The sequence below is a fragment of the Tachypleus tridentatus genome, chromosome 8 (genome assembly GCF_004210375.1).
Source record: "Tachypleus tridentatus isolate NWPU-2018 chromosome 8, ASM421037v1, whole genome shotgun sequence".
Classification (NCBI taxonomy): domain Eukaryota; kingdom Metazoa; phylum Arthropoda; class Merostomata; order Xiphosura; family Limulidae; genus Tachypleus; species Tachypleus tridentatus.
In genome coordinates, this window is record NC_134832.1 from 89,411,154 (window position 1) to 89,483,242 (window position 72,089).

At 36.1% G+C, this 72,089-nt stretch overlaps 1 protein-coding gene across 2 annotated transcripts; it reads right to left on the bottom strand.

Annotated features, from left to right (window-relative positions):
* Positions 1 to 22,464: 22,464 nt before the first annotated feature.
* Positions 22,465 to 49,463, bottom strand: LOC143222896 (uncharacterized). Of its 2 annotated transcripts, none has more exons than XM_076450045.1 (4): positions 49,296 to 49,463; positions 28,823 to 28,895; positions 26,369 to 26,985; positions 22,465 to 22,825 (listed from the first exon to the last, which is right to left on the bottom strand). In XM_076450045.1, exons 1-4 carry the CDS (start codon positions 49,338 to 49,340, stop codon positions 22,805 to 22,807), a joined length of 756 nt encoding a protein of 251 aa, XP_076306160.1. In that variant the 5' UTR covers positions 49,341 to 49,463; the 3' UTR covers positions 22,465 to 22,804. The 2 variants fall into 2 exon arrangements, with proteins under 2 accessions (XP_076306160.1, XP_076306159.1); XM_076450044.1 differs by having other exon boundaries at positions 48,968 to 49,331.
* Positions 49,464 to 72,089: the final 22,626 nt, after the last annotated feature.

Below are 72,089 nucleotides of genomic sequence, written 5' to 3' on the forward strand. Positions count from 1 at the left end.
GAAAGATGAAAATAAGAAAAGGGAAAATAAAAACTTTTTTAGCATTTAATTAGGGAAAATGTGAACACTATGAAATCAGCCTAAATACAAGCTGGTCAAAAGTTTAAGACCATACTGAAACGAAGCGTTAATCGGTAAACACGTAACGAAATTTAGTCATTTGTGTTCAAGCATTAACGTTATCAACATCTCCCACTGACATCTCCTGTGTTACATTGGGTAAAAACATGGCAAAGGCTATAAAGTTGGTAGAGTTTCAACGTGGCAGAATTGTCGAGCTGCAAAAGCAAGGTCTCTTTCAAAGTGCCATCGCTGGCGAGATTGGGCGTATTAAAACTGCTGTTGAAAATTTCTTTAAAAACCCTGAGGGATACGGAACAAGAATTTCAAGTGGTTGGTCCAAGAAAAGTTCGCCAGCGTTCAGCAAGATCCGACGGGTTGTTCGGCAAGACACCAGACGATCGTCGAGCCCTTACGGACGCGGAATGCAGCTCAAGAACAATGGGACGGCATCTACGAGAGAAAGGCTTTTAAAACCGTAAACATTTTCAAAGGCAACCCCTCCTTCCACACCACGAAACAGCACGGTTAAACTTTGCTGAGAAGCCCGAGGGACGTAGAAAAGTGGACGAAGTTTTTGTTATCTAATGAGAAAAAATCTAACATGGATGGTCCAGATGGCTTTCAGCGTTACTGATACGAGAAGGATATCCCACCGAAGACATTTTCTACACGACACAGTGGAGGAGGTTCCATCATGATCTGGGGTGCTTTCTCCTTCCATGGAACAATGGAGCTTTAGGTTATTTAGGGGCGTCAAACAGCAGCAACGTGTACTTGTTACTGTGGCAAGAATCACGAGGCCTTAGAGTGTCAAACAACCTTCATTTTGATAGTTTTAGTAGCTTTCACACATACTCTCATGCCTTAAGTTGGAAAAAAGAGGTACAGTCTGAAAATAGTTCAAAACATTTACCTTGAGACTCGAAAGTTACTGTCCACCAATTCATCTCGAATGTATGCTGTTATACGTGAGTCACGTCTCCAGTAGAAGTGCAGACAGATCTCTCCATGCCTCCAAACGAATTGTTTTCAAACCCTGTGAAAAAGTCTAAATCCATGGTTAAAAAAGTTGATGAATCAACGTCAACACCCATCTCCCTCCCTCCCAATCATTCCAGTAGACCCCCAGATCCAGTTCCTTTGTTTCCAGGTACGGGCATTTCCTTAGGTCCATCTTCTTCTCTGGGCCCAAGATGCAAAAAGATCATTCGTTCATGCTCCCAGTTGCTAGAATATTCTTTCAACAACAGAGACCTACCCAATCGCCACAGAGCATGATCCATGGACGTCAATAGACTTCCCTCGAATAAAAAAAGTCAAGAATTAAAAAACGTGGTCTAAAACACAAGGGCTCTCTACCCAATTCGCCTACACAAGTAAAAATCACCACTTTGATACAGTCGAACTGTCGAGGTTTATTTTCTAATGTAGATGACAAAGCTCTGATTTATTCTCACAATGCTGCATGTTTTTCCTTACAGGAAGAACATCTGAAACCTATCGATACAATCACCTTTTGGAAGTTTTTATACAAAAATGACAGGTTGTGTGATGGACCATGGAAAGTGGCACTACTGGTCGATCATCATATGTTCAGCCAGTCTTTGCCATTCGACACACCCTAGCCATCTGCATATTCTTTGGTCGGACCCCCATTGATTGTTCTCTCTATACCAGTCTCCTAGAAAGACCCACGATCAATCAGACATTTGATGCTCTCATTGAATAGGTGTAACCTCCCTTTTAAATCCTGGTGGATTTTAATTGAAAATCCCCTCTGTCGTGGTGGAATTCTGCTTGCCACATAGGAATGGAAGGTTCAAAACGGGCCCAAGGTACCTTCACCATCCACATTCTTAGCCATCAAGACTCCAACAGAATGATCACCCCTCTTGGGTTGATCATCTCTAAGGCTATAATCGCTCCTTTACTCTGCTGGAACTCAAACTGTCCCTTCCTCGGTCAAACCTCAAGATATTCATTACAAAATGCTGTACCATCTCACTTCTGCTCTTCTTGCTATCCTTCTGGTTGTTTTATGACTGGATCTGACAGAATGTTTTTCCTGATGCCTAAAACCAGGCTGTTGTCCTACCTTTCTTTAAGCCTGTGAAATATTCCAAGATTCTTTCAAACTACCATCCAATTGCTTTGACGAGCTGTCTCTAAGATCTCAGAGAGAATGGTTGATGCTCGTCTTGTTTGGTTCCTCAAATCAAAAGAGTCTTCTTGCCCACCCAGTGTGGCTTCCGACGACAGCACTCTATCATGGACCAGCCATCAGATGACAACATCTTGTGTCAATATTCTTTGAACTTAAGAAGGATTACGATACCAAGCGGAGGTATGGCATTGTGCCTATTTTTATTTTTAAAAGATTGTAATGGGCAGGCAATTCCAAAGTTGTGTGGGTTGGACACTTTCCCGTTTTTTCCTACAAGAACTTTGAGTACCTTGGAGGTGTCTTGCATATCACACTTTACAGCATAAAGGATTAATGCCATCATTAGACAATTCCCTATTACTGTTGCAAACAGGCTCTATATTGATGACTTCATCTTATACCAGTCGTCGAACACGAGATTTTTGAGCGGCAACTATAGAGTGCCCTCAATCGTTTATTGAAGTAAACCACAGCAAATGGCTTTAACTCTCTCTCTCTCTCTAAAACTGTTTGCATGCACTTATGCCACCAATGGGGGGTTCACCCTGATCCTGAACTCCGTATCGGTAAAGTTTTGCTGCCTATGGTCGCTGAGACAAAGTTCTTAGGGCTTGTCTTTGACCGTAAGCTGATCTTTATATCACACATCAAGCAGCTACGAGTCACATGTACAAAAACACTGAACGTCTCCCATGTGATTTCTTCCATTACTTAAGGAGCAGATCGATATTCTATGCAAGATATATTGTGCTCTTACTCGATCAAAACTGGACTATGGGTCTGATCTATAGCTCTAACAGAACCTCGGCCTTGAAGATGCTGGACCCCGTTCATCATCAGGGTCTTCGGCTCTGCACCAAGGCTTTCTGCACTTTCCCAGCCCAGAGTTTGCAGTCTTATAAACCTCCTTTACTGTATTCTTCAAAACTTCAATCCTTACCACAGCATCCCTCCTGGGGTAGCATTTTTCTTCTTTAGTGAGCGATGCTTTTTCAGAGCAAATGATATGCCACTGTTCCTTTCACCCTTTGTATCCAGGTACAGTTGGATGAATTAGGTCTGTCATTAAATGACATTGCTGTATACACAGGACGGCCCATCCCACCATGGCTTATTACCTTCCCTAAATGTGACATTTAAGTCATCTAATATACTCACAATTGGAAGTACCATCTTTTATTTGCTGAACACCTTTCCAACCATCCTTCCTTCCCCATTGATGCAAATGTTTCGAAATCAGGTAACTATGGGCTATGTCATGATTGGTATGGTTTGGGGTTGCACACAATTCTGCTCTACAGTTTGGGTTCACTGCCGAACTCTATGCCATTTATCTTACCCTGGATGACATAGAAGTTAAACAGTACTCGAATTATACCATTTATACCGACTTACTTAGCTCCCTACTGGTCATGGAATCGCTTCACTTTGGTTCTCACGCCGTTCTCGCCGATATTTAAAACCGACTGGCCCATTTATCTTTAACACCTACTTCTATCCAGTTCTTCTGGATACCAGGCCACGTTGGTATTTGCGAGAATCAGCTCGCCAACAACTCAGCTTAGTTTGTTTGCTGTGGTGACATAACTGCTGTGCCTGTGGCTATAGCCCTGTATCAAAGCTCAGATAAAACCCTCTACTGAACTTTGGTCATCTTGTTTCCATAAAGATCGAAAAGAAGTCGTTTTAAGAGCACTAAGCATTGGTCGCAGTAACTCACTTTTCTTTCATCTGGGATGATGCACCAACGTGGTCTGTGTGAAATTTAGGTCACAATAGTCCACATTTTACTGTCATGTTATGTCGTTGTTACGACTCCAAATGGCGGCATCATTTTAGACACGTTTTGTTCCAAGGTTTACCCCTGATGCTGGGCAGGATCATTTGCGATTGTGACACTATCCCTCTTACAAACGTTTTTAGTTTAAGGGTTATTGGCCTTTAACACTATTCAAGTTTTAAATTAAAAAATTACTGTTTTAACATGATTCCTTAAGAATTTTAACGATTAATTTTAATTTTCTTACTGCTTGTTTGGCGCAGATAGCCTAGTTGCTTTTCGCCATAAAACGGCAAACAACCAGCCAATCCATTACATTCTCAGTTTAGAAACCGAAATAATCATCACTAGGCTTATACACTATTTTATGCTACTCTGAATGACAAGCAGTTGATCCTACATAGAATTATCCACATCAGATCTCTGAACAATCATTCCTGTTAGATACCTACTCCTGGTAAGATAAGCTTGAGATGGTTTCATCATTTTTAAATGTTTACATATTCTATAATAATGGATACGCTGAATCCCAAAACATCAATTTTCCTACATTACTTATATATTTTCTCATAAAACGTCATATGTACTTTTACACAATTGAATAATTTTCATTGAAATCGTATCACCTTTTCTCTTACTTAAAATGCTGACAACCCCTGGCTATAGTTTTCTCTAGACCAATCGCGACCCGAGAGTATTATCGATTACTCTAGAACCCATGAGGAATACACCACTGGTATATAAATAGCTAACAGGCCACATAACGCGTCGGGGTCGTTAGTCCAGAGCTAGTCACTGAGCAAGTCAGACGTGCTGATATCTTTGCCAACATGCTTTTTAAGACGAAACGTTCATCCACGCCAGTCAGGCCGTTAGTACCGCCGGTAATCGTCGACGGTCTACCGTCGAACCTCACGCCGCTTCAAGTCGTCATGTTGATCGCCCAAGCCAAGCCAGGACCCGAATCTTACGCCGGGGCGGAATTCTCATCCAACCCGTCACTACCGCAGACCAAATTTATCTGTGCCAGCCATGGAACACCGAATTTAATGTAAGTTGTTCCCCTACTAAAAGTCCAGTTAGTCTTTATTCAATATTCCTCAGGGCGTCGACCCATGAATACAACCAGAATAAATCAAACAAGCCATAGAACCTCAAATCCAAGCCAATGTATATGCTGTTCATCGAATTTTTTCTAAGAACACTAACCTTCCTACGTACTTCATGAAGATAGTGACACCGTCGAAGTACAGTTCTGACTGTATTTTACGTGATGTCTGTCATTATCACATTTCACTTTAGAGCCGAACGCCCACATCGACGACCTTTCAACACTTGGTCAAACAAAGCACCCAGACATCACAAACAACCAACGGTCAACTTCCAACAAGAAACAACAAAAATACCGCCGAGTCCAGATCTAACCAGAAGCAACGCGAAGACAGATACAGATAACTCGACCCAGAAGACGCCACCTCCCTCTATTAGCAAGACGCCAAGTTTCAACAGTCCAAGAAAGAAAAAGGACAGATCATGCCAGACTTCAATCCCAGTTCCACAAAATTCAACTTGCCAGACTCAAACCATTACCAAGATAACCATCAACGCGACAGTTCAAACTGAAAAACAAACTACCTCCACACAGAAAACTCAAACCACAATCACAAGAAGAAACAAAGCATCACAGACCAGCGAAGAACAACTCAACGAAGAACAGCCAGTTGTTCCACCACCTAGACCACGTTTTTCACTTGCACCAATGGGCTTCAAGTGTAAAATCAAGTTCATAACGAAGTTACTACCTGATCTGCAAGACCGCAGCTAACAGTTTCCATGTATACCAGCGTCACAGTTCATCAGTTTGTTGTTTTTTTTCCAATATTTCTTCCCAGCTACTTCCGGGAACGGTCTGGGTAGTAAATTTTAAATCAATTTGCCAGCCGCCAGTGTACTCCGTCCTCGGGCCAAGATCTGGCTCACTTCACTTATGCTGGTCTCGTCCAGTTCTCCCGTCTTTCCTCTCACTCACAAATACCCCACTCCACCTTAAAAATATCAAAATAAAAGTAAAGGAAAAAAACCCATGGAAATTTTAACAATTTCTCACGTGAGGGGACGAAGAGGAACTACAACGTTCCTGAACACCCCAGTTAGAGAGAGAATTCTTCTGATTACTCTCTCTAAACTAAAAACCCCTGCCACGTTAATTTGAGTTTGCATAACGCGTCATTTATAGATAGTATTTGTTTTTGTGTGCACTTTGACATTTTTTCTTTTTTAATACTATTTATTCATTGCTGTAGCAATAAATGTTTGTGAATAACTCAAACACCTTGTTATATTGGTGGTAAGTTTCTTATACATGCGATCCGAGTAAAAAGTATTTCTCTCTCCGATTTGTAACAAGTCTTTACATAATAGAAAAAAAAATCGAAACCCGCGTAGCTGATTTGTGGAAAATCCGTTCTTAAAACCAGAATAACTTATGAAATTAAATTCGCAGACCTATGTAATTCAACACCTAAACCAAGAATGTGACGGGTGATGAAACGAGCTTTGATACATGTAGTTCCAACAACAAACAAGATGCAAAGAATCAAAGATTAGCTATCAATAAACTAAAATCAAAGCTGAATCCCAATTATTTAACGATGTAAGTCCTTTTAAAGTAATAAAGTAAACGAAAGCAGATGAAATGTAACTAGACCACAATCCTGCTATAACAAGACAATGTTCAATAATACATTATCAGAGGGAGATAGAAATGGGACGAGCCATGGTACATTAAGTAGGGATTGTAATAAAAATACAGTAACAGTGAACAGGTGAAATGAAACGAAACACCCTTCTGATACACTTAATTAATTGATAACAGAAAATTAAACAGAACAATAAACTTGTCATATTAGTTAGAAAATAAGATGACGGAGAATGGAAGAGAGTAGACCACGAGATCAAATGTTAAGGTTCTACGTTTCATTTCTTTCTGAACATTGTAATAACCAAAGTATTTAGATAAGTTAGCTCTTTACTCGAAAGAAATTAGCCAGGCAAAAGGTAGAACTCGTTTATCATTTATATTCAAACAGCTGTTTTAAGACAAAGATACACAGTGAATTATCAGATAATTCTGCTCTCCGATAACCCAGTAAAAAGATTGTAAAAAATACGATATTTTAATTTGTAAGAGAACAAGGGGTATTAATAAAGAATATTTTAAATTTGTACATAATTGTTATCATTAAAATAGTTGAGCGAGCGCGCGTGCGTGTGTAAAAAGATAGCAAAAGATTATGCAAAATATAATCCCTGAAAGAAATTCCACAAGAGAAACAATACAGCCATCACTTTTCCTGTTAAACTCGTAAGATGCAATTTGTAAGCTTAGCTATAGCAGCTTAGTTTAACTCTTTCTACTTCACTCCTTCGGTTTTTGTGTCCTAACTTTATATTATAGCCATAGGCACTAGAATGCGACTGTTAACATTTTCCAGGACATTTATGGGGCAAACCATTAACTGAATGTAGTTTCGTTACACCGTAGCAGCTCAAATCTTAACATGCAGAAGAGCAATTATGTGACAAAATATATAACGCTATTTATCATAGCTTCTCTCACACCATCTGAAATCATGCTTGTGAAGGAAGAGGAGGGAGAGCATCTGGAAAGGTGTATTTAATGTCCTGTTGGGTAGGCCCTACTAAAGGTTGTTAACCATACCCAAAACGTTTGGAAGTGATCAGATCCAACTGGTATATGATAGTTGAAGAGCCGTTCTTAGTGTATTACCACACGTCATTAGACACTTCTTGGAAAATGTATTTACTAATGTACATAAAATTGATTCAAGACTTTTCTTTGTCATATTCCACGACATCAACTATTTAGTTATTACTTCGACAAACAGTACACTAAAATCATGCAATATCAAATCGATTTTAAATGGTCTCTTAATTTTACAGGTATTACCTTCACATGATAGTAAATGTAGTTATTCTAGTAACGATTATAGAGTCTCGTCAAAACTTGAGCACCACCTATGTACCTTAATATGTAAATACAGAGATAATACTGAAACTAAGAATATTATATACTTTAAAAGATGTGACCACAACATTTTGGGTTTATCATAACTTGGTAGTTATTGCATTTGACTCGCAGTCGTGGGATCGAAACCCAACGCTGAACATGCTGGACTTTACCTTTGGTATGTTATAATTTAACGATTAATCCCAATATTCTTCAGTAAATAGTAGCTAAAACTGAATTAATGGCGAGTAGTAACGACTAGCTTCAACTAATCTATCACTTCAAGGACAGACGGTTAACACAGGTAGACCTCGTGTAGTTGGTAAGCAAAGTATAACCAAACAAGCAAATATAAATTTCAATTTTTCTTTCAATGGTTGTTTTGTTTTTTTTTTCGTAATTTGTTTTAAAGAAGTTTTCTTCGTTGTATCATTACTGTAAAGTTCGCTTCCAGATCTATGGTCCATCTTGTTATGGAGTCCCTCTTTCACTTCGTTTTTTTAGGAACACACTGACGGGTAAACGAAAGAAATAAAACAAGACTGGAATCAAAGTTCGTGAAAATCAAAACGTTGCACCAATTGAAAGGATCTCGTGTATATAATATAATGTACGATAAAATAGGAAACCCTAGGTTTTAGAGGTAACTACGGAAGTAGAACTCTCACACGGTGTAGACATACAATCTATCAGTGTTAATTTCCGTTTGTCACTCTCATGAAGAATAAAATAATCAAAATAAGAGAAAGTATGAAAGCGAGATGTGGATGCTCAAGCCCACAACGTCCCACGTCTGTATCACCCTTCATTCTCTGCATACAGTTGTGGGAAAGCGACTGCTGTTCAAAATAAAGAAAATATAAAGTACCATCACTTAGGGGTAAGGAAGATAGAAAAAAAAAAACTTACCTCCTGAAGTTGGCATTCCAGCCCCCATTATGATGGTAGGGCACTAATTAGTAGCCCAGTAAACAAATTATAATAGTATACATGTAAAGGGTCACAACCAATTAACCATCACCCGTTAAGTCTACTGTAACTACCATTTTCAGACTAAACAAGCCTCAATAAGCAATAAGGTGTTCATTCGCATACAGTAATGGCTAGTTTAAAATGGTCTTATTAGAAGATTTGTTTTGTTATAACTTCACTAATAGAGCAGTTGTTATACTTTCGTAGTACTGGAATAAAGAAAGAAAAATTAGCTCCAAAAATCAAAAGTTCCTGCATTTATAATAATTTTCAATAATCAGCTTTTTTAAAACAAGTAATAAAAGTAGCAATGGGAACTAACTATTCTACTTGTATCGCAAGTTTACCTTTATGAGAATAGGTTTATTGAAAACCACATAAACCTAGATATTTTCGCTATAACTTACAGATGTGCACATGAATTAATTAGTATAAATAACCCTAAAATAAAGTTATTAACACTAGGTATCCCGTAGAATTCGAAATACTTCAATATCTAATATAGACACATTATGTAGATATAGAAATTAAAATTGATAAATAATATTTTAAATATTCTTGATAAAATATTTTCTTTTAAAATACATAGTTTAGCCTCTTAGTAGTAATGTACTCAACTCTGTAACAAGAGTTAACTTCAATTATTCAATATTGAAAGATTTGTAAAGTTACAATATTTCATTATTGATATTGAAATATTAATATAAAATCTATATTTCATGAATTTAATAACGAAAATAAAATTAAAAATATTCTGTGATAAATAAGAATGCATTAGATATAAAGTAAACCTGACCAAAAATTCGCCAATCTTTAGAATACCAGACTTCAACAAACCTCACACTATACAGGCTGATGCATCAGGTGTTTAATTTGGAGCAATATTTCTACAATAACATGTAGATAAACTGTTTTCCGTAATGTACGACATTAAAAAAATGTTGAAGTTATTCTGTGATCGAACGAGAGTGTCTGCAACATATTTATCACCCGTAGGTTAGACATGCAGACCAATCACTTTCATACGTCCACAGCTGCAAAACCATTTCTGCATTGGAGCCATTAAGGCAACTATAAATGGAACGAGACTGCTTTGATGCATTCTCAAGACGGTTAGTACGGATATTAGAACTTTAAAGTACAGAACAACGTTTCGACCTTATCTTCAAACTGTTCAGGACTTACTTTAAAATATAATCTTAGCATTATGACTAACATAACTGTATAAAAGTTAATTTTTAAAAGCGAAAGTTACGCCAAATTTTTTCATCATTCCTTGTATAGTTATTACTGTTACAATATATGACGTCAATTTACAAAAGTTGAACGAATAATTCGTCTTGTCAATTGTTTCATAAGAGTAAAATTTGTGTACCCTTGACGAAAAGAAAAAACATTTAAGGTTCTGGATATAACTGATAACCAACAGTATAATTAGCATTTACATATACGTGGACTGCATGCTGTTTGTTTACCATTGAAGTTCATCGCCAACAAATTACAGAGCTACTATAAATAATCCAGCCCATCCATACACAAAACCTGACAAACTGTTGGGTCACGAACTTTATCAACATTTAAAAGTTTATCTAAGTGGTAGGATTAAGTTGTTGTTTCGTTTGTTTTTCCACTTATCCAATGTAGTTGTGAATTTGCTGCTCACTCGGTAGGATTGCAAGGTGTTTAACTTTTAGTGTAAACTTTATTTGGCGAGATTAAGAATGTTCCATTAACTTATCAATAAGATGAACATTCTGTTAACTCAGGGATTAAATATCTTATTTTAGCTTGTTGAGGTTAAAAAGCTTTTTATTGGACTACATATGGTTAAGATTTTTGTCAATTTGTGGTAGTTTATTTAGTAGGATTAACAGTATTATTACCTACATAGAGCTAAGCCTATGGATTACTTTCGATTAGCCCGGTAGGGTTAAGAGCTTTGCTTTACAGGTTTAAAAACTGCTAGCGACTTTATAAGAGTTAAGAAAGTTGTATTGCTTCGTAACAGCAAAAGGCAAGTATCCCATTTGAAGATATATAGTCACCTTCTATGCAATTTTTTTTTTCACACTTTAAATATTCCTGAGAATAATTACGTTTGTACCCGTGGTTTAACCAGCTTGGTGTATCTCAATCCATTGCTCTGTCCAATCTGCCAAGACCAGAAACTTAAATTTACATAATAATCCAAGAAATCAAAAACAATGATTAATGAACTATGAGATAACAATAATTGTTTCTTACCTGTAATTAGTGTTAAAATGCAAGTCAGTTGTTTATGTATGTTTTAATTGGTTGACACATGTTAACACTAAGTAGTTGATGAAATAACTAGTGACACTGATACTCCAAAATTAATCAGTAAAACAGTACCTGTATATGGGTAACTAATAGTTAAACTAGTTATTGTTGAACTAAATTAAAATGTTACAAACCACAAGTATTCATCAACCCTATACAGAGGACTAATTTAAAACAACCATATGGAGCTAAATAACTAATGATACTAATCAATTAGCTGTACTCGGGTAAGCAGTCACAAAAATTAACATGCAAAACTGGATGATAAATTTGTCCAACCAATTAAATATAATTTTCTCGACTGACAATTGGATCGTTGACAATATTTGGCATACCTGCCTTCAGAGTCTCACGTATGGGCCACTCCTTCTGGTTCCAGTGCTTTTCTCGAGCTCGGCTGTCCCACATGCAAAGATAGCAGGGATACTTTGTAAATCCTCTTTGTTGACCTAAGAGGAAAGTAACCATTTTGAGGTCCACACAAATTGTCCAGTTGTGCTCGTGGTATTTTAGTAGGTCAATCACAGTCTTAATGTCATTATATTCCTCTCGTAAATACACAGAGTGTCCAATTGGAACAGCTGCATAGACATTGTCATTATGAAGTAGAATGCACTTCAAACTTTGCTTAGAACAATCTAGAAACAATCTAGAAATTGGATGGTATACTGGCATCCCTAATTCCTGGAGAAGACCTGAGATATTATGACAATAAACAAACATATTCTCCTCTGTAAAAAATGGCACAAAAGTCTGCTCCCGATTTCGGAAGTATGACACTTTAGTTGTATGGCTCATCTGATTCTTTTCTTGCATCCTGGAAGCTAACACTTCAGCTGCATTTTTGGAGAGACCCAAATCACGCACAAGGTCATTCAACTCTGGCTGGCTAAACTGTTGAGGAGTTAATGACTGTGGGGTCTCATAAGAAGGATCGCCAGATTCTGAAAGTATTTCTTGAGTTTCATCAGCAGTCTCTTGCTCTTGGTCACTACCCACATCTTCAGATGGAAGAAATCCTTTAAAAACTGGGATTGGGAGCTCATCAGAGTGCAGAGTAGGTCGGATTGCTGAGGGGATACTAGGATATAATCAGCTATTAAAATTTATCAATAGATAACTAAGTAGCCTATGGTGTGTGGGCAATAGCACTATCTTGTTGAAACCATGAGTAATTGATTTCATCACTTGTCATCTGACCGATGAAGGTGTGAAGAATCTCTGAACAATAGCGCTCGCTGTTTATTGTGTTCATAAAGAAAATAGGGCCAACAATTCGACATCTGGAAATCTCAACCCACACACCAACCTAGAAATCATGTAGGGGTGTTTTGTGCAAACTGTAAGAATTATCGGATGACCACAATCTTGAATTGTGTGAATTAACGTAACCCGAGAGATGGAACCATGCTTCGTCGGTGAAAAAAGGTCACATCCAACATATTAGCTGTATTCTCTTCGATAAATCGGTTAAACCATCTGCAATAGCGTATTCTTTTTTCATTATCAGTTGCTTCCAGTTCTTGTACCGCCATTATTTTGTATGGGAAAAGCTTTTATTTCTTTCTGACGGCCTTATCAGCAGTTCCAAGACCAATATCATGCTGCTGAGCTAACTTTTGTAATGATTTTGAAATATCCAACAGTTTCTCCTCCGATAGCTTTGCTGACCTTCCACAGCGTTTGGCATCATCCACTGATCCTGTTTCCCAAAACTTATCAACAAGGTTACGAACTGCATTGTGATGTGGAACACGTGTACCTGGGAATTTTTCAACAAATCGCTGTCGCACCACATCTGTGTATCTACCACCTTCTCGGAATACGTGTTCGACGAGCCATACACGTTCTTCAGTTGTTAAAACCATATTGGGATCAAAATCTGAAATATAATAAAATATGATTACAAAACTGCACAGTGACTTTCCGAACACCCTGTAGTATTAAATCAAACTTGTACAAGTAACCAGGTGCATCAGTGAAGAATACCTAAGAAGCCAGTAACACCAGAAAAGCACCAGCATGCAACATGTAGCTCATAATGATCAACTCGTATTCGTCACCAACTTGTACTTCACGGCAAACAGAAGCCCTTTTCTGATAACGCATTGGACAAGTTTTAATCACATTCTGTATCCGTCGTAGTACAAACTGCACTGGCGTTTGAAGTATGTTCGATTTTCTCCCAATTCTAGAGCAGTATTATCTCAGTCATTCATGATTGAACGTAGAGGAACAGTTGCTCTGGTTTTAGAATGCTCCAGTAAAATCCTACATTCTCTACGAGTTTAGTTTTGGAGATCCTAGTAGCCAAAGTAGATGTGAAATTCTGCTTCCTGCTTTCAAATCAACCATGATCAATACCCTTACGATGAAAAATGGTATTATAGTCTTGAAAATAGTCATTATCTTGAGGAAATATGTAGCATGTACTTAGTTTCCGTGGATACTCGTATATTTACGTGACGCAATGTACCAAAACTCTCCCCGTCAGTGTCAAATTTAGCTAGAGACGCTGATCTAACAAATTTATATAAAGTAGCTTATAATACAGACCAATCTAATTTAGATAAATATTTAGTTAATATCATAATCACGTTGAAGAAAGTACCCAAGTAGTAACAATGATTAATCAAAATGTAAATGTCAGGGCAGAATGGGAAGAAAACAAGGCCCCACTTGTCTGGTTGAGCAGTAACTGTGCATGCAAAGAAAAGTATGGAAGTGGAATTAGATACTTAAATATAACTGGGCATTATTAATACGAAATAAACCTTGAATACATTGGAAAAAGCCTGTGGCAAGGTCATTGCTAAGGTTCAAGGATAATACTAGTAAAACAAAACTTATTTACTTCATATTGGGTTAGGGATGCTAAATTTATTTATGTACACAAGTACGTACATAAAAGTATACACAACAATTAATGGTAATAAAGTAGTTGGTTATACAGTTGGTTGTTCACTGTCAAACCTTCTCCAATGGGATTCTGCAATTTAAAGAAGGTGCACCTATTGTGTGGAGTGTAACTCCTCTAGTGTACAAGTAAAAAATATTAACACTGGTGAATCCAAGAGATAATAACACCAGTCAAAACTGAATATGAACGTAACTAGTATTTCTGATCGGTTAAATGCAAGACAATGGTCAACCTTAAACACCTGTGTTAGCAACAACACCAATTAATGACCAAAAATCTTAACAGTGATCACTCAAAATCACAAACGAAGTTAGTAACTCTAGTCAATGGAGTTAAAAACACAAGTCAACAACTGAAACGTGATCTGGTTAGTAGTTATCGACGAAATAGGTCACAGTAAATAAAACGTACGTCAATATTTACCTAATAACAAGGATCAATTGATTTTACACAAGTATTTCTACGACCCTGATCAAATCTATACTAATACCTACCTACTAAATGTTACTAACCATAAGACACCGACGAATAAAAATCAAATGTGTACACGAACCTGAGCTATTATACTAACCAAATTTAGATAATCAAGTTGCAAACTCTAATTACTGAAATCAATACGAAAACCATGCCGATAATATTAAAAGTTTAAGGCAATAACCAGATTTAAATAAGTACTTTCCACTGATCAGATTTGGATGAATACTTTGATAAGTATTATGTTATGTTTAGCTTTCTAATTTGTACTATCGTGACGTCAGTAAACTCGTGACGTGTGCATGTCATAAAGCAAGAAATGAATTATGCACTCCTAAGCTACAACACAACATATGAACTTCAAAATCAAGAAATAAGAAGTACCTGTTACTCCTAAATTTGGTTATGTGCTCTTGAAACAGAACACTTGGGAGCCCTTACTGAATCATTTAGTTTATACGAATATTTAACTTTGATCTTAATTTTTCGTTTTCCAAATGAACCACAGGAGCCTCTAATTATTGACTAGAATAATTTACAATGAAAATTGAATAGCAGTGAAAAAGAATTCGCCGCTACTTAAGCATACGATATAAACGCTAGATTTGTGGTTTGAACTGTTAAGATCTTTACTTCTGTAGCTTGCAAAAGTATTAGGATCGAATCTCATGGGGTTTCACACACACACACACACACAACACAAGATTTAGTGCCCAACTAGCGGACGTCCCACTATCCTGAGATAAGACAAGATGACCGCCTTCTTTGTAAGATGGAAAAGATAGGATAATTTGAGATTTTAGAAGAAAGTGCTTTACAAGCAATTCACCCGATTTTCGAATGGCATTCGAAGGTGTCAAAAAGCAGATAACCTTTTTGCTTCTCAAAAACAACAAAACTATCCAAACTTTGAGTTTCTGGGTCAGCAATTTGAATTTTTGTTTTGGTGATGCTTTTTGTCAATTTGACTTTAAAGACTGTCACAGTCTGTTCATAATTACCTAAATACCAATAGGAATTACTTGTACAAACCATTGTCTTATTGGAAAAATATTGCAGTGTACAAAAGAAAAAGAACCTAAAATGAGATTTAGCAGTAAGCATTCTTATTGCTAACTTCAAGGGCTAATTATAGCATTGTTCATACTAAAATTAATATTACTAATGATATATAACAATTTCAAATGGGGTATCCATTTGTCACCTAAGTAAACTTGTTTCAATATTTAAATTATCATGCACTTAAAAAATAAAAAGTTCAAAACTTTTGCCATGATATTTGCAGAAATCAAGAAATTGCAATTTAACTATTACATAAATATTATAAAAGAAAACACTAATGTTCAGATGACCTATCGAAAATATTTAATATTTCGTTGAACAATCCAAGCCATCTTTACATAGGTAGGGCTTTCACCTGCTTCAAAGTCTAATGTTACTTCTACTACTTAAATAATAACTTCCAAAAAATATCAATTTTTTACAACTTTAAGGATTGCCTATTTACTAGTACCATAACATTTAAAATTCACTTCAATATTGCTAAGTTAAGGTTAGTGTAACTTTCAATACACAGTTGACGATTTTTTCTCAAGGGCAGTTATGGTGATCCGAGCAAGATTATTTTGAATATTTAGGTAAAGCAAAACAAGGGATCTCCTGTGCTAGCCATTTCTACTATTGCATTAACTAGAATAAAGTTATCTAACCAACAGCATCCACAGCCAGCTGTTGAGGTAATTAACTGAATAATAGAAATTTGGGGTCACTCTCCTGCAGCTATATGGTTTTGCAATGTGACAATCATGCAGCATTTTATTTTTAATAAACAACAATGACAAACAAAATTACTTAATTATGAAACAGAAGAATTAATACGAAATCCATACAATACAAGGTTTACGTTCAGTATCCTAACTGCTAAACATGTAATTGCGACCTGTGTAAAAATAAACAGTTATGTGAGCAAACTATTAACAGACTACAATTATTTTACTGATACAAGCTAGACAGAAACTAGTATACTGCTGTATGCAGATTACGTTACTCTAAACTGTGAACACAAATTATCCAGTCAGAACACACTAGGCGAGTTAAACATGAATATAAAGTCAAATGCCAATTTATAGGTTACCTGCAATATATTTGCAAAGCCTTAGCACAACTTATTCAATGCCAGTTTCAATATAATTATCTTTTATTCATTTATTAAGTTGATGAAAAGCAAGTTTTAGTTCAAAATTTAAGTTTCCAACATCAAATCCTACATTTTTCTACTAAATATTTACAGCTTCTTGCTCCAACAGCAGAACTTTATGCTAAAATTCAAAGTCAATTACTGTGATGGTCACAAGCACAGGTAGTCCACTAAAATTCCTGTGTGATAATCTATAGTTTAAATTACTTATTTACATAAAACCATAACAAGACACACTGAATTCACAACTTTTCTTACTCAACCAATAAGACACCACCAATTACTACTGCTAGATCCAACAATTACAATATTTGAGCAAAGCTGCAAAATGACTATTTGCACATAACACACCCCAACTTTGAACTGTCAAATTAAAGGGAAATCAAATCATAGAATTCTCAGTCTGTGTATGCTAATCATCCAACACCTTGTCTAGTTCCAGTCACCACTATCATTGATACCCAGATTAGGTATCACCAGCTACCATGCTTGTCAAGCTTAATACTCATTCACAATAAACTGAACCATTCAATAATACCAAATGTGAACAAGTTGACTAGATTTAGAGAAACAGACAAAATTTTCAGAATGAGAATTTTTTTTAAACAATTAACTACAACTGACTAAGAAAACAACAATGACCACTACCCTTTCCTCATTTTTCCTAAAAACACACACACACACACACACACACACACATTAAGCTGTTTTGATTCACAAATATGAATGAGTTTCTCAACTGCATCTCTGCAGAAAACCTTAAAGCTTCATAAAATGATCAGTCTAAATAAACAATGAAGTCCTTTACTGTCCTATTTCTTGTATTCAAACTTACAGGTTTGTGCTTTAAGACTTTAAATGGCTCATCACAAGACTTCTTGAATATTTACACATGAGGTGGAAGGCAGATTTATATGAGCCATAAATGAAAGGTATAGATATTTCTCAATATACCAGTTACAGGTTTTCTTCACAAAAGTTAAGAGTTTCCTACACTGGAAGTGCAATTTTAATAGTTAATTAACTCTTAACACAAAGCTATTGATATTTTTTCTGCACCCTCAGCATTGCTGAAACATTTTAATGTTCAGCACCAGTCTATACAACTCAAACTTTGTGCCACTTTTGAACATGTACACTCTCCGCCTGTACTGATGCAGCTAGTTCCCTCTGATATTCACTTAATCCCTACTTTGGAGAATTGGCAGAACTTAAAATAAAGAACAAATGACAGTGTGGAGAAGGGAACAAGTACCTAAAGAAACAACTGACATGCATGAAAATGTTAACTTCTCATATGGTCTCACTTCCTCTCGCACAAAGCTAGAATCCCACACTAAAATGGAGGAGCCAATGTAGGCACTTAACACTGAAACTTAGTGGAAAATTACTGCCTATAAATAACATACATGTTCAGAGACAAAACTAAAGTACACATGTATTTCTGGAAAGGTATGCCCTTTCCCCAAGAAGGAAATGAACCTGACATGAGCAAGAGAGGTTTGCAGAAGTTTAATTCATTCTAAAAGGTATTATCCACAGGAAAAAATAGTGAGTTCTAATTGTCCACCACTGCACAAACCACACAGCTGCCATGGGTGAAGAGCTGTTATATAAAATGAAAGATCAAAGTGAATTTGATGACCACACAAGAGGAAATAGCAAGTCAAATAACAGTTCAATGACAACAAAAACAATTCTGCTTTACTCATAAAACCATGACTGACAATCGAAAGCTAAGTGAAACAAAGATACTGCAAGAAAAGTGTATATACCACTAGCTGTCATATGAAACACCCCATCTCTACAGTGACCATTACAGCTCTACTGATATATAGTGCAAGTTCGAGTGAAAGCATAACTGAACAGCCAACATCTACCAAACTGGAATTCCATTAGCAGCAGTGAAAGGGTCTTGTAAATTAAAATGTTGTGAAAAAAATTATCCCAGTTAAAAGTAAATAGACATATGTAGTTTCCACAGGGAGAAAATATCCACCTAAAGATAGATACAGCCATTTTCCTGACCAAATGATTTCCTTCAATGGGTGCAAAGATGAGCAGGAAAAAATACAATATTACAAAATTTACAGGTTGTAGAAACAACCTCCCTCGGAGGAGTCTTAATATGCTAGCCTAAGGAGTCTATGAATTCAACCAGTTAGTACAAGAGGCAATAGACCAAGGGAAACAAAAGGGTTCCAGGGAATACAAATTTGGAAAAGTGAATCCTGAAAGAAGGAAGTACATGCCACACCACTAAGAAGCAAATTAGACAAAAGACGTCAATTGAGAAGGTGGGAATTACAGAAAAAAAAAAAAAAGATATAGAAGACGTGTGTGAAAGCCAAACTACCTTCAACGGCAGAAGTCTTAGGAAGAAAGGACCAATCTGGATCTAGAATAACATGAACTGTAGAGGATCCTGTTAACATAAATGGCTTAAGTATCCAATAACCAATGCCTGCAACCTAAGAGAATGAAACAGGTCTTGAGGGAGAGATAATACATCAAACACATTAACAAGAGGACAGGAAAGGGTATAAAGGAACATAGATCTCAATCAGGCAATTCAAAAGAAATGTGGGGATGCAGGAGATGAACAACCAGATAAAACACTGGAAATGATAAGGGATGCAAAAACAGGAAGAACCCACATTGAAGATAATGATGAAATGTAGGCCAATGCCTTTGATAAATTGACACAGTTGGTCTTACGAATAAAGAAACTAAAGATGCAATACAAATTCAGCCTCTAGGCTGAGAAAAGGGACCCAATTAAAGCCATGCATAAAAGGTTAACAGAGTAAGCAAGGATTGACAGTTCAGCAGAGATTGCACAAAGAAAGATTGGAGCTATGAGAACTAAGGTTGCACCAACCAAAATAAAGCCACTAGGAGGACTAGACAGTGTCTAGTCTAGAGCTAGAACTATGGGAAGAGGCATATAGGAGGGTAGCACAAATGTGAATATCCTTCCAATCTTGAAAGGATGCATATACCCCAGAATTAGTATGTGTAGAATGAGATTGAAATGGAGGACGATTGTGGCATTATAATGTGTATCTAGCTGAAAATGCATCTTCTAAAAGACTTGGATTGAGTGACTATTCCATGGGGAGAATCTTGAGATAAGTGAACCACAGCCAGATTCATGGTGCCAGAAATATGGCGACTGTGGGAGACCCAGAGTCTGAAAGTACAAAGGCCTGGATTTAGTTCCCCTTGTTTGGTGATACACATGACCACTGGAGAGAAAATTCAACCTGGTCAGAAATCTCTCACAAATTCATGTGAGCACCTAAACTCTCTAGAGACATGTCCATAAAAAGAGTTAACTCCATACGAGATGACCCTACCATGATCTAGTCTGTCCAACTACCAAGACTGATGGGTGAATAAAGGGTAAAAAGGGCAGTCCAAGAAACAAGTAGAAGTTTCGCTGATCCAGGAGTATCCACTGAAGAAAGTGATTATGAGCCTGAGCCATGCAAATGACAGCTTCCAAGGGAGCTCATACTGCCAGAAGAGATTAGAAACAAGCTATCAAAGAATGCATGGTAGGAAAGCTTTATATGCTGCTTACACAATAATCCAAAGACACAGGTTGAACTCCCAAATATGGTGGAGAAAATGAGCTGTTGGGTAGAGGTAAAAACAGAATTCTCCATTTTATCAGGAATTCCACCTATAGTGCTTTATGTAAGAACACATGATCCTTTGAATGTAAGTGGGAACAACAGAACTTTAGCCAGTTATTCATGAATATGAGTGTAGAGACAAAACAAGTAGAAATGCTTGGCAAAAATTTACACCTCCTGACAAAACACAAGATGAGTCAAAATCAGTCCAAACAGTGGTGCCACAAAATGAACAACTTTTGTGGACAAACCAAAGAAAACAATGAGTCAGGAACAATATGGATGTGACGTTGTGCATCTATGTCAAATTTAGTCATCCAAAAACAGAGGGACAACATTCACAGAAGTTAGATAGGATTCCATAGTGAAAGAACAGATATACAGAAAGAAATTCAACTGGGATAGACTGATGATACATCTCCAACTTTACAGACTACAATGATTGAAATTAAATCCCCTTTGCATAGAGAATAACTTTAGTAATTCTCAGGCCATCTCAGACCATAGAGAGATGTATGATCCTGTGGAGATGGGAAAGAACTAGAGGAATGGGAAATGTGGAAATGGAGACCCAAAGTTAAGCCAAATGTCAAGAAAAAACCAGCAGATCTGTCACAAAATGCCTCCCCCTCCACAGCAGAAATGTGGTGCAATCTGGAAACTAATCCCAAACTCAACCAGATAGCAACAAACATGAGGGTAGCATGGGGGTGCTGGGAGGAAGGTAAGGATTTAAGCAAGAAAGGAGGTTAGGAAGTAAAAATGGGCAAAGGAAGTGGGAAGTTAAGATAATCCTATTGCCAGAGTAGACCAAAACAAATGTAACCTAGCTATATCAAGCCTGAATTTCAAGGGATCTGGAACACCTCCTTCCAAATACAGCATAAAAAAAGCCTAACACATATCCCACAAGAATGAATGGATAAATGCACTCTCACACAAGTACTGCATCACTCCAAGTCCCAAGTAGTCAGGTATCAAGGAAGAGGGCAGAGGCCAGTAAACAAACCACAGTGGACCAAAGGAAGAACCAGATTTCATTACAAAAAACTGGAGAAAATACAGGTGCCTTAAGAAAGAAGAGGGAAAGGAAAAATCCTTGAGAGTTGCACCTAAATAAGATGAACATTAGCCATCTACTGAAAATCTAAAATACAGATAAGAACAGAGATGGTATGTCAAAGCATGGTGATTCAGCAGGCAAGGGAAAGAAGGCATGTGACAGACCAAAATAAGTGATGGAAAAAACTGAATCCCAAGTTGTTTTCTCCTTGATTATATTCATCAGAAACACTGTTGGGTTGAAAATGAGAAATCACTGGCCGAACATGCGAACCTTGCTACCTGTGAATTACGGATTGTACCCCTCTGCAGATAGTTAAATTAATCCATTTGCCTAAATAGTTGTAACAGTGTTGATAATGGAAGTACATGTTACAGTTGACAACACAATGAATACAGAATTCATTTTAAGTTCGACTGTAATTCAGTAACACTAAACATATGAAAACAAATATAAAATGCAATTGAAGAAAACAGTTAGAAAAAGTAGAAATATCAAATGAAGCACACTAAAAAACTGTAGACACATGAAAGGCATGGGTAAAAAATGCCGTGACAATCAAGACAGTGAGTATTGAGCAGAAACAAAGGGAGCTAGCTGTGCCAATATAGATAAAGCAATAATATTGGTGGAGTGTTCAAAAGTAACGTGTACACGGGTGGACTCAATGCTTAGGAGGCAGAAAAAAAACATTAAGAGCTATGTATGCAGGAAGTAAGATCAAATTGGAGTAATATTAAAACAACTATGTACAAGTTGTTTCTCTCTTCACATTCTACGTATGAAGTAATAACTTAAAAGAAATAGGTGGTCGTATTAATTAGAAGTGTTTTCATAATAGAATCACACATGAACTTAATATGTACTCACAATTTTAATATTAGGTCATATTTACATGTTTTATATAACCAAAAATTGTTTACTCAACATATAGAACAGGACAGCAGGTATCCAAGTATAAGAGACTGAAATACTTTCTGGAAAAAATCTCAATAAAATAGTTAATTGTGCATGTTTAGCGGCCACTGAAAAAATATAGGTACATTCGCAGATGATCTACCGATAAGCTACATGCACTGATGAGGTAGCACGCTCCAAGACGTGGTTCATACAATCACTTCTAACAAAAGTTCACCTCAAGGAATTTAATTGTCCAGCAGTTGGCTTGGCTCTTTCCATACAAGGAAACTCGGAGTGGCTCACAACAGCCGCACTCTTATCTGCAAGATAAATAACAAGGGTGTAACATGCTTTCAAAAACATTGTCTACTACATACCTTATTATTATATTGAAAAACACTTCAATGACAACATTTGAGAAGAATCATTCAAAGTAAACATTAAAATAAAAAAACCTCTTTTACATAGGTTTCCTGATCTGATAGCAATACTGAACCATTGCCAAATAACTAACATGTACAGTGGTGCATTTAACGAGTTCATTAACAATCTCCTTCGTCAAGACAAAAACACTTTCCATCTTGCGTGCGATGTTAGGTGTGCTCACCATCTGGTAATAAAATACCACCAATAATGTTCCAGGGAGTTAATTTGAGCTATCAAGATTTTGTGATTTAACAGCATGGCAAACATACCAGGCAGATTTTTATCACACCAAGTTTGTTTTTTTAAGGATACTGACAAATGTATGACATCCAAGATGTACACTTAATTCAAAACAATCAGTTGCCTTTACTGAACTATGACATCCGATTATTCAGTTCCCATCCAATAAAAAACAAACCTTGATTTCGCAATAAACCATGGACAAATCAAGTGTAGTCCCTTAAATTCTAGTTACAAAACTTTACAATTAATCTAATAACATGTATTTAGTAAAACTATATTCAGAAAACTTTTTGAATTAAAAAAATTACAAGCGCAAATTATCTGTTGGAAACACTTAAGTTCTACTAATTCAAGGCACTCACGTTTAAATCCCCCTCTAATTTTATTAACAAATTTAGACATGATTTTTAGATTTAAAAATTAGGTCTAAAACTTTGTACACAACCTGTTGTACAAGCGTAGTCAGATCCCATCCATCCGAACACACGATTCCGTTCGCAAGATCGGGATGGAGAGATAAAGGCGAACCAATGTCCCCAGCTCTGCCTCGTGAAGTGAAACATTCGTGTCTCAAATTAGGTCTTCTCAAAACAAAACAGAAGAAGCGAAAAAACATTAATTTAAATTATATGTAGCCATCAGGAGTAAACCTGGCCTAACACAAAATGTTTTACGAAAGATACAAAACAGATAACATTTAAATAAACTCAAGAGCGAACGCAAAAAATGCGACGCGATTTTCATTTTATACGATCCATTGATTTAAAACCAAAGAAGATCAATTAAAGAAAAAACTTTTCTTCGGCCTAGCTACATTTGATATCTAGAAATCGAATAAAGCAATTTACTTTTAGTACGATTAACGATCAAAGTAAATTCACTCCGAACTAGTACATATTGGTATAGCATAAAAATTTGTAAACGCCGGCTTAAATTTTTATTTCTAAAATAAGGGTACAGCTTTAACTCGTTCAACCACCCTATTTTAAAGTTAGGTTGGTATGGTTTTTCACTTAAATTTAAAATATAATAAATTTCAGTTTATATATTCTATTCGTGTTCTCTAACAACCTGATTTGTTAAAGTAAATTGTACTTTTGAAAACTTTATTTTTCAAACTAGTATAATCCGTTCTTAACTGTAATATTTTAAACTGAATACGGATCAAACGCGTCGATAGCGGAAACAAAATCTTATATAAAAGCTTTAAAGTATATCTTGCAAGATACGGAGACAGGTAACCATGACAACCAGATGGGGATAAATGCAGCTTTTCTCAGCTAAAAGCTTGAAACTACAGTTCAACAGCCATGCAGTGTTGTGCACGAAAAATCAATAATTGAGTTATTCTTAAAAAATCGATCACATTACTGTGAAGACGTTCCACGTCAAACCATAATTTTTAAATTATCTTGATCTATCGCACCTGAACAAGCCTCCGTTATGTATAATTTCTACAACGAAAAACAAAAACTGCTGGCAAATTTAAATTTTTAAAAAATCGATTTGAAAGTACTAAATGTTACTATTTCGTTTATATTCAATAAGTTTAGTAATAACAATAGCGAGTTACTAATATAATAACTACGTTTGAACCAAACATAGAAGTCCCAGTAAGAAAGAGCATGAGGTTTCATAACCACTTTCAGAATTATGCTCTTTACTTACCTTATTTAAAATGACAAAAATTAAGTTTTGCATCATTCATGCATCCCCCCCCCTCACATAACTGTTCATACATTTTGATGCATATTTGTACTTACAAGTGTCCCACCTTTCTCATATGAAGATTTTCTTAAACATTTTACACTACATGATAAAACTAGATTTGGCACTGAAAGACTACTGAGCAATTTAATGCTGACTTGCTGAGACTGGTAGAACTTAAGTCCACTATACTTCTTTTAAAAGCACATTTGCTCTATTTGTAGGAATGTAATGTGCAACTTTTAATATGTATCGAAACTAAACACTGTGGCAAAGTTAAAGTTTTCGGAGTGGGAAGATTTTTGTAATAACACCATGTAACAAATTTTGTTCCTGGATAGTATGTATTATTTCTTAATTGCTTATGTTGTAAAAGTACAGAAAATGGTCATTATTCTCTTCAAACTTTGCTTTTGTGATGTGGATAATAAAATTTAGAAATTAACCTATTTTCTATGTAAAAACGGGCATATTTTCATTTACATAAGGTCTGAATAAAACATGAATCAAGATGTTTAGAAGTGAGTAGTTTTTTTGGAGATTTGCGACTGTAATATAAATTACTTTCACGTATCAGCCCCCAAATATAGTCTCCCATCATTTTTCCGTTATACGCTTCCAGGTCACAAAAGCAGAGTTTGAAGAGAAAAATAGGTCTTTTCCATTTACTTTAGGCATAAGCAATTGAAAAATAACACTTTCTGCTCAGGAACAAGTAAAAATTTTGTTGCATAGTGTAATAATTACTTTGTTCATTGTAAACCTAAGAAAGAAGACTAGAATTGTATGTAGTTATTTTTATAGTCACTATACTCTATAACAAATTGTATTACTTCCATCAGATTGTGATAACTCAAAAAGATAACAGTAAGTTAAATATCTTAAAGCACATCACTACAATTACACCATATCCAAGCAACTTATGGAATTTTATCAATTGAACAAATAAAAATGGAATTATATTCCATGTTTGAAAATTACATTTTGGTAATTTATCTTTAAGTGAAATTTTTGAAACAAATGCAATTATATTCAATCTATTTAAAAACAAATGCAATTATATTCAATCTATTTAAAAACAAGCAAAATTCAAGAGAATTAGCTACACCCTTATCATGATACTACCAAAAATCCTAGATAAAGTTTTGGAAATTGAAAATTGTGCAAACACTTATTCTGTTAAACTTGTGAACTGCACTGGGTCGACAGAAGTGTTTGTAGAATTAAATTCAATTAAACTTTTACATAATTTAAAACTGCATATAACTGAAGTAATAACCCTATTGAATGTGCCTAAATACCAAACAAAATCAACATAGATGTTAATTTCTCAACCTCATCTATGCTAAACTAACTACTAACATAAAGGGACTCACATTTATACTACTTTATATTGCAATTACATATAAAATTGTTTCTTTGCACAGCACATTTCTGGTATGGCTATCTCCGAAATAAACCAAAAAGGCCCAAAGTGTTACGCCTACCTGTTGCATCTTCTCAAAATCCAGACATGGACGATGAATGTTACTTCTGCCACTTCTGTTTGTTGAAGTATGTCGATGTTTCTTTCTTGGAGAGGGGTTGCAGGATGACACTGAACATAATTCAAAAGACGGGATGTTGACTGTTGCCAAATGAAACATTTTGAGAGGAGGAGACAGAGACTGATTGGGTTTGTATGCATTTGCTGGTGGGGAAGCACAGAACTCCACAGGAGCTGAAAAACATAAAAGGTCCTGAATTTCATCATCAGACGAGCCAGAGTTTTCGAACACATTAGGATAGTTTGCCTGTGACCATTTTCTTTTCTCAGGATAGGTGGTAGTAATACTACCTCTGGTTACCAGGTTACTGGTACAGTTTATCACTTCCAACTCCTCCTCAGAACTATGGGGGTCAAAATTATGGTCACTGTTACTGGGAAGAGCAGAGTCTAGGATGGGCTCAGGTAATGGACTATTCACATCTGTCTTGGATATATGTGACAATTCGAGCCTTCCATCACAAACAGCATCTCGGTACTCACCCATTTCTGCCACAAAAGTTTCTACACATCGATGTTGGTCTTTTGTTTCTTTGTAATGTATCCTATTTTCCATGTCTGTAAAAATTAGGAAATAGTTATTCTTCAACCCTATAAGCATACACACACAAATTATACAGTATGGTGAGCTTTGAAATAAGTAACATTTCAAGATTGAAATTATTCAAATACTGAGCTCCTTTTTAGTGTATTTATACATGATTCTGTTGTTACTTCAAGTAATTATTTCTATACTTGGGATTAATCTTTAAAAAAAATGATGTTTCCAAAATAATAGAAGATTCTTATATTTATTAGCATGAAATATTATTTAATAAAGATAAAAAAAGAAAAACTGATACTCCAAAAGACAGCCAAACAATGAAACATGGTTGCCTGAAAGTTAAAACATTTTTAGTCTTGTTCTGAGCTTAGCAACAGCCTTTGAATTATTTACTGAACTTTAGAATAATCTGTAACAAAAAAAAAACTCAGAAAATTAACATTATACTTTCAATATCTACCATGAACACAGCAACCACCGCACGAATCATCACAAACTATCCGTGATGCCAACTAAACATTCAAGTATCCTGCTATATAACACCCATCCAAAGTTCAACATCTTTGCATTAAATCATTTTAGTTGTACCACTCCACTAATTATTCCACCACAATATCAAATAAGATCCCCACCTCAAATATATAAAGCATTACACAAAGAATTGTAAGACATAAGGATTATTTTGATAGAATAAACTAAATACTTGCTCCCAACACTTGCCCACAGAAGAAAAGAAAAATGAAAACCAAGATATTATTCTACAAATATTCCATAAATGTTCACTAGAATAAATAAACCTGAAACTCTTCCTCCAATTCTCACAAAACCAGATTGTGAAACTCTGCTTTATTTACCCAATCCTCCAGCCTGAAAGAATAATCTTGAATCTACAGTGTAATGCTCAAATTAAAATTTATCTTTGATGTTATGTAGAAATTAAACAAAATCCACTAGGCAAATTGAAACCAACAATACACATACAAATAAATCTACTTACTTAACATATAAACAACACTTAGAAATCAAACCAGAAACTCTAGGATAAACAAAGTTTAAAATTGGTAACTACAAGGACAAATTAAACTAAAATGTTTGCTATAAAATCACAAAGTCTATTACACAAGATTTTAATCTGAAAGTAATAAAACATAAAAGTCACTTTAAATTGAGCACATGCTAAACTCATACTTTCATTACCCACATGGATTCAGTCTTGCCAACATTTAAGGTATTAAAATTATTATAGACTTAAATCTCCATATTAAAAGCAAGATTCAAAAACAATATTATTAATTTCTGTAACTTAGTTACTCCATATTAAAAGCAAGATTCAAAAACAATTATATTAATTTCTGTAACATAGTTACCTTGTAACAATTAACTGATTAAGAAGGGTCAAATAAAACATTAAAATGAACATATCTAGGCCTTGACAAAAAGAATAAAACCCTAGATTTGCAGATGGTAAAAATAAAGTTTATTATGATTAAACAATCCTAAGTAGTCCTCATTAATTAGGTTTAAGTTCATAAAAAAAAAAATCACCAAGTTGAAAATGAACCTACCTGATGACAAAATGACTAAAGTACACAAGATACAAAATAATCCCTATAACATAAAGGATCATCATGTACAAGACAATCAACTATATTATACCAACTGATAAGGTATGTCACACATTACCAGTGGATACTTAGTTTCTTGCTTGTAGGGTCCTCAGTATTCCTACTTGGCCTTAGCTAAATGAAATACCTCAGACATCTTTAATGTTTTCAAAGAAAAGTTATAAAAAATCAATTTCAAAATTGTTCAAAAAGATTGTCTAAAAAACAAAGAAATAATGTTACTAACATCTCTGCAGTTCAACTTCAGCTCTTTCATCATCAGATTCTGTACCAGAGTCTTTGTCACTGTCTTCTTGTGGCTAGAGAAGAAAATATTTTTGGCAATTTAGTTTGAATATATGCTTCCTGACATTAACAGGGTTTAAGTCTACCCTTGGGACTATTCAAAATGCATATTTTACTATTACTGCTTGATGTTAACACCTCTAACAGAGCAGACAACTAATCCTCTTCCATAGCTCCAAATTAAAGTTTATTTGATCCGCCTTTTTTCTTTAAAGAAGAATCTAAACGTCCAGAAGCAATTTAGTTCTTGCTAAGTTTTCACAAAATATAATTCCTAATTTCAAAAAGATACTAAAACTAAAATTACACAATTTCAATTTCATATCAAATACTAATGCATTATTTAAAAATAAAGGTTAGTACTTTGTAGGCAGATACATGAAAAATGTTATGCAATCTACAGATGGGTTTAGGGAAATGGGCAAAAGCTTATTTTTACACTTGCATATCTTAAAATTACAATTTGTATCAAAGCACAAATATACATAACTGAACCTGTACTGTTACTGTTAAAATCAATACTATTGAATATTGATGTCAGATGCAGTAAAAAAATTCCAAAATCTTTTTATAAAATTTGCCATCATGAATTTGGAGTGTAGTTATGAGTGCTCTTTACATTCATTTGATACTTCTGTGCTTCTGAATTTTTGTAAAACATTTTCTCTCAGCATCTAAATGCTTATAAATCTCAGAAATGAATTACCCGATTGCCATTTAATTAAATACCCCTTTTAATACTGTATTATTTTGAAACTTATGATTCAAAACATGTGATTCTAAATAGCAAAATATTATAAGATTAAATATAAAATACCGATGTCTGTTTTAACATACCACGGGTTTCTATTTTATTGTGCTACATTTATTCGAAATTCATTTTTGCTCCGAATGTATATGGTGGCTTCACATAACGAGGTCAAGAAAACCTTTCAATTACGTTCCTTTAGTTTTCTCGAAACACTAAAAATAACTAGTATAATAGGCCTAACGCTAGTATGTTATGAAAATATAGTTCATTTCAATACTGTACTGGTTGAAAATCATCTTTGTCACAGTTTGATATACATTTGAAATCTTTGCTAGTTTTGGTTATAAATTACTTTCTTGATGGGTATAGTCTATGAACCAGTTAAAAATGTATTGGTGCTGTAAAATCAGTAGGTTCAAAATGTGTTGAGCAGATGTTTGTATTGTTTATACGCATGATTGATTCGGGTACGCAACAATAAATAGATTAGTTAACATTAACAAGTTAAAAATACTATTTTAAACACCTTTATACTATAATTAAATTATCTAATAATTTTACATTAATTTCTTTTTTTACACTACGAACAAATACTTTTTAGTACACAAGCTAAAAATCACTCTCGGCCTTCGTAGACTGGTCAGTTGGTATTCTATGCTAACGTTTGTTTTGGAATTTCGCGCACTACTACATGTGGGCTATCTGCGCTAGGCGTCCCTAATTTAGCACTATGAGACTAGAGAGAAGGCAGCTAGTTATCACCACCCATCGCAAACTCTTGGGCTACTCTTTTACGAACAAATAGTAAAATTGACTGTTACGTTATAACGCTCCCACGGCTGAAAGGGCGAGCACGTTGGGTGTGACGGGGATTCGAACCCGCGACCCTCGGATTATGATATTACTTAATAAAGAATAAGTGATTCATTAGCGGAGTATGTTTCAAATTTTATAGCAAACTTAATGTTTTGGCTCGATCTTACACTTTCAATAAGAGCATTATATCTGAAGCAGGAAATTATTTAAGTTACAATTAATTGTATATTGTTTTAACGTTGCTTTTTTTTTTTTTTAGGTGGGACGTTTTTTTTTAATTTTATGAAAATAACTGAAGTCCAGATCACGTGAAAATAAATTAATTCATTAAGTTTCTACAAGCCACCTTAACTTTGTAGGTTTAAGTTTACAAATGATGTTCACATAGAAATATCTCGCTAATGTACTAATTGTACAATTTCACGACTAATCAATACGCACGATAACACTGATCCAATTACTTCACTAACAGTAACAATAAATACTTTATTGAAATAACCCGACTAACCGGCACTTTATTGAAAACAAATAGCAATGCTTCGATACTCAAAACAAATTTACTAGATTACAGACAACACATTTAAGACAACATACGTATTACAGAATACTTCTAAGTTATCCGATTTTAACGTGATAAGTTCCATAAATAATATCTAAACTAGGTGTTGAAAGTATGTACGTTACAACACTGCAGATATTAAGATAGACTAAACGTTAGTAAAGTACTACAACAACCAACCATAATGTATTTCTAATAGTAATTGATCTGGCATACCCTTAAACACAAAACAGTTCCCATATGCACTTAAAAAAATGGAAGTATAACGTTAAAAATCCCTTATCTAAAGCATCCTTCAACGTAATTAAGCCTAATTTCATTATAATACGATCTTTACTGTTTGGCGAAGGAAATTTGCTTCTAACGTCACACAAAATAAATTAGAAGTTCGTTTAGTGTTAACTTATTATTTATCATAATTTATCCAAGTTTATCCATACAGTCAACGCTAATTCTCCCTTATAAGTAAGAGTAATTTTAACGTTTATCAGATACTTCTTAAACGATCTCATTAGAAAAACTACAAAATACCGAATAAAAAGATTCACCTGCAATAAGCTTGAGAGTTACAAATCATAGGTTCTACACTTATGCTTCAAATGGCTAGTCACATTATTAAAAAACAAACAGGTGAGAGTACCTCTAGCTGTAATAATGCCAGAAGGTTCCATTTCACTGTAGCATTCGAACCAATTCTAAGCCACATTGGACTGAAATCCTGCAATCCGCGGAAGTTCCCATTGTACTACCAACCAACACCAGATAATACTAACAGGGTAAAAAGATGTGCCCTAATGTATCATGGCATTAGGGTAGACACGATCGGCAATAACGTATCAGTATACCCTTGATGTCATCCGTCTCATAGTTGATCTGAGGACATAACACGACTTCAACAAGATCCCATAATATTACAGTAACTCAATTGCGCTGCCAAGGCAACTACTAAATTTAAGCGCTTCATTCAGTTCTCTCCATTTTTATTTATTTACTTTTCAATAATTACAGAAAATATTGAAGTACAACACGCCACACATCATTATTGTACAGTTATTCACTGTATTGATTGACTGATTGATTTAGTGTTTTATGGCACAAAGCAGCGAGGCTATCTGCGCCAAACATCCGGTAAAAATAAAGTAAATGTAGTAAAAGACAAATGGAAATGAAGGTAAAACAAAAAAGTATAAAACCAATGTTGACACCTAGTCTACAATGTTAAGATAGAAGGCAGAGTATAAGAAGTTGTAAAGTATTTACTCTAGCAAAATGGTAATGATCATAACCCGCCAGGAAGACTAACAGGTAAGTTCAAGAACCACCGTCAATCACCTGAAGTTGGCCTTTCCAGTCCTGGTTCCGGGTTATGTGTCATAGCAGCTATTATCAAAATGTAAAAGAATAGGAGTTTTAAAAGACACATAGCAAAATCGTAATAATGAGTAACCAAATGTCCAGTAAAAAGATAAAAGTCAAGTAAATGGAGTAAAATTTGTAAAAGTAATTGAAGATAAAAGCAAAACGGCAATCAAAACAGAAAATGGTGCAAAAACCAATGTTGACATCCAGTCAACAAAGTTGTAAAGGACTACCTGTAGCAGAATGGTAATGATCATAACCCGCCAGGAAGACTAACAGGTAAGTATAAAAACCACCGTCAGTCACCTGAAGTTGGTCTTTCCAGTCCTGGTTCTGGGTTATGAGTCAATATGGCCAGTACTAAAAGGTACAGTAGTAAAAGTGTGAAATGATATGCAGCAAAAGTATAATGACAACTCGCCAGAACGACTAACGAGTAGTTCAAACGGATAGTTCAAACAGTAGCGTTAGTCACCTGAAGTTGGCCTTTCCAGTCCTAGTGTCGAGTTATTTAATGTTCTGGTCATTGTCCAATGTCAAATTGAATGAGAGAGATTAAAACTGTAAAAAAGGAACCACAATTGAAAAGGTGTAATGAATAAATATGCAACACTTAAATGAGATTAAAAAGATTAATGGCCATTAAAAAATTAAAAACGTTATCAAGGTGGTCAGAGTCACCATTACCAATAACACTGTCCAATGTTACAGATTGACCCTGGGAAAAAATGTTTAAAATATTGCCGTCGTTGATAATTGTAACGATGGTAAGAAAGTAAAACGTGGCTGATAGTGATTTGAGTGTTACACAAACTACACATTGGTGCATCAGTTCCAGATAAAAGAAAATGATGAGTTAAAAAACTGTGACCAATGCGTAGCCTAGTGAGAACAACTTACTCCTTCCGAACCTTATGGAAGCTAGATGGCCAAAGTCCAATATAGGGTTTAATTTGAAAAAGTTTGTTGTCGCGTTGCTCACTCCAAGTGGACTGCCAGCTGGCACGGAGCCGAGCCTTGAAGACAAGACCATAGTCCATGTACGGAATAGGCATAGGGGTGATGGTGCTGGAGCAAACAGATTTAGCTGCCATGTCTGCAAGCTCGTTCCCAAGAATACCAACGTGGCCTGGTATCCAGAAAAACTGGATAGAAGTAGCTGTTAATGAGAAATGGGCCAGTCGGTTTTGAATATCAGCGAGAATAGGATGCGAGCCAACGTGTAGCAATTCCAAGGCAAGTATAGAACTAAGCGAATCAGTATAAATAGTGCAGTTGGAGTACCGCTCAGCTGCAATATGATCCAGGGCAAGAGATATGGCATACAGTTCAGCAGTGAACACAGAAGCTGTAGAGGGGATTCTGCGCGCAACTACTGAACCACAGCAAACCATAGCAGAGCCCACTGAATTACCTGATTTGGAACTATCTGTATAAATGGGAACTGAAAGATTGTTTGAAAGATATTCATTGAATAAAAGACGGTACTTCCAATCTGGAGTATTTGCCTTTTTTAGGTGACTGAAAGAAAAGTCATATTTGGTGGCTGTAATAAGCCATGGTGGGATGGGCCGACCTGTGGAATCTGCAATGTTATCCGAGGACAGACCCAATTCATCCAATTGCGCCCGGATGCGAAGGCCAAACGGAGCAATGACAGAGCGTCTGTTCTGAAAAAGTACCGCTCACCGAGGAAGGAAAACACATTCCCAGGTGGGATGTTTTGGTAAGGAACGAAGTTTTGAAGTATATTGTAAAGATAGTTGCAAACAGCGAAGGTGTAGAGAAGGTTCATGAGATTCAATGTATATGCTTTGAACTGGAGAGGTACGGAAAGCCCCAGTGCAGAGTCGAAGTCCTTGGTGATGAACGGGGTCCAGCATCTTTAAGGTCGAGGGTCTGGCAGAGCCATAGACCATTGATCCATAATCGAGTTTCGATCTAATAAGAGCACGATATACCTTTAACATTGAACAGCGATCTGCCCCCCAACTGGTAGAAGAGAGAACACGGAGGATGTTCAGTGCTCTTGTGCATTTGACCCGAAGCTGCTTTAAGTGTGGTATAAAGGTCAATTTACGATCAAAGATAAGCCCCAAGAACTTGGTCTCCGGGACAACTGGCAGCAAAACTCCACCGATATGAAGTTCAGGATCAGGGTGAATACCCCGTCGACGGCAAAAGTGCATGCATACAGTTTTAGAGAGAGAAATTAAAGCCGTTCGCCAGAGTCCACTTCGGTACATGATTGAGGGCAGTTTGTAGTTGTCGCTCAATATATGTCATGTTTGACAACTGACATGAGATGTGAAAGTCGTCGACACACAGCCCATTCGCAACAGTGATCAGTGATGGCATTTATCTTTATAATGAAAAGTGTGACACTCAATACACAGCCTTGAGGGACTCCAAGTTCCTGTACAAAAGAACGGGAAAGTATCAAACCCACACGAACTTGGAATCTCCTGTCCATTAAAAATTTTTTAATAAACATGGGTAGATGGCCACGTAAACCATAAGTATGGAGGTCTCGCAAAACGCCATACCTCCATGTTGTGTCATAAGCCTTCTCAATGTCAAAGAATATTGATACAAGATGTTGGCGGTTGAGAAAGGCTTCTCTGATAGATGTTTCAAGACAAATTAGGTGGTCTGTGGTGGAGTGCTGTCGACGGAACCCACACTGGGTGGGCGAGAGGAGATTGTTTGATTCAAGGAACCAAACAAGACGAGCATTAACCATCCTTTCTAAGGTCTTACAGAGACAGCTCGTCAAAGCAATTGGACTGTAGTTTGAAGAAATCTTGGGATCTTTCCCTGGCTTAGAGAAAGATAAAATAATAGCCTGGCGCCAGGCATCAGGAAAAACATTCTCCTGCCAGATCTGGTTGAAGACAATCAAAAGGACATCAAGAGAAGCAAGAGATAGATGGTGCAGCATGTCATAATGAATATCATCAGGTCCAACAGACGTACTGGCAGACCGATGAAGGGCCATTTTAAGTTAAACCAGGGTAAAGGGACAATTATAGTCAAAGAAACAGTCAGTTCAAAAGGAAAGAGGTGATTGCTCTGCCCGAGTCTTGATGGCCAGGAAGGTGGAAGAACAAGCAGAAGTGCTAGATACCCAGCCAAAGCTTTCACCTAGAGTGTCAGCGATGCTCCAGACATCAGTCACCTCCTGACCATCAGAGAGTAAGATCGAGAGGGGGACAGAATTGTAGTGCCCATTAACCTTTTGAGTCCTGTCCCATATGATCTTGGAACTAGTGGTAGAAGATATGCTAGTTGTGAACTTAATCCAAGATTCCTTCTGGCTTTGACGTCTTACCCATCTAGCATGTGCACGGGCCCGTTGGAAAGCAACATGGTTTGAAAGTGTGGGATATCTACGAAAAGTATCCCAGGCCCGTTTTTGAGCCTTCCGTGCTAAGTGGGAAGCAGGATTCCACCACGGACGAGGATATCGTGGAAAACGTGTCGAGGTTTTAGGAATACATTGAGCAGCTGCTTGTATAATACAGTCAGTTACCGCTGCTACACAGTTGTCTATTGATGTCTGATTTACGATGGCACGATCAAGTTCTGCGAGAGCAGTGAAAGTGGACCAGTCTGCCTGATTTAGCTTCCACTGCGGCATGCGGGTAGGGTGGCATCGACCACGGCCAGTCTCTCTCAAAAGGATCGGGAAATGATCACTGCTTAGTGGATTACTGTCAACCCTCCATGAAAAATGGGAGAATAATGAAGGGTAGCAAACCGAGATATCAATAGCAGTAAAGAATTGACTAGGTGTATGAAAGTAAGTGGAAGAACCAGTATTGAAAAGAGAAAGATTGTGATCAAAGAGCATATGCTCTACAGATCGATCCCTCCCATCAATAACAGCACTTCTACAGAGGGGATGATGTCCATTAAAATCTCCCAGGATTAGAAATGAAGACGGCAACTGTTCAACGAGAGCATCAAGGTCTGATTGATCATATGTCTCTCCAGGGGACAGGTACAGAGAACAAACAGTGATGGTATGACCCAAGGAAACACGGATGGCTACGGCCTCCAAGGGTGTGTTGAGTGACAAAGACAGAGTGGGCACATGCTGATCAACCAACAGTGCCACCCCTCCATGTACTCGACCATCACACAACCTGTCATTTCTGTACAGAGGAAACTACCGAATGGAGACTGTATCAGCAGATTTGAGAAATGTTTCTTGTAAAGAAAGACAAACAGGATGGTAGGAAGCAATCAGCATTTTGATATCATCCATATCATAACCTAAACCTCGACAGTTCCATTGTATCAAGGTGGCCATTTTTAAGAACGGGTAGATGAAGTGGCTGGGAAACCCTTCGGTTTACGACCATGTCTTTTTTCTTTACTGTCTTTAGTCGGAGGAGGTCTATCAACCTCCATGGATCCTGCTCTGGGTCGAGTGGGCAGGTTTTTGTTATTGGAAGGGGAATCCAGTGACTGAGGACGCGAACGAATAATTGTTTTGTCTCTTGTGGTGGAAGAAAAAGATGTATCAGAAGAAATGCCTGTATTTGAAACTGAAGGACGTGGATCTTGAGGTTTGTTGGAAGGTATGGGAGGGACAGAGATAGGTGTGGAAGTCGATTCATCAACCTTTTTAACCACGGAGGTCAAAAGGCTTTTAATTTGTTTTGAAAACGATTCTCTTGGAGGCACAGAGAGATCTGTCTGCACTCCCACTGTAGTTGTGGAATGAAGTGCAGCAGCATATGTCCGAGATGGAGTGGTGAACAGATGATCCGTGCCTCAGGATAATTAATGTTATGTATCGTTTTCAAATGCTGCACCTCTTTTTCCTCCAACCATTCTGGGCAAGAATGAAAGTAAGAGGGGTGAGAACAATTGCAGTTGACACAATGTGGGTTCATGTCACAGTCATAGGCATCGTGGTCCTTGCCTCCACAACGAGCACATGTCAGGGAACCACGACAAGATGTCTTTGAGTGGCCGAATCTCTGACATTGGAAACATCGAAGAGGGTTTGGAATGTATGGCCGAACCCTGCAAATGAGATAACCTGCCTTGATGGTGGCAGGTGCATGTGATGATGTAAATGTCAAAACGAGGGTATTTGTTGGCAGTGTAACTCCATCTTTGCGAGTGGAGATGCGCCTCACTGCAGAAACTCCTTGAGTGGAGAGACCAGCGAGAATCTCTGACTCGGAAACGTTCTTCAAATCCCTTTCAACAATAACTCCTCGTGAAGAATTCAAAGCAGCATGAGGTGTAACCTCAATAGGTATATCCCCAATTGCCTTTGAATTCAAGAGGAGTTCACTGTGTTGGGATGTGGATGTTTCAACCAATATGTCACCAGATCAAAGCTTCTTTACTGACTTTGGAGAGCCAGCAAGTCCCTCTAGTCCCTTCTGAATAAAAGAAGGGGACATTTGCCCTAAAGCTTTTTCCAAAAGATAATGTAATATAAGAAAATGAGGTACGTGTGTTACTGATGTTGAAGATTACTGTTCAGAGCCTTCAAGACGTGGTCGCTTACCCATTGACTGTTTTTTCACAATTTTATTTAAATTTTTTGGAGGATCCATAGGAAAAAGGAAAAATTTCGGTACCCACTGACCCCACCCACCATGGAGCCCTACAAGGGGACGCACTACAAAGTCATGCAAGGACAATGCAGCAACGCCAGGGTTTCGTGAGCACTATACCCAAACACCAGCATCAGGTACAATGTCCACAACACCTGTTGAGAACTTCCAACACTGGTACTTGGTTGACTCTAGCCCAAGTGGACAAGCCAACTGACCCAAGGGGGGCCACCCAAAGGCCGCCCGTCTACAGGAATTCGAGGCCAAAGTGGTGTGTTAGGGTTGGACCCCTCAACCACCAGGATCCTCTCTTCCCCTTCACGGGTCGCCACGCACGGCAAACACGTGGGTGGATGTTTAGATCCCAGAGAAGGTAACCAGACAGAACAAAACCTTCCCTGAGAGGTCCCCTCACCACGTACAGGAATCCACACCGAGGGGGTTATTCACTGTAATAATTACGCAAGACTGAAACAGTGCTGGTTTTGTTTGCATATGAAATGAGCAGTTCTACTATAGATGCATATTAATTTCTCTGGTGAATAGATGATCCGTTATCATTTCAAGTACTAATTTGTATTAAATTTGTTGTATTTGCCAACAAGATTTAAAATAGTGTATATCAAACATTTTGGTTGGTTGTTTGGTTTGGTGTTTTATGGCGCAAAGCAACTAGGCTATTTGCACCAAACATCCAGTAAAAAGTAAAAATTAGTAAAATTCATAAAATGAATTTGTAGTAAAACAAAACAAAATTTAAAACACAAATAATATTAAAACCATTTTTTTTACACCTAATCTACAGTGGTAAGAGAAAACTACAGTAATACAAGTTGTAAAGGACTTTCTGTAGCATAACTGTAATAATCATAATTCACCAGGAAGAGTAACGGGGAATTCAAACAGTAGCATTAGTCAACTGAAGTTGGTCTTTACAGTCGTGGTTGAGTTATTTCAAGTTACGGCCATTTTCTAATTTAAAATCGAACTAGATGTATTTTGAGTCTTAAAAGGGGATCACATTAAAAAAGTCGTGTGAATTAAAAAAACAAATAGCATTAAAAACTTAGTGGCCTTCAAAACCAAAAACATTTCCGAGGTAGACAGCGTCGTCATTCCCAACAACACTGTCTATCGTTACGAATAAACTTAGGAACAGAACATATTTAAAATGGTGCCGTCGAGTCATAACGACGGCAAGACAGTAAAATGTGGCTTATTGTGACCCGAGTGTTACGGACAACAGACAACAGTTCATGATAAAAGAAAATGAGTTAAAAACTGACCAATGCATAGTCTAGTTAGAACAACTTCCTCTTTCTGATCCTCACAGTAGCAAGCCAGCCAAAGTCCAGTATAGGGTTTTATTTGGAAAAGCTTGTTTTCACGTTGTTCACTCCAAGTCGACTGCGAGCTGGCACAGAACTGAGCCTTGAATACAAGATCCCAGTCCATGTATGGAACAGGCACAGTGGTTATAGTGTCAGAGCATATAGATTTAGCTGTGTCGTCGGCGAGCTCGTTCCAGTGAATTCCAACGTGGCCCAGTATCTATAAAAACTGGATAGAAGTAGATGTTAGAGAAATGGGCCAGTCAGTTCTGAATATCGGCGAGAGTAGGGTGTGAACTCACGTGAAACGATTCCAGGACCACAAGAGAATTGAGCAAGTCAGTATAAATAGTGCAATGAGTACTGCTTAGCTGCTAGGTGATCCAGGGCAAAAGAAATGCCGTACAGTTCAGCAGTGAACAGAAAAGCTGTAGAGGGGATTCTGCACGCAACCACTGTACCACAACAAACCATGGTGGAGCCCACATAGTCACCTGATTTTGAACCATCTGCATAAATAGGAATGGAAGGATGGTTCGAAAGATATTCAGCAAATAACAGACGGCTTAAAGAAAAGTCACATTTAAAGATCGTAATAAGCCATTGTGGGATGTGCTGACCACTGGAAACAGCAATGTTCTTCAAGGACAAACCCAATTTATTCAACCGTGCCTAGATACAAAAGCCAAAAGCAGCAATGGCAGATCATGTATTCCAAAAAAAGTATAACCCACCAAGGAAGGAAAATAACCCCAGGTATGATGCTCTGGTAGGAAACAAAGTTTTGAAGCATATAGTAAAGACAGTTGCAAACATTGGAAGTGCAAAGAAGGTTCACGAGACTGTGTATAAGCTCTGGACTGGGAAAATGCAGAAAGCTCAGGTACAGAGCTGAAGACCTTGATGATGAATGGGACCCAGCATCTTTAAGGCCGAGGTCCCGATAGAGCCAGACCAGTGATGCATACTCGAGTTTTGATCAAATAAGAGCACGATATATCTTTAGCATTTAACATTGATCCACTTTGCAAGTGATGAAAAAGAGGGCATGTAGGATGTTCAGTGCTCTTGTACATGACTAGTAGCTGTTTGATGTGTGGTATAAAGGTGAGCTTATGGTCAAAGATAAGCCCCCGAGACAACTTCACCAATATGGAGTTCAGAATCAGGGTGAATACCCAGTTGGCAGCAAAAATGCATACAAACAGTTTTAGAAAGAGAAATTAAAGCCATTTGGTGTGGTTCAGTTCAGAAAACGACTGAGGGCAGTCTGTAGCTGTCACTCAATATACCTCATGTTCGACGACTGACATGAAATATGAAAGTCGTCGACATAGAGCTTGTTTGCAACAGTAAGAGAGTTGTTCAGTGATGGCATTAATCCTGATACTGAAAAGTGTGACATTTTAAACACAGCCCTGAAAGACGCCATGTTCCTGTAAAAAAGAACAGGGAAGTGTCAAACCCACACAAACTTGAAATCGCCTGTCCATTAAAAAAAATTAATGAAAGTGGGCAAACGGTTATGTAACCCATATACACATGTTCTATCATAAGCCTTCTCAATGTCAAAGAATATTGATAGAAGATGTTGTCATTTGAGAAAGGCTTCTCTGATTGACGTTAAGTCAAATCAGGTGGTCCATGGTGAAGTGCTGTCATTGGAACCCACACTGGGTGGGTGAGAGAAGGTTGTTTTATTCTAGGAACTAAAGATAAGCATTAACCATCCTGAGGTCTTACAGAGACAGCTCAACAAAGCAGCTGGACGATAATTTGAAGGAATCTTGGGATCCTTCCCAAGCTTAAAGAAAAGTAGGACAATAGTCTGGTGCCAGGCATCAGGAAAAACAGTCTCCTGCCAGATCCAGTTAAAAACAAAAGAATAGGAAAAGAAGTAGGAGATAGATGGTGAATCATTTGATAGATTACTTCATCAGGTCCCACTGATGTACTGCCAGACCAATGAAGGGCCAGTTTGAGTTCCACCAATGTAAAGGGACGATTATAGTCATAGAGACAATCAGCTTAAAAGGAAAGAGGCTATTGCTCTGCCCGTGTCGTGATGGCTAAGAAGGTGAAGGAAGAAGTAGAAGTGCTACATACCCAGCAAAAGCTTTCACCTAGAGTATTGGCAATGCTCTGGGTATCAGTGATTTCCTGGCATTCAGAGAGCAAGATCAAGAGGGGGACAGAATTATATTGCCCACTGACCTTTCGAATCTTGTCCCATATGACTATGGAATTGGTGGTAGAAGATATGGTGGTTGTGAACTTAATACTATATTAATTGTGGTTTTGACATCTGACCCACTGAGTATGTGCACAGGTCTGCTGGAAACGATGAAGCGTGAAATACCTAAAAGTATCCCTTGCCTGTTTTTGAGCCTTCCATGCCATGTGGAAGGCAGGATTCCACCATGGACGAGGATATTATGGAAAACGTGTCAAGGTTCATAGGAATACCTTGAGCAACTGCCTGTAAAATACAATCAGTTACTGTTGCCACACAGTCGTCTATTGATGGCTTAGAGACGATAGCAAGATCAAGTTCTGCAAGAGCACTGAAAGAGAGCCAGTTTGCTTGATCTAGCTTCCACTAGGGAATGCGGGTCTGGTAGCATCAACCATGGCCAGTCTCTCTCAAAACTATAGGAAAATGATCACTGCCTCATGGATTATTGTCAACCCTCCATGGAAAGTTGGAGAATAGTGAAGGAGAGCAAACAGAGATCAACAGAAGAAGGGCTGATGATGTGCAACAAAATAAGTATAGGAACTGCTATTGAAAAAAGAAATGTTGTGATCAGAGAGCATACATTCTACAGAGCAATCCCTCCCATCAATATCAGCACTTCCTCAGAAGGGATGATGTCCATTAAAGTCCTCCAGGATTAAAAAAAGAGATTGCAGCTGTTCAATAAGAGCATTAAGGTCTGATTGATCATAGGTCTATCCAGGCAACAGGTAGAGAGAACAAATAGTGATGGTACGACACAAGGAAACACGGATGGCTACAGTCTACAAGGGTGTGTTGGGTGGTAAAGACAGGGCAAACACATGCTGATCAACCAACAGTGCAAACCCTCCAAGCATTCATTCATCACACATCCTGTCGTTTCTGTACAAAGAAAACTGCCGAAAGGTGATTGTGTTGGCAGGTTTCAGAAATGTTTCCTGTAAAGAAAGACATACAGGATGGTAGGAAGCAATCAGTGTTTTGATGTCATACAGATTAAAACAAACCTCGACAGTTCCATTGTATCAAGGTGGCATTTTTATTTACATGTAGGCAAATTGGGTGGAGAACCCTTTTGTGTACAACCACATCTTTTTCTTTACTATCTTTATTCAATGGAGGTCTATTGAACTCCATGGATCCTGCCCTGGGTCGATTGGGCATGTCTTTGCTGTTGGAAGAGGGCTCCAGTGACTAAGGACGTGAACAAATGAATGATCGTTTTGCATCTTCGGGTGGAGAAGATGTACCCGAGGAAATGCCCATACCCAGAATCAAAGGAAGTGGATCTTGGGATTTGCTGGAATGTATGTTAAGGAAAGAAATGGGGTTAAACTTGATTTGTCAACTTTAACTATATAGGTCAAAATACTTTTCGTTTCGTTTGACAACGATTATTTTGGAGGTACAGAGAGAGATCCATCTGCACTCTCACTATAGTAGTGGAATGAAGTGCAGCAGCATACGTCCGAGATGAAATGGTGGACAGTAGCTTTAGAGCCTCAGGGTAATGTTGAATTATTTTCAAACGCTGCACCTCTTTTTCTTCCAAACATTTAGGGCAAAAACGAAAGTGGGATGAGTGAGAGCCATTGCAATTGACGCAATGAGGGTCCGTTTCACACATGGGCATCATAGTCCTTGCAACTGCAACAAACACACGTCAAGGAACCAAGATATGACGTCTTTTAGTGACCCAACTGCTGACACTGAAAACATCTGAGTGGGTTTGGAATGTATAGCCATACCCTGAAATTAAGATAACCTGCCTTAATGGTGCCAGGTGGACGTTGTGATGTAGATGTCAGAATAAAAACACTGGTCAGCATCATAATTCTATCTTTGCGAGTGGAGATACGCCTCACTGCAGAAACTCCTTGGGTGGAGAAACCAGCGAGAATCTTTGACTCGGGGATGTTCTTCAAATCTCTCTCAAGAATAACTCCTCGTGATGAATTCAAAGTAGCATGAGGCGTAACCTCTAAGTATGTCACCAATTGCCTTTGAATGCAAGGAGTTCACTGTTGAGATGTGGATGTTTCCACCAATATGTCACAAGATTGAAGCTTCTTTACTGACTTTGGAGAGCCAGCAAGTCACTGTAGTCCCTTCTGAATGAAAAAGGGAGACATCTGCCAAAAAGGTTTGTCTGAAAGAGAATGTAGAATAAGAAACTGTGGTACAACAGGTGTTACAGATGTTAAAGATTGCTGCTCAGAATCTTCAAGACATGGTGGTTTACCTATGGACTGTTTTTCACTATTTTAAGTTTTTATTTAGAGGATCCATAATAAAAAAAATACCACTGATCCCATCCACTATGGAGCCCTACGAGGCTACAATGCCAACAAAGAACACTGCAGCAACGCCAGGGTTTCATGAACACAAAACCCAAACACCAGAGAGAATGTCCACAGCACCTGTTGAGAGGATTCAACACTGCTAGTTGGTTAACCCTAGCCCAAGTGGACCAGCAGGAATTCAAGGCGACAGTGGTGTGTTAGGATTTGATCCCTCAACCACCAGGATCCTCTCCTCCCATTTATTGGTCACCACGCATGGCAAACACGTGGGTGGATGTTTAGATCCCAGAAGAGGTAAACTGAAAGTACATTACCTTCCCTAGAAGGTCCTCTCGTCACGTATAGGAAACCACACCGAGGGGGATCAAACATTTTAATATGCACAAGAGTAATTTGTAACAACTGTTATTACAAGTGATATATTATATACAAGAATTTTACAAAATTACCAACTATACCGAGTCTTTTACCTACTCTAGAACTGAATCTAGTATCAACCGTTCCCAGTGAACAAATTATTTTTGTTGATGCACCGATACACTTCTTTAGACGGCTTGCTAATCAAGAAGCACAGGCAAGTTTCCACTGGCGATGGCCCGGAATGGGAAAGTGGTTACGGCACTCGACCTTCTGTGCTATGTGGCAGGCAGGATTCCATCACATATGAAAACACGATAGAAAACGTGTCAAGGTTTTAGGAATAGACAGCAGCTGCCTGGATAGTCACTTCTGTCGCAGTCATCTATAAATAGCTTACAAATGATAGCAGAATCAAGTTCCAAGACAACCCTGAAAGAGGGCCAGTTAGCCTGGTCTAGCTTCCACCTAGGTAGGTGGGTCGGGTGACGTTGACCACGGTAGTCTTCCTCAAAATGATAGAGAAATTATTACTGAGCCATAGGTCACTGTTAACCCCTCTCCTCTAAGAGAAGCGAGGGAAGAGTGAAGGGGAACAAATAAAGATTAATAGCAGTAAGAGACTGACTAGGTGCATGAAAGTAAGAACCAGTATTGAACATAAAGGTTATGATCCAAGGGTATTTGCTCCATGGAAAGACCCCTCTCATCAATATCAGCACCATCCCAGAAAGGGATTGTGTTCATTAAGAATCCTCAGGAATACAAAGGGGTAACAGTAAGCGTTTAATTGCGGCATCAAGTTCTTATTTATGATACGTCTCTACAGGAGACAGAACAAACAGCGATGTTACGACTGAAGGAAACATGGATGGCTACTACACAATATTGTTTTTAATTTTAATATACAAACAAAAACAATACAATTTATAATAATTATTACAAATGATGGTTTATACAAGTCTTAAACTATACTAAGTCTTCATCTGGTTTTGAACTGAATTTCTTTGAACGTTCACGGAGAGCAAAATTAATTTGTCGATACACCGGTATACTTGTTTAGACTGTTTGGTAACCTTGAAGCACCCGCAAGTTTTCACTGTCGACAATATGTAATGTCGTGATAAAACAACTAGCGTCCAAAGTTAATTCACTGAAGTTAAATGATTGATAATGTTCAAAACCAATAAATCTTCCTGGTCCAGATCTGTAGTTTTCTGAATAATCGGCGTTAATCATAATTATAGCTTCGAAAGCCTATAGCATACTAACTGTAGTTGGCCTTTAATAACCTTGTTCTGTCTCTCAGCTAGCCGCTTTTATACGCCTCAAGCGAGTTCCTAGAATTTAACAATGTTCGAAAACGAGCTAGCGTTCTCGTGAAACATTGTCGATTCTTACAGTCAATAATCTGCAAATTTAGAAACGGGGCGGAACTTGCGCAATACACAACCAACAATATGCGTCACATACAAAGAAAACTATACTGGAACAAGCGGAAGTATGAAACAAAACGAACAGTAAACCCGTCACATTGATTTGTCACCAGTTACCGATAGCCAGTTTTCATACAAAAAACGTATTGCCATTGTTGGTAGGTCCTAATGGCATGCGCTTATAGAACAGACAAGTTCGAAATTAATCTCTTCTAATCTCTTCCTTGCAGACTCACTACTGATATTATTATAGCTCTACATTTAACTTGCGTTCTCTTAAAAAAACACTAATACTTTAGAAGTATCCCACAACACTTAATTAAAGCGTTGCAGTTGTAAAGATTGCACCTTATCTAACTACAATATAAAATGTAGAATGTTCATGTGACTTATCTTTCCAGCCATGACATAGCTCATCACGAGTCTGCAGATTCAAGGAACAAACTACATTATTTTAGAATCCAACATATGGATGTTTACACTGAAATTGCGAGGTAGGAATAAAAAGCTGAAATGTTTAATTTACCGGCATACGTTTGACATTATAAGTCTTAGGAACGGAAAGTTAACATTTTATGCTTGACTGAACAACGACAGTTAAGTTTCAAATAAACCATAAAAGATATTGAGTGAGTATGAATTTTTACAAATGATTACCAAGAATAAGAACATATTTAGTCTTAATAATAAATCCCGAAATTTCTAATTACGACACGATTGTTGACAACTGAGGGTCCAAATGTTGAAGTCATGAGGATAAAGCCCAGCCAGTTCTTTCAAGTTTCACTAAATTTCACGTCAATAAAGAAACCTCAAACAAAAATGAGAATTTATCAGCCGACTCTAACGTTGGTTTTCAAAGTTTTGGAAATGAAAGCTTGCAGTAGAAAATTCTGGGTGGATTGACTTAGTTTTCTTTATCGCTAGTTCAAGAAAACGTGACGTGCAATTGGTGCCCAGTCTATTCCAAAATAAATTTTGTTATTAGTTTATCTTATCTTTGGTTTACTCGTAATGAACCAGTAGATTTTATTTTGGTTTTGGACTATTATGTCCATATTTTGATTGGGGGGGGGGGTCATACTCGGGACATCACAACCAAGGTTAAAAATAGTATCATGCACAATAAATACTAGAAAAATCCATATAAATTACTAAGTATACAAGATACAAGTAAATTCTCATGTGGTTTACCTAGGTTTCTTCTATTACAGTTCTTTCAGTATTAAATGTTATCATCCCAAAAACTATATGGGAGCCATTATTTTCGATCAACTGCTGAATCACTTAAGTACGTGCATGTTTTCAAAAATAGTCTGGTTTAGAAAATAAAGAAAAACCTAGTTATAGTTTCAAAGTCTGGTTCTAATACGATACTTTAGAAAAGTGTATACACTACGCATTACTCAATAAGTTACAGAAATAACCCAGAAACATTGGGGAGAAAACACTTCCAACAATTCCGAAAGATTTTCATTAGAAAATGACTTAACTATTGTGTACATTTCGAGAGATATTGAATTAACACCAACATAATCTTAGTTCTGCCACAACTTATGATACCAATACATGAAAACACAAATAACCTTAACAGTTTACTTGTGTTTGAACACAAGATAACCTGATATCATAACCAAAGTAAAAAACAAGTACTAAAATTTTCCTCACAAAAGTTACTTTGTTATTACAGGGTTAATACTTCCAAGTTTATTTCAACCTAAATTTTAGTGTTCCGGTAAAAATGATTTAGATGATGTAGAAACAACTACTTGCTGCATAAATGCAGCTTCGAGACGAAGTGTTTATCACACAAGTACCAGTGTAGTTGTTCGCTAATAGCACTCAAGGTCAGTAACCTAAGTGTTGTTAAGGGCGTCAGCTGTGGTAAACAATTTAGACTTCAATATCCAGAACATACAACCACATTGTTCCAAAGTCAGAACCAACGCAACCGACTGAGAGTCACCTCAATTGTTTTGCACGCTCTAGTAAAACTGAGTAAATTTTAAGAAAAAAAAACGTGAATTTTAGAATGGCAAATTACAATAAAACTTCATATTTAGTATAACTAGCTAATCAAGTCGTTTTCTATTCTTAACGATTCATTATACCTAGTAGTAGTTCAACTAAGTAAACAATTGTTTGACAAGACTTTGTACAAAGATAAGGTTGCTTTAAAACTAGATTCGAGGTTGTATCAATTACAAGTTAGAGAGAAAAGAAACGTACGTAATACCAAACAAATCCTGAACTCACGTAGTTCATTCGGATGCAAGACAAGTTAAAACATGCACAAGTTACACACCATAAAAACGATTTGCGAGTAGTTATATTAATAAGGTAGACGAAATAACTGAAGGGTGAATCAACAATACAAAACATTTAACTAGTGGTTGTTGGAATACAGATTTCCGAGAATAATTTGTCACCGTACTGTGTGCGCGTGTTAGCTAGCAGATGTTAACATTACTATACGGAGAAATGTAGTACAAGAGCCCTGCCAAAATTTGTCAGGAGTGTGAAGTCACTATAAAGGTAAATGTTGCAAAAATTAAACTCAATTATGAATTTATTTTAAATTTAGAAAATACATATATTAGAAGCGTCTTAAACTTTACGCGGAATATACATAGCAGGAGAAAATAAACTCCCTTTAATTTAGGTAGCATGGGGGTTAGACTATGTACCGTGTAAGGATCATTAACATTACAGCAAGGTTTAAAATCGCATACTTTATCCTTCTAAGTCTCACGAGGCGTAATAAATTGAGGCGTAGCAAAGTTACATCCCTAAGAATATCAAAATATGCTAAAACGTGAAACTTCCATCTTGCATGCTAACATACAACTTATAACGTAACTGATTAAAAGATAATTAACATTTAGATGACTTAACGTCAGTACGGATTCACAAACAAGTATTTACGTTCAATGTAATTTTAATGTTTAAAAGGTTTAAAGTTTATGCATAATATACGGCATAGTATATATTAATGTATTATAATACCTAAAAATCAATAAAGTTCCACTATTTTTAACAGACTAACGCTAAGGCCAAAAGAAACAAACTAACGTCAATATTGTTACCAAAGCTATTTTTAAATATGTACTTGTGCGTGCCTACAGGTGCGATTGCAGTTAAGCTTTATTATGTTATACTTTTAAAGTGTTATACAGGCATAACTACTAGAACGAGAAATACGTAGAATGAACTTCGATATTTTTATAAATGTAAATGAAAAATATATCATAATAACAATTCAGAAATCACATGGTAAATACAACTCGAAAGGTTAGCTCTACTAACACATACACACACACAAAAGAGAGCTTCAAATAGCCTTAGCAACCCACCTTAGACTGTGATGGATCGCTTTCATTCAGAGATTGACTTCGTAGTTTATGGGTTAAATATTTAATCATTGCCACTATAGTATCTTCCACGTCACTGGTAAAAGCCTATAATGGCTTTTATCATCACCCGTGGTCAGTCACTATTAATTATTATTGACAAGGAAATTACAATCTACATGCATGTACAAGAGCCACCTAACTAAAAAGAGTTTAACGTCCATTGGTTAACAGTTGTTGACGCATTATCCCAATATAAATAAAACAAAAACGTTTTAAAACACAATACCAAACGAACAACCAAATCACTCGCTCCACGTCTTTCACTTACCTCCCACACACTAACCCCTGCACTGTTCGTATCTTTACTCGACATTTCGCTAGTATTAGAAGACGATACTACTACACAGTAAGGTGGGGTAGGTAAAGAAAGTTAAGAAAATTTCAGTTAGCGAGTTACGAGAACCAAAAATTTTAATTAAGAGTGAATAAACATCTATTGCAATATCGTTGTATCAGAATCTGTCTTTTATACATTACATTCTAAGTTTTTCAGTTTTCCAACTGTTTTAAATTTCACCTTCCACGATCCACCTTTAGCACTATTGGTTAGGCCATGTTTAGTTGTGATTGGTTACTAAGCTATGACATCATTACAAGTTTGTGACGTTTAGCAGGTGAAGTTTTACCACATAACAGCACGTGTTTTGTAGTTTTTTACTACAGGCGTTAGTCATTATAGTAGATCGCTTTGATAATGAACAATGACAGTTCACTGGATGCATAATACAGCTTACAAAAACTTTCATTTGAATTAAATTATAGTGCAAATGTCAAAGAATTTTACGATTATTTTCTCACCTGCTTTACGTATTTGAAAATCATGTATTTGTTGGTTTTATTAGTAGTATATTCCTTACAAATTAAATGCGTTTCTCATTATTGCAATCTCAAAACGATACTACTGTAGCAATACACACGTTATAAAGTTTTGATTTTAACTTCTAACAGTCGTATTTCATTGTCGAAAACATTCTGTTTTAAGCGCTTTATAAAATGTTTTTGATTAAAATTGTTCCAAACGTAGTTAATGAAACTTTAAAACAAGTTGTTGTATTGATAGTAACTCAACATCGAATACATAATTTCAATAATATGTCACTCTGTCTTTCTATATATGTATATGATGCTCCATATAGGTATATAATTCGCGTAAAATACGCATAATATTTTCAGATTCGTGCCATTTTAATTTTACAGAGATTAGTTGGGCCCGGCATGGCCAAGCGTGTTAAGGTGTGCGACTCGTAATCTGTGGGTCGCGGGTTCGCATCCCGGTTGCGTCAAACATGCTCGCCCTTTCAGCCGTGGGAGCGTTATAATGTTACGGTCAATCCCACTATTCGGTAGTAAAAGAGTAGCCCAAGAGTTGGCGGTGGGTGGTGATGACTAGCTGCCTTCCCTCTAGTCTTACACTGCTAAATTAGGGACGGCTAGCACAGATAGCCCTCGAGTAGCTTTGTGCGAAATTCAAACAAAAACAGATATTAGTTATGGGTGTAGTCACCATCATGCTATAATATTAATGGCTGTGCCTACTGGTTACACACTTTAAAAATGGCTATTTTTCCACACAGACGCTTGCATCATGCTAAGAAAGAAAACAAACCGCAGCAGGGATTGTAACGGTATTTAGAAGTGTCGACAGATTTTGATTATGATCGTACCACTAGCAATGCATCGATGATAAATTTTATAACTGATAGCAACCACTGATAGTATCCCTTAACAATCGATATTTGCAATAGTTTGTAAACTTCACTATTTTCCCTGTTACGTTTCTTCCCTTAGTCGTTTCTCGGTAATCTTCCTGTGTTTTAGACTGTTTTCCTTTTTTGTGTTTTTTTTTTTTTTCGCTTATTCGAGTGAATTAAAGAGAACTCAAAGCTCCATAGGAATGAAAAGAATGGATGGAAAATATGAAATTAATTCGCTAAGACAGTTCTTTCCTTTTCTGCATTGGCCATGAAGTTACAAGTAACTTATACCCACAGTTTTAATCTATATTCATTTGTTAAATATGTTTTCTGTTTTGTTTTTATTTTGCTCTATGGTTTGGTTTGTTTTGAATTTTGTCCAAAGTTACACGAGGGCTATCTGCATTAGCCATCCCTAGTCCATTGTGTTGCTTTGTGCTTAATTCAAAACAAACGAACAGACTAGAGGGAGCACAGCTAGTCATCACCACCCATCAGCAACTCTTGGGTTACTCTTTTACCAACGAATAGTGAGGTTGACTGTAACATTATAACGCCCCCACGGCTGAAAGGACGAGCATGTTTGGTGTGACGGGGATTCGAACCTGCGACCCTCAGATTACGAGTCGAGTGCCTTAACCACTATTAAACTCTCTAAAATTTTAAAAGATGCTGGTAAATCTCCATGATTAGCAAAAAAATAATAATATCAATAATAATTCCCTAGGTTCGAAGGTATGTTACAAGGCGCATAAAAAGTTCAAAACATTTATGTAAAAGTGTTATTAAAGTGAATCGTGACCAATTTCCTAATGTTTCAAAATTGTGTTAAATAGCTTTATGCTCTTCTGCAACAAACACTGATTATGATAAAACTTTTTCTGTACAAAACAAGCTCAAGAAAAAATTCAGATGCTAGATGAAAGCTCGAAACATAGACTGTGTGATGAGAATTGTAATGTTAGTTCTAGAAATTGTTAGTAATATAAAAAGAGCAAGGATTTCACAACCATACAAACAGAGAATTAAAAATAGTAAAAATAAATAAATGTAAATTGTATGTACTTGTTTTCTCAGTACTTTCTTGAGGCCAATATACGCAATAAGGTAATATAGATACACTGAAACTTTTATAATACTTGTTTGTTTGTTTTGTTTTTGGAATTTTGCACAAAGCTACTCGAGGGCTATCTGTGCTAGCCATCCCATAATTTAGCAGTGTAAGACTAGAGGGAAGGCAGCTAGTCATCACCACCCACCGCCAACTCTTGGGCTACTCTTTTACCAACGAATAGTGGGATTGATCGTCACATTATAACGCCTCCACGGCTGGGAGGGAGAGCATGTTTGGCGCGACGCGGATGCGAACCTGCAACCCTCGGATTACGAGTCGCACGCCTTACGTGCTTGGCCATGCCAGGCCCCTTTTATAATACAACTCATGTAATTGCTAAATAAACTAGCATACAGATGCATGCATGCCTGTGGAGCCCGGTATGGCCTGGTGGTGAAGGCACTAGACTCATAATCTGAGGGTTCGCTGGTTCGAATTTCCTGTCACAACAAACATGCTCTTCTTTTCGGCGTGGGATCGTTGTAAAGTGACGGTCGATCCCACTATTCGTTGGTAAAAGAGTAGCCCAAGAGTTGGCAATGGGTGGTGATGACTAGCTGCCTTCCCCCTAGTCTTACACTGCTAAATTGGGGAAGGCTAGGACAGATAGCCCTCGTGTAGCTATGCGCGAAATTCAAAACAAACAAACAAACATGCACGCTTATGATGCTGAATTAATGATCACATTTGATAAAATTAAATCAATACCGTACTGATAAAAGGTTAAAACTATCTGAAACACTGTATGTGCGTCAGTCACCTGTTTGATATTGTTGCTCGAATCCTTACGATGCATTGAGCATGAATTATTATTCGATGTGAGCTGTGGACTCACTTATTAAAAATTATAAGACTACTTAAATAGGTGTTCTCGAAATTTTTAGTTTTCTGAAGATCACAAGATGAAATAAATCGTGGAAACGGCTTTCTTGTAAATAAAAAATCCGTCTTATATTTCTAAGATACATAATTTTTAAGTAAACGTGATATTTCTATAAATAAAAGACGTAATTATATACATGAATGTTATGCTTAGAGCATATAAACTGATAATTGAAATAAAATACTGATTCGAAACTACACTTGAATTTTTAGATTCAACTTTGCTTTGTCCTTGTAGGGAATGTTTTTGGTCATACAAAAGCATACTTTATATATTAATTACAAGAGTTTTGCGAATTTTCGTGAAATTACTTTATAGGATACCAAGCTTGGCGTGACTGACAATATGGTCACTGCTAACCAGTCTAAGCTAATATAATAATTACAGAAAAGTACTTATTAGCCTAACCGATTTAATATTGTCCGAAAGTCACAGTGAGTTAGTTCAATACCTCATTACCTTAAACAAGTAATCGTATTTATAGAAAGTCAGTCTTTGGTCATAATACATATATTGTACACACACAGTTAGTGCTGTCAAACTGAAAATGCATGTTACATTAAACACCTATATATCTAATTTATATAATGAGTCAGGTTCTATGGACATCATAAACGATTTATTATAAGAGTGAGCAATTTTATCACACATCTATAGAAAAGTGTTTAATTCAACATTTCACCTACCACAACAAAACTTTACCAAAATATATATAATGACAAAACATAACATCAAATTATTATAAATAGCGTCTGTCACCTTGTATCAGTTCATTCAGTATCAAGTTGGTCCTCCTAGTACTCAAATAACATCCGCAAGACGACGTTTCATGCTGTCGATAAGGTTATTGATGTCATCTAATGTCATTTCATCACAACTTGTTACTAAAAGGCGCTGAAACTCTTCTATAGTAGCTGTTTTAAGGTTGTGGTTAGTAATTTTCCAACTCAGCTCTGCCCAACGTTTCTCAATGGGATTACAATCTGGAAAGTTTGCTGGCCATAGCAATCTTGTAACGTCCTTCTGGTCGAGTTAATCCTATACAATGTGCACACTGCTGGCAGTGGCATTATCATCCTTGAATACAAAGTCATTACCACACGGTTCACAATCATGTAGCAAAAAATCATCTCTCCATGTGTGCCTGTAGGAGACGCCATTTACGTTTTCCTGGAAGATATCAAAAGCACTTTTCCCATCATGATAAAGAGCTACCCAAATATATACTGCACTACTTTCTGAGAGAAAGACAGTCTTCCCTCATCTGTTCTCCTGCCAAATGGCAAACACGGATCCTACCACCCTTTGACAAGTTGGAAGCATGACTCTTCTGAAAAAGATGAAATGTCGCCAGTGTCCTAACTCTAAGTTGTCATACTGTCTTGCCCAAGCAACATGGTGACGGCGATGAATTTTTTTAAATCGTGATGAGATAGTTCTCTTTGCAAAATAACCTTGTTTAGTCGATTTCCTTTTCACTGTTCTTCTGGACATCCTGGAATGAATGTGTTCATGCCATTCCTGTCATAAGACATTGCAAGTTTTTTTATACGTTGATGTGTAAACCTGATCAAAACACAGTCACCCCGGATAATAGTTTTTCGGTGTCTACAAATAGGCAATATTGGAACAATGTTTCCTGTAGTGCGATGACGTTTCAGGATTCTGGATACAGTTCACAGACGGTACCCTACTCTTCTAGTACTGTCCATTTCCTTCATACAATTTGACGCCCTATAACTTGAGCAAGTGACGAGGCATGACTCTACCACAAGTATCTCAGAGAAACATTCTGAGCAAAACATTGATCTGTTTCGAAAAAGATCATATGAAAATAACGCCCTTTTATACAAAACAGATTTTTACATGGGCTTTGAGGAATAAACTCTCAAAACGATTTATGCAAAGAATGATAACAACTCGTAAATGTTCGTTCGATCAGAAGTTACCTTTTCAACTACTCACTAACTACTCCATGCATTTAGACAATAACATCAATATAGAACAGTATACAAACATTTCGTCTTAGCCTTTCAGATGCTTACCACGATTTTCCACAATATAGAATAGTGTGAAAACATTTTGACCAAAACTGTAAAATACCTACCACGATTCTCTACAATTGCACAATAAACATTTAATCGTTCCCCTTAAATCAGAGTAGAGAATACAAGAATTTCCGTGGGCCTCAAAATAATAGCAAAATTACAATTTAGAGATTCTAAGTTATCATTCATCAAATACAAATAGAAGGAGCAGCACATACATTTTATCATGTCTATAACAACACCCTTTGTGTGTAAGTGATATCTGACAATTACAGATTTGTTGCAAATCTCTCATTCTAGGAAAGAGAAGTTCACATGTCACTGATTCTACATGAAACTTTTAATAACCTTTCAATTAGGCCAATAAGTTGTAATGGTCGAAAAATACATTTGACTGCTTGTTTTAATGAAAAACAAGTTACCTCGGTATAGGAAATGTTTTATGCTCTTTTGACTTTAAATATTAAATTTTATATTCCAGTAACCTGTGTAGATGTATGTATGTATGCTCGCCAGTCTATTCGAGATAAATGCCGAATCTTCAACTTTGTTATTATAATACTTATACATGGAGGGATATTAGTTTTATTAGGACCGGATTAGCACATAAGGCCTTGCTTACGGCTCTGCACTTTCATGGATATTATATTTATGAATTAACTTGAATTTAACTTTTAGTACACTTGAAAACATATCACATGATAAGAAATAAACTATTTTTGAAGGTCGTGAGGTAAATTCAGTAGATCAAATGAAGGTCACAATTTGATCATATATTCATCATCCTATCAGCGCGTTCACATCGTGAATTTCATCATATAGTACTATGCCTGTAAAAGCTGTTTCTATAGCGACTAAAATGTACGAAACTATTATGTGAATAAATATAATATACTTAATATGCATGCAGTTTTTAATTGAGATAATATATTTAAATACCGTAGACATACTGTTGTACCACTGAAAGGCATAAAGTAAATAGAATATAGTAAACTATTTATAAGGATGCCGACTCGCGGTGATTGGCTACCTCAAGGGGGGAAGATGTGGAGAGGCGGTGATGTCATCAAAGTCTTAATAGGCGGACATGATGTTATAGTTCAACAAACTGTCACCAGAGATCGAAATTAACTTATGGAGGGCTGTAAATATAGTTCGATACCAGGCAGGTGGTCATAATGGATGATTAGATAATTGTAACACAAATTAAAGAACATGTTTCTAGGCAGTCATGACTCATACAACACATTATACAACCAGAATATAATTAATCACTAATTTGATAATTAAATAATACTTAAATCATCATATAAAAGGAAACTTAAGTCTAATTCATTAATAATTGATTCACGAAATCAGTTGTAATTAATTCGCCCTAAAAACACTTAACACCATTCATTAATTAACTAAATTTCCTATACTAAAATAACGATATCTTAACCAAAACTTAATATTTTAATTATCAATCAAGTGTTTCAAGATTTTGAGTGATATATATATATAATAAACATTATTTAACGTTAAAGTGGTTAAAGTTATGATAACAATTGGGCGTTTATAACAAAAAATATTGGTTACCATAATAATAAACTTCAAATGATATTCACCTTACATCTGTGCGTGTTTCTTACAGCAAAGCCACATCAGGCTATCTTCTGTGCCCACCAAGGGGAACTGAAACCCTGATTTTAGCGTTGTAAATACGAATACTTATCGCTGTCCCAGTGGTGGACTCGTTTTACACAAGTAATCAAAATTTTCTTTATTTTAGAAATTACACAAAATATTTAAAAATTCAATAAGCCATGCACTTTACTCACAATTTAAAACTGACCTTCAGTATACAAACAAAGTCTTGTAAAGTGCCACACATATTCAAACATCAGGGAATATTTAAATGTTTGCTCAGATAACAGTGTAAATAAAATAAATATATTAGACATATATAGACAGGGAACGTGCCAAAAACAAGTATTTTTATCGTTTATATAAAAAGGAGAAACAACCGAGAAATTCTATTTCAGTATCTACCTAGTTCTTTTCTATCACGTTTTATAAGTTCGGTATGTTTGCAATTCAGATAAGCTATTATGTCCATTATACCAAGTTTCGATCTAGAACTTGCATAGTTATTGTTTAAGTATTACAAACAGACACACATACACACACACAAAGTTAAATACATAGTTTTTAAGGCCCGGTATGGCCAAGCCTGTTAAGGCGTTCAACTCGTAATCCGAGGGTCGCGGGTTCGAATCCCGGTCGCACCAAACATGCTCACCCTCCCAGCCGTGGGGAATATATAATGTGACGGTCAATCCTACTATTCGTTGGTAAAAGAGTAGCCCAAGAGTTGGCGGTGGGTGGTGATGACTAGCTGCCTTCCCTCTAGTACTACACTGCTATATTAGGGACAGCTAGCGCAGATAGCCCTCGAATAGCTTTGCGCGAAATTCATAAAAAACAAAACAAAACATAGTTTTTAATTCTTGATGTGTAATCAATTAAACATGCAAAAATATCAGTGTTGTCCGTCTCACAATTTGGACAATTTTATTTGACATTAGAGTATGGAATGCATAACTTCTTTCAATGTCTCAGAAATCAAACAAATCATTTGTGTGATACAGGTATAATAAGATAACCAATAATTATCCTACCACTAAATAAAATAAATGAGCGACTTATTGAAAATACTTGAACTTCCATATTATCAAAAGTTAAGACACTAATAGCAAATTGCACGCATACAACCTGGAAACAAAATTTTAAGAATTACGAAGGTCAGACGCAAACAGTGTATGCATACAATGATGTCAAGACAAGTTTGGAGGGTGTCACGTGGTCAAACATACAGTGTAGGGCTGAGAAATATTTTAAAAGGGTCAGTTCTGAGTTGACCAAGACTATGTGGTGCGCGAAGTAAATACTGTTTTCAATATACAGGGTGGCCCGTAAGTCCCTACCCATCCATATATCTTTTGTATCCAGTGTATCTGTGTGCTGTCCCTCATTCTCGCTGCATAATATCATGCGACGACATGTTCTGTGAGACATTTTCAAGTGTAAATGGGCATAAATCGGCCATAATTCTCTGAAAAAAAAAGAAACAAATTTATAATACATGCGTAATTGAATATAACATGTAGATGTGAAGCAAAATTCAAAGAAATATAAGTAAAGCATGACAGTCCAAAGTGTTTGATATTCAAGGTCACAGACAATCTTGGTTAAGAAAATATACAACATTAGAACTCTGTGCATAACTTTGTGTATTATATTTAAATAACATATATATGAGTTATAGATCAAAACAGAAAGTAGTAACCTAGAGGTATAAAATAATTTCCTATTGAGCCATCAAGTGTTATGATTATACATTTAACTTTCAGTAATATTATATAAAGTGGAAGAATATATAAATTTACTTTGATACAAAATAATTGTCAGAGTTAACGTATAGTGGACGTACAGCTTGTTTTAGTCTCGAAGTTTATTTTGTAATGATAGATAGTAAACGTATGTATATGTGGTACTTTATAAGTCTTTATGTATATATTTCTCCAAATTTACAATGTTAAAATCATAGGTTTAATTCCCCTCAGTGGACACAGTAGATAGCCCGATGTGGCTTCGCTATGACAAAACATATACACTTATATATCTATTAAAGATAACATATAATTCAACTGTCGGATATGGGTATGAAAAAATCAACACAAAGTGAGACAAACAATTTAGTTTTCAAATGTTTTTTTCTTATAGTTTCTAAAATAAAGAAACTTTGATTACTTTCCTCTTATGTTTCATTCATAGCAATCTACTTGAAGAAGTATATATACGGCACATATTATTACAAAAAGGTCTATGTCAGCATTTTATAAACTAATAAGTCTTCTTAAATAGCATATTAGAATATCTTGAAATTTTGGTCACAAGTGTTTCAGTAAGCTTGTTAAATATGTGATTTTATATACATATATAATTATTTTACATCGGGTTATGAAGAAACATGAGTTTCTATATTAAATAGAGATTTGTTACAAACAAATGTTCGTGGTGTTAACTTCATCCATAAAATACTGAGCTTGATATTTATCTGTAAAGTAAGACATTTTTTGTAAATAATATCACAATATATTTTGAAGTCTTTATTTATACATTTTTCAATATGTGTGTGTGTTCGAGATTTTAGTTACATATACTAAAGATAGTATATTAGTCTATGATGAGAGGTGAGTTTCATATAAAATGTAAATGAAACATAGTTCCTTTAAATATGATCGAGCTACCCGGTTCTGCTGTGTATTGTAAAATAGACTTTGTCAACTCAGAAGTGACGTTTGTTGCGCATGACAATGCGCTATTCTATTTAACGTAAAGTCTGCATTCACTGTTTCAAAAACATTATGTTTGTGCTGACGATTACCTAGGAACAGAGCATTGTCTAAGTTTCACTGAAATGTTACTGAAATCAAACAGAACTTTTAATTTTATACCTATTTGGTGATAGAAGAATGATAGCTAAAGAGGTATATGTTTTATTTGTATGGTATGATTTAAAGTAAATAATCTATAGCAAATAGTAAACTTTGCTATTTTAAGTATTAGTGGCTAATTGCTGAAACAATAATATGTGACAACCACTTCTATCTAACCATTGATGACGTATTTAGACAATGTTGTGGTCACTAGCCCACAGAATTAATGCATGACCAGGTGGTTAAGGCACTTGACTCATAATCTGATGGTCGCGAGTTTGAATCCCCGTCACATTAAACATGCCTGCCCTTTCAGTCGTGAAAGCGTTATAATGTGACGGTCAATCCCACTAGTCGTTGGTAAAAGAGTAGCCCAAGAGTTGGCGGTAAGTGGTAATGACTAGCTGCCCTCTCTAGTCTCACACTACTAAATTAGGGATGGCTAGCACAGATAGCTCTCGTGTAGCTTTGCGCAAAATTCAAAACAAATCAAACCAAATCACAGCATTAGTGACTATGTACCTAAGGATCAATGCATTAGTTTCAATGTTTCGTGACCTTTTAATGGAAACAGCAAGTCATTCATTTATTATTTTTAGTTGTAGCAAAATTAATTACGAGGGCTGTAATATAATTAAACTAGCTGTATGATTCGTGTAATTTTAATCTTAAAATATTGTGAAATTGTAACATATACATGTTAAATTGTTTTTTTTTTTAAAAGGGTGATACCAACATGGTGTTCCTCAAGATGTTTTAGACGATTAGTATGTTCTATGTGTAATTGTTATAATATTGATTTTCAGTGTAATAAATCCTGATGGAAATGTTTACGCAAACAAAACATTTGTCCTGTCTTTGATTTGAAATAAATTTATCGCTGTTGTTAGATAAACCAAAATTAACCGGTGTCAAAGAATTAAAATCTTCTTCTGATATATAGCAACAATATTTCTGAACACGAGGTAATTAAAATGATAATGAAATCGATCTTTCATTATATTCTAAGCTGAGTGGTACAGTCTGACTGGGCGGCACAGTGTGTAATAAGTGTACATTAATCCATCAACTATGTTATCAGATTATTTGGTCTTTGGACTAGCTAGCCAGTTATTGCAAAATAGAGTTTGTTATTCCAATCCTATGGTTTTTCTAATTTTATATATTTTCTTAACCAAGACGGTTTGTAACCTGAAACATCAAACACTTCGGGCTCTTGTGCTTTACTTACATTTCTTTGAACTCTGCTCTAATTCCGCATTGCAACAAAGTACTTACTTCGCAAATGACATTTCCGGTACTATTACGTAATTATCCATTATGGCTGCCCGTCTTTAATGAACTATAATTTCAGCTCACCATAAGTTCAGTTACGTCCTCTCGTGATACTTTGTTGAACTATGTATGACATAATGGTCACCTGTTACAGCGATCTACTAACGTGTTCATGATGACTCGCCCTTTGATGGCAGTGTTTGGGAAATATTACTTCGTCATCTTTGATGACATCAACTCTTTCCCTGAAGCAACCAATCGACGTGAGGCGGCATCTTTTGGATGCTGGAATATGGTCTTACTACTAACGTATAAAGCAATATTAGTTGGTGCAAAATCTCTCCTTATATCTTAACAATCAAAAAGGCTAAAACAATTATTGAATATTTTTTTAAAAATGAAACTCGATAATTATCTAATCGGTGTGAAATCTCAACAGCATATTGATTATATAATCATAGATACCTTGAATTATTAATTATCGATAAAGCCAATCGATATGATAATATGATAAACATTCCTCAATTCAGACAATATACTTACGGGTTTCCGCACCAAACGTTCTTTTTTTGTTTCCTAGAGGATCAGCGGTATGTTTATTTTTGAATTGATTAAAATATTTTACTCATTCACTACTCGTACATACTCATTACGCTCTCTTAAGACATTGGCAACGACAATAGTAATGATATTTTATCATTTCAGGAATATAATACCTCTATTTGTCTCTTTGTAATCGATTAATTAAAATTACGTCTTTTAAAATACAACTGATTGGATAAAGAATGTTGAGTGCAGAAAAGTTCTGGATAAAAGTATTATATTAATAAAGTCTTCTGGATAGTTCCAATAAAGCCAATAGAATGCATCATTTAAACAATATTCTTATATTTTCTGTTACTTGTTTACAATAAAACCAACAAAACTCTTATCAAAGTATTTCAAGCATAAACTAATTCACGTGTAAAGAATACAGTTGACAGAAAGATAAGCATCTAATTATAGGGATGTAAAATGTTTACGCTCTTAACGCAAATCAATGTATGTGTCTTATGATATTCCGAATTCTATTATGACATAAGATTTCCTTTCTTTCTCTCAATCTGTCATTTATCAATCTATGATTTCATCATTCTGTTCAAATGTTCATTTTGTACTAATCATTTTGATAAAACGTTTGTAAAAAACGACCTTTATACTTGAAATATAATGTTTATTATTATTATTTAAACCAACATTTCGCCTTTGCGGCTCCTTCAAGGTTAATATATACAACTCTGATATTAGAATAGTCGTTACATTATAAAAGTTCTTGTGACGTTCTATTTATCGAGTATGCCGTAACGTGCGTCTAACAATATATACATTTTAATTGTTTCATTATTGTTATAATATTACAGTTACAACACTAACTATACAGCTATACTAATGTATTACATATATAACTATTTTATGAGATATCACACTATAATAAAACTCTTGCTTACATGATACTACATAAACCTTTTTATTACGCGATGTGCAACCCCAACCTATGCAACCTATGTACATATAGATTTGCAATAGGGGTCACGCTTTTCCTGTTTTGCCTCCGTTTTATTTTTCTTCAATTTCAGAGTGCATATATGATGTTATGAATACGTCTCATGGGGACCTAATGCACTAGCGTCATCTACATAGACATAGTAGTACTGTCTGTTGTGTGTCCATGTAAATACTTCGCAGGGTGTGGATACACCAGTATTTTTTGTGGTATTTTTTACCCTACTTCGCCCCTGTTGATGAATATTCCCCAATTTGGTATGAGGGTTTGCTGGGTCCATAAAGAGATACTTGCAAATTTACGGTTTCAAATTTTGTTTTGCTATTTTTATGGGCGTTTTGGTTTTTTTTTTTTTTAAATTATACCACCTACCCATACTGGACCCCATTATCTCTTATATTTTTTTATTTTTTTCATAAATAAGTGTAGCTTCCATAAATTTTCTGTCTTTAAAATACTTGGTTGTTTATAAAATAAAAACTTAAAATGGGTTTTCTGTGTTTGGGGTACTATATTTGTGTAGAAAGTGTTCGTGCTGGAGCAGTTTTGTGTTGACCACACGTATATTTAGGATACTGATGTGTTCTGAGATACGCGTGTACAAATGTCTTCCAGTTTCTCCTATACATGCGTGTCCGCGTATATCACAAATGATTTCGTGGACCACGCTTTTTAAGTGGCACGTTTGTTCTGCTCCATTTTTTGATAATTTTATTTATGATAATGAAAACTGAACTAACACTTCTTTCAGTATTCATCTGGTTCTTGTGTTATGTCGATTGTCAGTTGAGATTATTTAATGGCTTTATGAATCTTCGTTGTGATTGTGCTATTTATGAAAGGAATGTTCATTGTGGGCGTTTTCGTGAATGTGTTTTCTTTTGTTCTGGAGTATGTTGCTGTTGTAATATTTTTATCTTTTTGTGATTTTAAACATTCTCGATGTGTTAGTTTCGTAATAATAGTGTTTTAAAGTCATTTTGTACTGTTTGAATGGCATTTTGCATGGAGAAATTTCGACTTATCCTCTTTAGTTCTGCTATTATTGTTCTATTCTGATTGTTCTGAGTGGTGTAATTTGTGATGGAGAAATATCAACTTCTTAAATTCTTTGTTTTGCATGGAGCTCCGTATCTGTCTTTCTTGGATTTTTAGGGCTACGTCTAAGAACGTTAAGTATCCTTGCGTAGTTTTAGTGTGAAATTTACTGATAGGTGTAAGTTGTTTAGGAAATAGTAAAACTGCTTTACTGTTTCTTTTTATCGTGATTCCATATCCCTAATATGTCGATGTATCTGTACAAACATATGATATTAAATCTGTTGTTTTTTTTTCTACATGTGTCAAAAACTTTGGTTTCTAGTGTGTGCATGAATAATATAGCAAATGTGACTGGCTCTGCCACCCACTGCTACTCCTTTCTTTTGTTTGTACAAAGTGTTATCAAATGTTTAATAACTGTTGTACAGAACAAAATTGAGAGTTGTGTGGATGGTTTGTAATGTGTTGTTCGCTGGAAAAATGTGTTGATCAAGTGAAGATGTGAAGTTAATGTTACTGTCTATATCTTCATCTATGTGTATGAGATGAGTACAAGGATTACATCTAACGGAACTAAAATAGAGTTGGCGCATGTTGTTTATGTAGAGAAGAACATCTTTTCTGAGAGGTCTTTAGTATTGGTTAAGTGTGATGGAACATACTTTAGACAAGGTATAAATAGCTGATCAAATAACCAGGGTATGATTTCTGTTACAGAATCATACGCTGACACTATGGATCGTAAAGGTAAATTTTGTTTAAGGTCTTTAGGGACTTCATATAGTTCTGTTATACGGATATGGGATTGTTTCAATTTAGTTAGTAGTTTATCTGGCAAAGCAGTTTCTTTTTCTTAGATGTTTAAGGATTTTTCCTTTTTTTGTTTCTTCTTTCACCGTCTTTGTTAGAAGTGTTTTTCAATGTTGCATGGTTGGAAGTGTTTTGAAGATGTTCCTCTATTTTACGACGGTAACTGTTTTTGGTTAAGACTACAAAACCTTTCTCTTTATCTGATTCTTTTATGATTTGTTTGTCGTATATTCGGAACTCTTTTACAGCTGTTTTGTTTTTCTGCTGGTGAGATTTTTTTTCTTGATATAGCTGGGATATTTTTATCTGGTTTTGCGGGAAGGAGATCTATTATTCTGTGGCTGTTGATGTTATTTGTGGCTAATACTTCTGTAATTCAAGTGAGTGATTGCTGATTGATAGTTCATTCTGATCATCTTGGTGATTTGTATCTCCTATTGGTGTTTGTTGTTTGTGGTATCGTTGGAGATTTCACATGTCTTCTATAGTTTTATAAGTGGAATTTTTTTTAGGTGTTTACTCTTTCATTAGTTTCATAATATTTTTTCCAGCAGATACTATCAAAATCAAGTGATGCTAAAATCTTTAGACGGATATTATCTATAAGTCTTCTACTTAAAGCGAAGTTAGAGCCTTTCACCAGAAGCGACATAGTGTTGGGCTGAAGTTTTATTCCGTGTTTTTTGGAACATTTCTGAGTCTTTTTGTAACTGTGCAACAGTAATTTTCCTTTTACTTACTTGTTGAGTTAATGTCTTACGTTAATGAGATGTTTGACAAGCGTTCATTTTCTCTAACTGTATCTTTGAGGAAATGGAATTTATTCAGTTTTGGAACTGGAGGTTTGTTATTTGTTTTCAATTTTTAAGATTTCTTTCTCTATTAATCTCTGGTTATGATGTTTTCTTCGATAATTAGAATCTATAATATATCGTAGAATGGTTTTAAGGAAACGGTGTTGATTTGAAATTTCTTTATAGGCAGATTGGTAGTCGAATGAAATGTTGGATACCCTTGACGGTAATGCTAGCTAGCTATACTTTTGTTTGGCCTAACGCGGCTTACAAGCTCACTTTTTACCGATGAAGATATTTAATCTCCTCGTAGAAATATTAATGTCCGAAGTTAGCTCCTTGAAGGTGAACGGTTCATAATTTTCGAAATCTATAAACATTTTTTATCAACCGCTGTAGTTTTCTGATTATAAGCATTAATCACAATCATAGCTTCAGAGGCTTATAGTGTACTGACTGTAGCTGAGCAATAATATTCTGTTATGTCCCTCGGCGCGTCGGTTTATATAGTTTAAGGCCAAATCTTTGCATGTTCAGTGATGAGAAAACCCACTTGTAGAGAAAAATATATATGTAAAACGGCTGGTTTGCATTGAGAAACGTTTTATGTAGAGGAGCAAACAACGTTTCGACATTCTTCAGTCATCGTCAGGTTCACAAAGAAAGAAAGAGGTAACTGACCGATAGCTGAAACAAACATAGCTATTGAAATTAACGTAAAACGATAAATGCGTTACAGCATGTACGAGGTATACTGCTGTAGCACATCGATGTCTTTGGTCAATTGCTGGACATTTTTGTTCTATTTTAAAATTTACAGTGCATACTGATAGGATTTACACATTTTGATAAAGTGTTTAGATAAATGACCATTACATTTCAGATATATATAACATTCCATTTTCTTATATATTTTCTATTGTATACTTATTTACTAGAGGGGTTGCTCGGTAATTAAAATATCAGGGCTTGAACTCATACTTAAATTGTCTACGTTTCAGTATGATATCTGTCATGGTTTCCTATTCTGATTTTTCAAGGTACCAACTGAGGATTCTTGGTAAGCGACCCATGTGCCAGTGCCTAACGACGCATCTTTTAATTATCATAATGTCAGTAGAATAAGCTCATACTTATGGTTTAGCACGTCTGAGTTCTAGATTTCTGTCGTAATTTTGGACCCAATATGAAGTATCGAACATGCTAATATCAATCCCCATGGCCTGGCATGGCCAAGAGCGTACGGCGTGCGACTCGTAATCCGAGGGTCGCGGGTTCGCGCCCGCGTCGCGCTAAACATGCTCGCCCTCCCAGCCGTGGGGGTGTATAATGTTACGGTCAATCCCACTATTCGTTGGTAAAAGAGTAGCCCAAGAGTTGGCGGTGGGTGGTGATGACTAGCTGCCTTCCCTCTAGTCTTACACTGCTAAATTAGGGACGGCTAGCACAGATAGCCCTCGTGTAGCTTTGTGCGAAATTCCAAAACAAACAAACAATCAATCTCCATGCCTTGAAACCTGTGCTTCAGTCCTAGTTTACGACGTACATCTCGAGATAACAAATCAATAAATAATTAATTTGATATGTAGTTGGAAGCAAAAGCTAATATTTCCAAGTTCTTGTGTTTAAAATTATCAATACGTTGTCATTATTATTATTATTTTTTTCTGTTGTTTTCGTTAGTTCTATTGATAAAAATCATATTGGGTGCGTTCATCACTTACACAGAAAAATAAAGCAGCTTTATACAAATATTTTCTTAATATAGTTGATGCGTACATGTTACACTAGTTTTGTACCTCATTTCTAGAAATTCTCTTACACGAGGTTATAATGTTCTACCAAGCTAACATTCGTCACTTACACATGCAAGATCTCTGCTGAGACAGCAGTAAGTCTTTGAATTTACGATGCCAAAATCAGGGACTCGATTTCTCAGAGCAAACCACATACATCGAAAAAGTATTGCACAAAGTTTATTTATTTTAGTCTTAAAGTTCCCCCAGCAGGCAATTGGAATGTTCACAGACCTACAATACTAGAAATCGGGTTTCAATACTTGTGGTAAACAGAGCACAAATAGTCCATTGTATAGCTTTGTGCATAACTACAAACAAACAAGCAATGAAGTCCTAACGTACACGTAACAATAATTTTGAAACCACATATCTTATAATCACACGTAGTGGCGTATTTTGGTAGGGGCTAGAGGAGGCTCACCCCAGGGACCACGGTCTTAATGGGGGCACATTGATGAATTTAGTATATGTAAAATTATAAGGGATGTAGGGTCCACAAAATTTTATTAGCCCCTGGGCTCACACAGCCTTAAATCCGCCTCGGTGGACTCGGCAGATAGCCCGATGTGGCTTTGCTATAAGAAAAGCACACACACCTCTCGGTGGATAGAGCAGATAACCCCATGTGGTTTTACTATAATAAAACGCACATGGCAATGATGTTTTACCCAACTTACATTCTTCACTTACAATCTCAAATACTATTGCACAAAGTTTATTTATATTAGTCGTAACGTACATATGACAATTGTTTCGTACCACATTTTCCTTAAACATCTCTTACACGTGGTAATATTATTCTACGAAACTAATTTTCATCACTTGCACATTAATATTGCTGTTCAAGTTTATTTATTATGGTCGTTACGTCAATGTGGCAATATTTTTATACCGCATTTCCAGTAATCATCTATTACACAGGGCAATAACTTTTTATAAATATTCTATTTGCTACTTACCTAGAAATACTGTTGTCATGCAAAGTTCGTTTTGGTCGTACCAATGTGATAAAATAGTGTCGTATCATGTTTTTGTTTTTTTTGTAATTACCTCATATTCAAAGTAACGTTCCCCGCTGGGATGGCTGCAAGTCTATGGATTTACAACTCTAAAATGAAGTGTTCGATTCCCCTCGGTGGGTCCCCCGCTAGTACAGCGGTAAGTCTATGGATCAACTACGCTAAAATCAGGGTTTCGATTCCCTCGGTGTACTCGGCAGATAGCTCGATGTGGCTTTACTATAAGAAAAGCACACACACCCCTCGGTGGACAGAGCAGATAACCCCGTGTGGTTTTACTATAATAAAAAGCACACACTCAAAGTAATGAATTTTTATCTTGTTTGGTACAATCACTTAATTATACAAAAATAGTGTTATGTCACATTCCTTTAATAAAACCATGACAGTATAAAAATAGTAATGTACAACGTACTCTTCTCTTTCATAATATAATAATAGTCTACTAATGTATAAACTCAAGTATTGGGAGTCGTGTGTTAAACAAGATTGTCTCAAAAATAATTCATTTCACATCTAAATATTTTAACAATGAAAAACGTTTTTGTCTTTAGTCATCCTTTATCTTGCTTCATTCCTATTAATAAAAAGAGTTTGGTTTTATCTAACTAGTGGTGTACATACAAAAAATAGATAACTTTTTTGGACATATTTATTACATATATAATATCAAACTATACACATAACCTAAAAGCATCAATAAACATACTATATCATTAATGTTATCTGTATTATTTTAATACAGTTTCTCTCCATATATAGACTTCATAATTCAGTGTTAACCATGTAAGTTAGAGAAGACAGAGCTTCGTCACGTTTTCTACATTACAATAACCAAGGTTTTAAAACTATCCTAATGCGCTTTTGTCTTATTGCTGGAACACTTATTATGACTGTTTGTGTGTATCAAATTGAAACTCTAGGGATTACTAGTATATTCTTGGAATGAAGGGACATCAGCTACAATGAAGTGTTATGTCTAAAAAGGGAAAGTCACAGAAGACCCTAAGGAGCTGCGTGTTACGTATGTACTTTCCAGTTTCACTTAAATTATTTTAGAAATGTCAGCTAATTGTTTCACTAACGTGGAACCAAATGGTTTCTTTGGAACAACTTAAACAAATAATTACCACACGTCTATTGTATATTGTAACCGAAACTGACTGGATAACGCAGCATTATAAATGTAGTTTATCAAAAACCAGGATAGTAGCTCATAATACAGATCGCCCAAGAATTTCAATTCCAATAGAAAATACAAGCAAAAACCATCTTAAAAACATACTTCTTGAAACAACACTCAAGATCTTTTATCTCAATGGCTATGGCTGCTAAAACATTGATAATAGCAAAAAAGTTTATTTTTCTCATTGTCAGACAAAATTCAAAATTCATCCATTTATTCTTCATATGATTATTATTAATATTGTTTCACAAGTCTACAATATAAATAGTTATGAATATTTTATTCAAACCTGGACAGACCTACTACAGAAACTTTTGTGAAGTAATAATGTTGTTTTTATTTTGATTATTGAAATAGAATGTGTGTTGTTAGTTTTTCATCGCCACTGGCTAATTTTCTTTTGGAAATAATTCAAGTACCGAAGCCAACAGCAAAAACGGTTAAATATATTGACTAGCATCTACGCACGTCTACTAAACGGGCTTCTACGAAGGTTGTAGAGTTATATTTAAGTTGATTCATAATATTTGGGTTTTTTTTCGTTACCAACATAAACTCTTCAAAAGCTATTCAAGCATCACGAAATGTAGAGGCCATTTTGTTTTATTAGACTAAACAATGTGTGTGTTAATAATTCTATCTCCAGCCTTACGTTTAGCACCATAGCCCTGTGAGGGTATTGCAATCGGGTCAACGTATCTCGAAGACCATTATAAAAAATTGACAAATTGACAACAACAAAATAATAACAACCTACAATGTGAACCTGATCGCTACTACATACATGATGAAAGTAGAACTAAGCACCTCTTACCTGTTAATATATATTTTAGAAACAGATATCTAATAAGACCACTTGTTACTAAACTATAAAACCCACACAAGTTTTGGACTAATATCATAACATTTAAAAAAAGAGTTGTTTATATGTAAAGTGTTGTTGTATTAGTCGAGAATTAGTGAAATGTGTTGTCTGTATATACTGAACTGTTCCTTCACTTGTAAGACTTTCCAATATCGAACATTAGTAACATTATATGCAACACAAGAATATTAATGAGAGCCCCTACATGGACATTTGCCCTGGAAGGAGTCGAAGCAAGTGCGATTTACTTCGACCCTCATGTAGCATCATCATGAACATTCATCAGTAAGCAAAACAATAGTACAGACAGAAGGAAGACGTCCAAGTGAGTCTGGCCCTCCATAGCCTAGAAAAACCGAAATCCCAATAATAATAATAACACGAAACATTTACACAAGGCGAGAAGTTAGTATGAGAGAGTACTTTACAGTTTGGCCCGCATGGCCAAGTGGGTTAAGATGTGCGACTCGTAATCTGAGGGTCGCGGATTCGCGTCCCCGTCGCACCAAATATGCTCGCATTTTCAGCCGTGGGGGCGTTATTATGTGACGGTCAATTCGTTGGTAAAAGAGTAGCCCAAGAGTTGGCGGTGAGTGGTGATGACTAGCTGCCTTTCTTCTAAATTAGGGACGGCTAGCGCGGATAGCCCTCGAGTAGCTTTGCGCGAAAATAAAAAAACAAGACAAACAAACTTTTCAGTTTTGTCCGGATCACTTTGAAGCATTGTTCATAATGGCGATACAAAGCATTTTCATGGTTTTTGGTTAATAACTTTGTAAAATGTGTAAAGGATGGATTTACCGTTATACGTTTGTTTCAGTATAGTTCTTTTTTATGCATGTGGCGTATATTATTGGATATGTACGGCGCAAGACCCATTTGTTCTTTAAACTTGTAGAAGATTCTTAAGAGCATGAATCAACAGTATTTGTTTAAAGAAGACGGTAGCATGTTTTCAAACATTATTGATGTTCTAAAATCATTCCTTAAACTAAATAAGCCAACGCGCCGAGAGCCAATTGTAATTATTTTTTTTCAGCTACAGTAACTGTGCTATAAGCCTTGAAAGCTATAATAGTGATTAACGCTTATTAATCGGAAAAGCTATAAAATTTAATCAGGAACTTTTATAGATTTCGAACATTACACACCATAATACTTCAGTGAATTACTTCGGACGTTATTATTTCTACAAGGACATTAAATATATTTGCTGGAAAAAATTAGCTTGTATACGGTGTGAGACAATCCAAGGAAAGACAGCGTTAGCTTAGGCGAGGTGTAGCAATATCAACTTGGAATTAATTTGCTCGTCGTGGACCTGGACCGTCTATAAAATATTCAGCTCTAGGGCAGATAGAAGACTTAGTATAGTTTTTAAGTTTGTAAAATTGTTGTATATAAATCAATATTTTTAATAACTATTTATAATAACCGTTTTTATTAATTGTGTTGTTGTTTGTTTATTAAAATATATTTGTGTTAAGAAAAAATTCGGTGTATATCAATCTTGTTAGCAAATATCATAAATTGGATACACAATAACAATCAATCAACGTCTAAATTAAAATTAAAATTTTTGGCTATTTGAAATCTTCATATGTAACATAAAAAATCGGAGACATTGAGCACATTAAGGTCAACACTCGTCATCTCACAACAAAGCATGATCCGGATCGTTGACCACTGTTGATCTTCAAAGGTGAAATTTTGCTTTATAAATATAAACTCCAGTAAGCTCGAAAAGTATCATGAGTGTAAGTATTCAATCTCTCTTATTGTTTTATTTGATTATAGTTTTAGAAGCCGCTACAGAAAATGAACGACTACCAATTATTTACTGTAACCTGAACAGCAAGAAAAAATTCAGGCCCGGCATGGCCAGGTGGATAAGGCACTCGACTCATAATTCGAGGGTCGGAGGTTCGAATCACCGTCACACCAAACATGCTCGCCTTTTCAGCCGTGGAAGCGTTATAACATTTCGGTTAATCCCCCTATTTGTTAGTAAAACAGTATCCGAAGAGTTGGGGGTGACTAGCTGCCTTCCCTCTAATTTTTCACTGCTAAATTAGGAACGGCTAGCCCTCATGTAGCTTTGTGCGAAATTCAAAAACAAAAACAATTTTACTGAAAAAAATATTAAGATAGATGTGTAATAGTAAAGTCGTCATAATTGTATCCAGAACTATTTTTTTAATATTGTATTGCAATAATTTAAAGAAAACTGACGTGGAAAATACAGTTTATTTATCTACAAAGCAAGAAGTCGACTTGGATGGAGAAAATTTTTGGTTAATTTGGCAACGAAACTCGATTTTACTAAAAAGGTAATAAATTCAATACTGAGTATGTCGCAGAGTTGCTTTAAAAATAATTCAAGCACCTTCCTTGTTTAGAACTCAAGGATTTCTTTATGTATTTTACTTTCCGCCATTTCAAAAAAAATCCGTTGTTTTAGTAACGCGCATTCGCTGAAAAATAATTTGTAAACGTTATAGCACGTTAAT

What these genes read in the sequence shown, in the direction of transcription:
- LOC143222896 (XM_076450044.1), bottom strand. Translation starts at nt 49,036, where the DNA reads ATGATTAAATATTTAACCCATAAACTACGAAGTCAATCTCTGAATGAA. An exon ending in GCGATCCATCACAGTCTAAG is followed by an intron (nt 28,896 to 48,967) that starts GTGGGTTGCTAA and finishes TTTCTTCTCTAG; the next exon opens with CCACAAGAAGACAGTGACAA. An exon ending in ATTTTGAGAAGATGCAACAG is followed by an intron (nt 22,826 to 26,368) that starts GTAGGCGTAACA and finishes TTTATCTTGCAG; the next exon opens with ATAAGAGTGCGGCTGTTGTG.